The sequence below is a fragment of the Lissotriton vulgaris genome, chromosome 3_2 (genome assembly GCF_964263255.1).
Source record: "Lissotriton vulgaris chromosome 3_2, aLisVul1.2, whole genome shotgun sequence".
In the NCBI taxonomy this organism is placed as follows: domain Eukaryota; kingdom Metazoa; phylum Chordata; class Amphibia; order Caudata; family Salamandridae; genus Lissotriton; species Lissotriton vulgaris.
The window spans coordinates 115,848,200-115,920,288 of record NC_141690.1 but is presented as its reverse complement, the minus strand read 5'-3'; positions in this window follow the sequence as shown (position 1 = coordinate 115,920,288).

Sequence of the window (72,089 nt, the reverse complement as noted above, 5' to 3'; positions counted from 1 at the left end):
GTAAAGAAAGAGGCAAGAGGGGTACAGAAAGAAGCAAGAGAAGTGAAGAAAGAGGCAAGAGACTTGCAGAAACTGGCAAAAGGGGTACCGAAATAAGCAAGAGCAGTGCGCAAAGAACCAACAAAGGTGCAGAAGGAGGCAAGAGGGGTGCGGAAAAAAGCAAGACAAGTGCAGAAAAAAAGCAAAAGAGGTGCAGAAAGAGGCAATAGAGGTTCAAAAAGATGCATGAGGGATGCAGAAAGAGGCAAGAGAGGAGCAGAAATAAGAAAGAGAGGTACAGAAGGAGGCAAGAGAGTTGCGGAAACAGGCAAAAGAGGTACAGAAAGAAGCAGGAGCAGTGCAGAAAGAACTAACAGGGGTGCAGAAAGAGGCAAGAGGGGAGCCGAAAGAGGCAAGACAAGTACAGAAAGAACCAACAGAGGTACCGCAACAGGTAAGAGGGGTGCAGAAATAGGCTAGAGAGGTGCAAAAAAGGAACGGGATACAGAAAGAGGCAAGAGAGGTACAGAAAGAGGCAAAAGAGATACAGAAAGAAGCAGGAGCAGAGCAGAAAGAACCAACACAGGTGCAGAAGGAGGAAAGAGGGGTGCCGAAAGAGGCAAGAGGGATGCTAACATTTGCAAGAAACAGGAAAAAGAGGTGCACAAAGAGGGAACAGTGAAGCAGACAGAGGAAAGAGAGGTACAGAAAGAGGCAAGAGGGGTGCAGAAATGTGCACAAGAGTAGCAAACAGAAGCAAGAGCAGTGCAGAAAGAACCAACAGGGGTACAGAAAGCGGCAAGAGGGGTGCAGAAAGAGGCAAAACAATTGCAGAAAAAAGCAAAAGAGGTGCAGAAAGAGGCAAAGAGGGGTGCCGAAAGGCAAGAGAGGAGCACAAAGAGGTACGAGGGATGCAAAAGGAGGCAAGAGAGGAGCAGAAAGAAGCAACATAGGTGTAGAAAGAGGTAAGAAGGATGCAGAAGAAGGCAAGGGAAGTGCAGAAGGAAGCAACAGAGGTGCAGAAGGGCGAGAAAGGTACAGAAAGAGGTACACAATGAGGCAAGAGGGGTGTAGAAATTTGCAAGAGAGGTACAGAAAGAAGCAAGAAAAAGTGCAGAAAGAAGCAAAAGAGCTGCAAAAGAAGCAAGGGGTACAGAAAGAGGCAAAAGAAGTACAGAAATAATTAACAGATGTGCATGAAGAGGCACGAGAAGTGCAGAAAGAAGTAAGAGAGTTGCATAAAGAAGCAGGAGAAGTGCAGAAAGAGGTAAGAGAGGTGCAGAACGAGGGATGAGGGTACAGAAAGAGGTAAGACAAGTTCAGGAAGAAGCAGAAGAGGTACAGAAAGAAGCAGGAGCAGTGCAGAAAGATCCAACACAGGTGCAGAAGGAGGAAAGAGGGGTGCCGAAAGAGGCAAGAAGGATGCCAAACTTTGCAAGAGAGGTGCAGAAAGAAGCAAAGCAGAGCAAAAATAACCAACAGAGGGGTGCAGAAAGAGGCAGGAGAAGTATAGAAAGAAGCTACAGAGGTTCCAAAGGAGGTAAAAGAACTGCAAAAAGAGGAACAGAGTTGCATAAACAGGCACGAGAGGTGCAGAAAAAGGGAACAGGCAGTATAAAGAAGCAAGAGAGGTACAGAAAGAAACAAGAAAAGTGCAGAAAGAAGCAACAGAGGTGCAGAAAGAGGCAAAAAAGTACAGAAATAGGCAAGAGTGTTGCAGAAACAGGCAAAAGAGGTGCAGAAAGAGGGAACAGGGCTGCAGACAGAGGGAAGGGAGGTGCAGAAAGAACCAACAGAGGTGCAAAAAGAGGCAGGAGGGGTGCAGATAAGTGCATAAGAGTAGCAGACAGAAGCAAGAGCAGTGCTGAAACAACCAACAGAGGTTCAGAAAGAGGCAAGAGGGGTGCAGAAAAAGGGATCAGGCTGTAGAAAGAAGCAAGAGATGTACAGAAGGAGGGAAGAAGGGTGCAGACAGAGGCAAGAGGGATGCAGAAAGAAGCAAAAGAGGTGTAGAAAGAAACAAGAAAAGTGCAGAAAGAAGCAACAGAGGTGCAGAAAGAGATGAGAGGGGTGCAGAAGAGGCAAGAGAAATGCAAAAAGAAGCAACAGAGGTGCAGAAAGAGGCAAGGAAAGTACAGAAAGAGGCAAGAGCTTTGCAGAAACAGGAAAAAGAGGTGCAGAAAGAGGGAACAGTGATGCAAACAGAGGAAAGAGAGGTGCAGAAAGAGGCAAGAGGGGTGCAGAAATGTGCACAAGAGTAGCAAACAGAAGCAAGAGCAGTGCAGAAAGAACCAACAGAGGTACATAAAGAGGCAAGAGGGGTGCAGAAAGAGGCAAAACAATTACATAAAAAAGCAAAGAGGTGCAGAAAGAGGCAAAGAGGGGTGCCAAAAGAGGCAAGAGAGGAGTACAAAGAGGTATGAGGGATGCAAAAAGAGGTAAGAGAGGAGCAGAAAGAAGCAACATAGGTGTAGGTAGAGGTAAGAGGGATTCAGAGGAAGGCAAGGGAAGTACAGAAGGAAGAAACAGAGGTGCAGAAGGGCGAGAAAGGTACAGAAAGAGGTACACAATGAGGCATGAGGGGTGTAGACATTTGCAAGAGAGGTACAGAAAGAAGCAAGAAAAAGTGCAGAAAGAAGCAAATGAGCTGCAAAAAGAAGCAAGGGGTACAGAAAGAGGCAAAAGAAGTGCAGAAATAATTAACAGATGTGCATGAAGAGGCAAGAGAAGTGCAGAAAGAAGTAAGAGAGTTGCATAAAGAAGCAGAAGAAGTGCAGAAAGAGGCAAGCGGGGTGCAGAACGAGGGAAGAGGGTCAGAAAGAGGCAAGACAAGTTCTGGAAGAAGCAAAAGAGGTACAGAAAGAAGCAGGAGCAGTGCAGAAAGAACCAACACAGGTGCAGAAGGAGGAAAGAGGGGTGCCGAAAGAGGCACGAGGGATGACAACATTTGCAAGAGAGGTACAGAAAGATGCAAGAGCAGAGCGAAAAGAACCAACTGAGGGGTGCAGAAAGAGGCAGGTGAAGTATAGAAAGAACCTACAGAGGTTCAAAATGAGGCAAGAGAACTGCAAAAAGAGGAACAAGAGTTGCAGAAACAGGCATGAGAGGTGCAGAAAAAGGGAACAGGCAGTATAAAGAAGCAAGAGAGGTACAGAAAGAAACAAGATAAGTGCAGAAAGAAGCAACAGAGGTGCAGAAAGAGGCAAAAAAGGACAGAAAGAGGCAGGAGCATTGCAGAAACAGGCAAAAGAGGTGCAGAAAGAGGGAACAGGGCTGAAGACAGAGGGACGGGAGGTGCAGAAAGAACCAACAGAGGTGCAGAAAGAGGCAGTAGGGGTGCAGATATGTGCATAAGAGTAGCAGACAGAAGCAAAAGCAGTGCTGAAACAACCAACAGAGGTGCAGAAAGAGGCAAGAGGGGTGCAGAAAATGGATCAGGCTGTAGAAAGAAGCAAGAGATGTACAGAAGGAGGGAAGAAGGGTGCAGACAGAGGCAAGAGGGATTCAGAAAGAAGCAAAAGAGGTGTAGAAAGAAACAATAAAAGTGCAGAAAGAAGCAACAGAGGTGCAGAAAGAGATAAGAGGGGTGCAGAAAGAGGCAAGAGAAATGCAAAAAGAAGCAACAGAGGTGCAAAAAGAGGCAAGGAAAGTACAGAAAGAGGCAAGAGCGTTGCAGAAACAGCAAAAAGAAGTGCAGAAAGAGGGAACAGTGATGCAGACAGAGGAAAGAGGGGTGCAGAAATGGGCACAAGAGTAGCAAACAGAAGCAAGATCAGTGCAGAAAGAACCAACAGAGGTACAGAAAGAGGCAAGAGGGGTGCAGAAAGAGGCAAAATAATTGCAGAAAAAAGCAAAAGAAGTGCAGAAAGAGGCAAAGAGGGGTGCCGAAAGAGGCACCAGAGCAGCACAAAGAGGTACGAGGTATGCAAAAAGAGGCAAGAGAGGAGCAGAAAGAAGCAACATAGGTGTAGAAAGAGGTAAGAGGGATGCAGAAGAAGGCAAGGGAAGTGCAGAAGGAAGCAACAGAGGTGCAGAAGGGCGAGAAAGGTACAGAAAGAGGTACACAATGAGGCAAGAGGGGTGTAGAAATTTGCAAGAGAGGTACAGAAAGAAGCAAGAAAAAGTGCAGAAAGAAGCAAAAGAGCTGCAAAAAGAAGCAAGGGGTACAGAAAGAGGCAAAAGAAGTGCAGAAATAATTAACAGATGTGCATGAAGAGGCAAGAGAAGTGCAGAAAAAAGTAAGAGAGTTGCACAAAGAAGCAGGAGAAGTGCAGAAGGAGGCAAGAGAGGTGCAGAACGAGGGAAGAGGGTAGAGAAAGAGGCAAGACAAGTTCAGGAAGAAGCAAAATAGGTACAGAAAGTAGCAAGAAAGGTATAGAAAGAAAGGAGGAGCAGAAAGCGGAAGAGATGTGCAGAAAGAGGCAAGAGAAGGGCAGAACAAGGAAGGAAGTTTCATAAAGAAGCAAGAGAGGCACAGAAACAAGCAAGAGTGGTCTGCACACCATTAGTACCAATTTAGCTCCCATATTTAGCAATAAGTAAGAGGTGACCATTCTAGAATTGCATAGGACGTTCCACCACTTGTCGCCGCATTTTTGGTAAAGTTTTAGCCGTTTGAGCTAGAAACACATTTTGTTTGTTCAAATCTGCAGATTATGCAGCAGATGATGGATTATTTGGCAAATACGTTAAATGCATAGTAGTGCGAAAGTTGGTGCAGCCAAACAGTCGCACAATTCCAGTGGCCCTTCTCATACCTCTGACTAGGTCCAGAAGTGCTCCTTAGTGGTTCTTTCTTTTTTGTCTCATTGAGTTTATAGGTTAGCTTCTATGGAAATGAGGAAGACTAAACCTGGGTTTACCACACAACAGACTACCATACCACATAATTACTCTCCATAACACATAATCCCACTCTACATAATTCCTATACACTAAATACCGCATAGTTTCTATCCACCTAATTTCACTGCACAACATACCACATAATTTCACTACACAAAACATACATCCACTCCACTCCAAAAAACATTAGTAAAAAACGTTTACAATTACAATGCCAATAGCTCTAACTCTCGCTAATGCGAGACCTATTACATTGCAAATGCTTTTTTAATTAGTAGTCGCATTTGCAGAGTGGTGGAGAAAGAGGGCAAGGCCTCCGACCAGCGCTCAGGAATTCCACTGCATAGGACATACAGGAGGTACCAGGAGGGCTTCTTGGCCCCAAAGTCTCTCAGGAGTAAAGTGAACTTCTTTCCCCTACCCGTAGTGTGCCAGGAGGCACATTTGCAGAGTATTGTTGAAAGGGGGGCATGGCCTCCAAAGACCTCTTAGCAAACCCACTTACTGGAGGTAACAGAAGGGGTAGTTGGCTCCCAAGGACAATTACCTCCATTAAGTCCCACACAACAGCATTGGTAAGTTCTCATAGCAGGCCATGCCCCCTTTGCCCACCAGTCCGAAAACACGCTCCCTGGCACGCTCTTGGATGGGATTGAAGTCCCGTTGCCTCCTGAAGGACCTTAGGGGCCTACTAGCCCACCTGATACCTCCAGTAATCACCAGATAGTTTGATTGCTGAGAGGTGGACACAGGCCAAGCCCCCTTTCTCTACCTCTCTGCAAACACTCCTCCTGGAACGCTCTTGGTTGTGGATTACGTCCCATTACCTCCTCAGGGTCCCTGGGGTTCAAGTAGCCCTCCTGTTATCTAAAGTAAACCCCACACAGCTGGATTGCTGAGAGTGGTCCGAAGCCATGCCCACTTTTTACACCACTCTGCAAATGTGCCTCCTCGCGCACTGCGGTCCGGGGGATGAAGTCCACTTCAGTCCTGAGGTTCTCAGGACAGAAGAGGACCTCATCGCCCTACCAGCAATGCATCAAGAGGCGCGTTTGCAGAGTGGTGTGAAAAGGAGCGTGGCCTCAGACCACTTCTCAGCAATCCAGTGAGATGCCGGCTTACTTTTCTTTTCTTTTATTGTTAGAAGGGGGGCTGTGTGTACCTCTTCTCTTAATATTTTGTGTGCCCTGCAGATCCCATCCCCCAGGGCCTGAGACATTTTATATATTTTTTTATTAAAGAGGAAGGGGGCCACGCGAACTCATCCCGAGTCTGATTTCAGCCCCCGGGACCTGGCCCACCCGAGGGGTTAAAACAAATGAAGCGCGGGGAGCCCGTGCTTCGTTTTAAAAAAAATTTGCCCGGATTAGCGTACCGAACGTGAATCCCACTGAAATTCTTTTAAAACTTTTTTGGGGTGGCCCAGGGCTTCTCTGTGGGACCCCCTGAGCAGGCCTAGGGGTTTAGGCTCAGTTCTACCAAGCAACATGATGGTTGCCAACACTTTTTGGTTTGAAGTGTTGGCAGCCAGTCAGAATCAAGCCCATGCTGGGAAGGGTTCACGGATCCACCACGGTAACCAGATATACAAATATTTTTAAATATGAATATGTCAGGATCTACTGAATGAATTTACACCATATAAATAAAAGGTTGCTTTCTGAACCAAGAGCTACCCTTTTGCCCAATTTGGTTGATTCCGTTCAGCAGTTCGGTTTGTAGCCTTTTCCAAAATTTCCTATTGAAATTAACATGGAGAAAATGCATTTTGGGACGCCCTTTTTTTCTTGGTCCCCGCTTGACAAATCACCCCAAAACTTTCACAACAGGAGCTGACCGGTGTGCTCCATTAATTTTGAAAAATTCATGAAGATTCGTCAAACGATGCCAAAGATATTGGCAAATCATCATCAGTTAGTCTTTATTCGACAATTTTCATCTTAAAAGACAGAGTACAAACATAAAATGTGTCATACAATATCACCCTAAAATCATACAATACTTTACAAAATTTAATATCAGCATTATCGAAAAATTCCTAACAGTTACTTAAAGGAAGTCACTATAAAATCGAATCCATATAAGATAGTTTTCCTACAATTCTATCATGGGGATGCCCACTTGCCAGTGGGCGTAATCAATTAGTGGATATAGATCTTAGAGCAACCTCCAGATTTTTTCTTCGCAGTACCCAAGTCCAGCTAAGAAATTGCACCATGGCAATAACAATGTCTGCACGTGTGTTTGCTACCAAGATACGCAAAGCTGTCATACACGATCTGGTACCAAAATTGGAACACAAAGGCTTACGCCACCTGCGACGCGGACCGCTGAATGCTGGGCACATGAACAATACATGGGCTATTGACTCTACCAGGGATGGGCATGTGGGACAGTTAATATCTAGAGCCTTATTCCATTTTGCCATAAAGGGTCTTAGCGGACGGGTGCCCACTCTAAGTTGATGATATGGTTTCCGATCACCTGTTTTCGTGATAAGATTCCAAAAGGCTTCTACTTCTGTTGCAAGTTTGTGCTCCAGGAAAATACCTATAAGGGAGCTACTGCACATCATCGCCAGGGTCTTCTTACTAATTATATCCAATAGAGTACTTTATACTCATTTTTGTTGTGAAATAAGTTCCCTATTGGGTCTTTGCACAGGTGACTGAACCCTAAATCATAGAAATTGCCCGTAATCTTCTGCAGCCATTTAATTTTTGAGGATAAATCGGCTTTCCTAGTAGTGTGTTGGCATTAGGTGCCAACTCGGGTGTTGTCCAAAGACTCCTCCAGTAGGCTAAGGATCTAAATCCTGCAGCCTCATCAAATGAGGTACAACCTAAGTCTAACAGCGGGGGCTTAATGGGTGTTGATTGAGGGAGGGCGGTTAGTGATCTCAAAAACGTATTTTGTGCAAGAACTAGGGAAAATAAGTTTTTGAACCCCCAAAGCTCTGCACCATATATTATAGGTGCTCTTATTTTCCCATTATAGATCGTTAGAGCCGGCCCCACTGGTTTAGTATATGAAAGTCGGTGTTCTTTTAATAGGGCTCCTGCTAACTGATTATACCTAAGAACTAGGACATCTAACTGGGATTTCCAGTTCATCCTCCTACCCATAGTTACTCCCAAGTATGTAAAGGTATCTGTATGTTCCAAACGTGCATTATTCATTTCAACTCTGCATGTAATAGATTTATGTTTGTGCAACACCATGAACTTGGTCTTGTCAACATTAACTACAAGTTCATGGTTGTTACAAAAATCAGTAACTCTATCAAGGGAGTGTTGCAGACCATATTGAGTTTTAGACAAGATTAAAGTATCATCTGCAAACATTAAAAGTGGAACCCTTGCTGAACCGGCTAGAGTTGCAGCATCGGTTGGAAAATTAGTGTAATGACCTTATTTATAGTGTAAACAAGAAGAGAGGGGCTCTTAATTACCCAGAGGGAAATGGAGCGCCAATATACTGTTAAGTAAAACAAGGGGTTTTCCCACTGGGAAGTATTATAACCTGTCACTAGATCAGGATTCAAACTCACAACCATAAATCACAACATTCATTTTGTGGAAAAACACTTACCAAGAAGGAACATATACAAACACAATTATAAAAAAGTTGCAATTTATTAAAAAGATATTGGTTACAAAATTTATCGACACAATATATCAATTAAAAACACATAAAAGACAAAAATACCTCAAAGCTATACAGTTAATAAAAAATACAATCAGAGCCACCTAACGTGGATGTGGAGAGATTTTGGAAAGACACTACTATCTGTCTTATTCATTTCATTTCAGACATCTAGTTTGTCAACAATGGAAGGAATATTTTTCCTTTAAACCAAGATTGTTGTTGGCAACGCCGAATATGAATTAAAGTTATAGCGTCGACGCGTTTCGGAAGCTTCAACTTGATAACGGCTTCCTTCCTCAGGACCAATTTATACTTTTATTCTCCACAACGTGAACGAGTTACTCCTAATGCACAAAGATATACAATACAATACAGTTGTTATACTAACAGGTAATGTATCATGAATTACATTTTTTATTTCCCATTTTTTATCAAAGTTCATCAGATTTATTCAAACTCTACCCTTGGGCTTGGACGAGGCGGTTTTTGATAGACCCATAAATACTGGCCCAACCTTATTATGTACATTTCTTTGTCTCGATTTTTCATATATACCAAAAAAAATTTTCAATACACTTTTTTATCGTTACAACACCTTGAAAAAATGTCTACATGGCCCTATATATTACTTTACTATTGCAACAATATTCAAAATGTAACCTTCTGGTTGTGTTGTCCACTGGGTTTTGTCCCATACATAACCACACGCAAGTCTCATTCATACCAAAGAAAGGATTATATTGAGCACTGACCAGATTGGTTCTATTGCTCGTAGAAGGCTACCCACGGTGTGGTTCCTTATCGCTTGTGTAGTCATCAAGCATTTGACATTCCGATCTGGGATTAAAAGGAATATAATATTTCATGAGGCATGCCCAAGTCTCAATAGATAAATAATTACTTGGTGCAAATTATCTAGTTATTTATGGTACCTTAAATTTATTTTCAGATGCTCTTTAATTAGCAACTTCTCTGTTCGGGAGGTGATTCCAGGACAGAAACGGCACAAACCTACATGAATTGCAGAGAGAAGATGTTGTATTGTCCCTACTCACATTATTACGTTAGGGGTCAGTTACATGAAAAGGCTCCTATGTTTCGAAAACCAAATATCGATTTACCTCTTTTTATCTGTGCCAACCAGCGTATTTGACTTGGCGGTTCCCCTCCGTATGAGACTGTTTAGTACTGCAAAACATATGTTTTTTCTATATTGTAAAATCAAATATATGTTTTTGAATAAATCAAACTTCCTATATCTAGGATTTTCTTATTCGTTCTTACCCAAAACGATAGGTCTTGTTTCCGTGGGCGGGGTTCTGTCTTACAGCCGGGTAGTTTTACTCGAGGCTGTATTAAAACAATATACAAGGTGTGTCTTTGATTAGGTATAATGCTTTTTGACGATCCTTAATTTCCTGGCTTCATCGAGTGTATCATAACCGCTAATTTAAAACGCACACACTTTTAAATTCATAGAATTCTTACCTAACAGACCATTATCGTCTCTGTAACGGGGGAATCTGTTTGGCAGTCGGGTATTTTAGCGCGTGGCTGCAGACAAATACAAATACAAGAAGTGCATGCCAGCATTAGTTTACTGATTTTTATCCTAATGCCTAGGGAGGAAGTTTAGCGAAAAGTCTAAACTGTTACTATCACTATACGGCTCAGAGTTCCTTTCTTACCTATTGAACGCACACGTCGAGTTTCCCCGGACCTGCTCTTCGAGGGCCTTATTTATAAACAAAGAGAATAGGGCAGGGGCAAGAACACCCTTGCCGCACTCCCTTATTAACTGGAAAGGGATCAGTTAATTCACCCTGTTGCCCCCACCGTACCTGGGCATAATTTGCCTCATGCAATTTATTGATAAAACCTAGGATTCTAATGGCATCCCAGCCTCCTTAAGGGAATCCCATAGCTTATGACGAGGCACTAAATCTATCTTGATGCTCTACCAGAGCCAGGGTAGGTGTTTGTAGTCAATCGCATAGATCTGATTCTGGATAATGGAGCAAATCTATTGGACAAAGGAACCTCTATTGATCTTTGTGCTGATCTAAAGGGTGCCCATGATTGTCTTGCCATCCCTTGATAGAACCTCGAAGCGGCTCCTGCAAAGCGGGAGCGGCGAGCAGAATTATAGTCCCCGCTGCAGCAGGCACAGGTGAGGCCAATCCGTATCAGGCTCACAGGCTCCCTGGGACTTGGAGTCCCTCGTTGCACCAGGCATTCACCAGCAGTGTCAGTGTACCTCGAAGCAGCTCCTGAGAAGTGGGAGCGGCGAGCAGTATTATAGTCCTCGCTGCAGCAGGCACAGGTGAGGCCAATCCGTATCAGGCTCACAGGCTCACTGTGACTTGGAGAACCTCATTGCACCAGGCGTTCACCAGCAGTGTCAGTGAACCTCGAAGCAGCTCAAGTGAAGTAGGAGCGGCGAGCAGTATTATAGTCCCTGCTGCTGCAGGCACAGGTGAGGCCAATCGGTATCAGGCTCACAGGCTCCCCGGGACTTGGAGTCCCTTGTTGCACCAGGCATCCACCAGCTGTGTCAGTGTCAGTGAATACATGTATATACATACATACATATATATATATATATATATATATATATATATATATATATATATATATATATATATATATATATATATATATATATATATATATATATATATATATATATATATATATATATATATATATATATATATATATATATATATGCCACACACTCCGTCCCCAACACCGAACTCCCAGTTGCTCGAAGCCCATCGACGATGTAGGAAAGAGGAGCCGACCCAGATTTGCAAGTGAGCAATTAGTGATTTATTGTCCGTGAAGCTCGCCCTTCCCGCATAACGTTTCGGCCTCCCCAGAGGCCTTGATCACATGACGCCAGCCTGGGAGGGGTTACTATTAAAGTGCAAATGCTGATTTGACACGGTATTACAATTGGTTGATAAAAGTAAGGTAAAATACCACTGACAACAGACTAAATACACATATATAGATATCGCAATTAAGATTAGAAAGGTGCTTACGTAAAATTCATTTCACAATGTACAATAACCATTGATAAAATCATTTCATTATTATTGATACATACCGCTTTCAACAGATATAATAAAAGCATGAACATATCATAAATATATGTGACTCAAGTCTTGTGCAAATGTACAAAGACATACATGATATATTGAAACCTTCAATCATGTGTATGACCGGCATAACTTATTGCATATTGCAAAAAGACAGCATCAATGTAAAATAAGTTTTCAACCACTATCCCCTGTCATACGCCCTTGAGATCTACGATTCTGTGTAAATAGTTTGTGTTGGCTGAACTGAAGTTTAGCCAAATACTGCCCAAGTGGGCATTTTGTTCAAGTGGACACGTCAGTTGTTAAAGACCTATATGTAAACCATGTTGGTGCAGCTAGTGAAATATGTGACTGTGGAAATAAAAACGAAAAACCCCATTTTTTCCCATTTTGTATTATATTAAACATAACTGCGGCAGAGTAACAAGCAGTGGTTAGCACCTTGAATGATTCACCAGAAACCAGCCTTGAATGTACAAGTTAGTACTACCTGACTTGACAGCCTTGCAAGAAAGCTCAGACATGTTACTTACATATAGTCAAGTCAAGCTAAAACTTGAAGACACTTCTAACAGCTTACAAGCACGTGTAAAAATCCTCTGAAGCATTGAGCCCAGCTGGAGTCTTGCTATCCAGTTCAAGGATGTATCTAGTTTCTGTCGCTTGCAGGATAGCCTCTCTGTTACCCCCTCTTCTAAGTGGGCCAACAGCATCAATCACGTAATATTGCAATAATGTGCTTCTATTATGGTGGTGCTCTTTAAAATGCAGCGTGACCGGATATGCAGCGTCGCTGGTATTAATGGCTCTAATGTGCTGGAGTATCCGTTTGTGGACCTGCAGCTTGGTGCTAGCAAAGTAGCGCAGGCCACATGGACACTCCAACACATATATTGCAAACTCGGTCTTGCATGTGAGCTGCTTGGTTATTTTTAGGGGAATCTCAGAAAAGGGGGTAGCGACTTCGGTCTTATTGACTCCATGCTTGCACGCTTTGCAGCTTGCACACTTGCGAAAGCCTCTGCTGGTATGCAGCCAGATGACTGGGGTGATAACTTCCGGGCTGGACTTGACCAGGGCATCACTCATTGAGCGTGCTTTCCTGAAGGTTATCAACGGTCTAGGTGACATGTATTCTCCGATTACTGGATCATTACAAATGAGACTCCAATGTCTATTGACAATTCTCCTAAGAGCTCTGTGTTGTTTGTTAAATGTCCAGATTAGCCTGGTAGGATGTTTGGAATCACTTTCGACCTTTTTCCTGCCTTTTTTGTGTGTTAGAACCTCCTGTCTAGGGAATGTATTCGCTTTTCTTATGGCATTACCGATGTCTGTCTCCTTATAGACTCTAGCTAAAAACCTGATTTTACTGGCTTGCTGAGCTGCGAGGCATTCCTGTTCCGTGCTGCATATACGCCTAATACGCAACATCTCCCCGTAGGGAATGCTGCATATTAAATGGGCTGGGTGGTGGTTAGTGGCGTGCAACACAGTGTTGCCAGCCGTTGGTTTTCTGAAAAGCTTAGTTTATATGTTGCCGTTCACAATCATGATTTCTACGTCACAAAAATGTGCTACAGTTTGGCTAATGTTGGAAGTAAACGCCAGATTAAAATCATTGGAATTGATGCGATCTACAAAGGCCTCTGCTTGTGAAAGGAACCACGCCATATTAAAAATATATCATCGATATATCTAACCTACTGTATAATGTGCTTACTACAGATCTTGTTGTAGTCACCATGGAGTACCTGCCTCTCCCAGTAGCCCATATGGAGACATGCGTAACTGGGAGAGAAGCAGGCACCCATGGCGACACCCCTGATCTGTTGGAAGTATTGGTTATTGAACATGAAATAGTTGTTGTTCAAACAGTGGTTAATCATGGCTACTAACATTCTGTTGTGATTTGACATTCCAGCCGGTCTAAAATCCAGATAATACTGAATCTCCCTGACACCATCCTGGTGGTGAATACTGGTGTACAGTGATATAACGTCTAAGGTTATAAGCCAACAATCAGCATCCCAAGTCATGTTGTTAATTTTTCTCTAGAAATCTCCAGAGTCTTGAATATAGGAAGGTATTCACTCACAAAGCTTTGTAAAAATGAATCAATATAGATGGTGATGTTCTCCAACAGTCTTCCGCGCAGCAGAAATGATGGGTCTGCCCGGTGGTGTAGTCGCGTCTTTGTGTACCTTCGGTATGAGATACAGAACTGGCGTGGTCGGGTGATCATTTTTCAAAAACTTGATCTCATCTAGGCTTAAAAGCCCCGTACTCGGCCATCCCATTAGCAACGAGTAGAATTCAGTCTGTGCCCTCCTCATTGCTGTGACGTCACAACGTCGGTAACACGTTTGATCATTTAGTTGTGAGTGAGCTTCCTGTAGATACAATGAACGGGGCCATAGGACGACATTGCCACTTTGGTCTGCCTGGCGGACAATGTTGTTGCCGTCTCCTTGGATTTTTTTGACCAGGCTCGTGCATTGATTGTTAAGCATGTAATGTTGATAATTGATTTTCAATGTTTTAACATGCAGATTCTTAATCTCTTTGGTGGCCAGTTCATGAAAAATGTCGATGTTATCATGAAGCATCACAGGCGTATAAGTTGACCTGCGTTTAAATTTTGAAATGCCAACAGTGTTGCAAGCAGTAGGCTCCTCTGGGCCCTGTGAGCTTGATTGTTCTGCTCTTAGGGACTCCAAATTGTGCACTAGCCGTCGATCATGAACATTGATGTCCCGAATGCTGTCTCTAGATTGTATAGTTTCCTGAGTGGTGTGAACTTTGTTACATGCAAAATATTTTTGCAACTTTAATTTGCGTGTAAATTTGAAAAGGTCTATCCTTGTTTTTGCATAATTAAAGTTGCTGACAGGGCTATATGACAGTCTCAAAGCCAGAGCTTGTAAATCCGATTTGGTGAGTTTCACTTTGATGAGATTGATGACTGAAAATTCATTGCTGGACTGAGTGGGAGACGTTACTGTTTGTTGTTCCATTTCTTTTGAAAGATTTTTTCTTTTTTGGTATAGTGCCTGGTGCGGGCTTGCCTCCGCCTGCGTCGCTTGATGTTCCTGGCTTTGCGCTTTGTTGAAAGGGTCTCCTGGGATGCAGTGTGTCGCGTCGATCTTGGCGCAGGCAGTCCACCTCCTGCGCCAATGAAAAACGGGTAAACTCCAACTGTGAATTTGCTCTGGTTACCTCTGAGTCCGATCCACTGTCAATCATAGAGCTTAGATCTGACATTGATGAACCCAGAGGTGGCGCATTTGAGGATGTTGACGAAGTGTGGCCCACAGAGAGAGCATGAGAGGAAGCCTTGGAAGTGGCTGCTTTGATTGCGTCAAACTTCTTGGCAAGCATAAAAATACGTCCCTCCTGATAATCTATTTTGTCTCTTTGAAATTTGAACGCCTTCCTCTTTCTAATGGTCTCTTCTTCCTTACTCAATCTAGCCAACATTTCATCATTCATTTTGGGGTACTCCACTGTGCTTCCAACATTTAGTGCTTCGATCTCCTTGTTAACTTCATCAATCTGCAACTCAAGTGTGGCGCGGTCACTTTCCGCGTATTTCTCCAAAATAGTTATAAGTCGGCGGGACGATTCCAAATTGCACTCCGCCTATTCCTTGAGCATATTTGGATCAGGCAACTCATAGCTCGGAGCCAGCATGATTCTTAGGCCCCTGGGAATACGGTCTACCTCCAAGTATCTACTGAGGGACCGGTGTTCCCACCACTTGGCCTGTTCTCTTCTCATTAACTTTTCTAGGTTTTTAAATTTGTCACGCAGGCTAGTGCCTTCCTCACTGCTTGTTTTAGCTGCCGCAGTCACATATGACCCCCCAGCCAGAGAGTCAAGGGCTGCCTCCTCTCTCCCCCTCTTGGCATCAGCTGACATGGCGCTTCCTTTTGTGCAAAAAACGCTAATGCGTACTCACAGGTCCCAGGTACACTCGCCTTGGTGGTTTGCGCCATGAGACCTTGCAGACTCCCTCTCAAGGCTCTGTTGACGGCAATACCGCTGCAGCGGTCACCCGGCGCAAGCAAAGACTGCCGTCTCGCTGCGTCATGTCCGTTTTCAGGTGTAGAGTCGAATGCTAACGTCCGGGGGCTGGAGCAGAATCTCCCCAACGGGAGTGTTGAAGACTTCCAGAACACCAGAGGTCACAGCTTCCTGCCGCTCCGCCGTGTAGATGAGGGAGGGGTCGGCTCAAACCGCAGAAGCCAAAAACCGGTTAAAGGAATGCCACACACTCCGTCCACAACACCGAACTCCCAGTTGCTCGAAACCCAACAACGATGTAGGAAAGAGGAGCCAACCCAGATTTGCAAGTGAGCATTTAGTGATTTTTTGTTCGTGAAGCTCGCCCTTCCCGCATAACGTTTCGGCCTCCCCAGAGGCCTTGATCACATGACGCCAGCCTGGGAGGGGTTACTATTAAAGTGCAAATGCTGATTTGACACGGTATTACAATTGGTTGATAAAAGTAAGGTAAAATACCACTGACAACAGACTAAATACACATATATAGATATCACAATTAAGATTAGAAAGGTGCTTACGTAAAATTCATTTCACAATGTACAATAACCATTGATAAAATCATTTCATTATTATTGATACATACCGCTTTCAACAGATATAATAAAAGCATGAACATATCATAAATATATGTGACTCAAGTCTTGTGCAAATGTACAAAGACATACATGATATATTGAAAACTTCAATCATGTGTATGACCGGCATAACTTATTGCATAATACAAAGAGACAGCATCAACGTAAAATACGTTTTCAACCACTATCCCCTGTCATACGCCCTTGCGATCTACTATTCTGTGTAAACAGTCTGTGTTGGCTGAACTGAAGTTTAGCCAAATATATACATACACACACACTCACACACTACTGGGTACTATATATATTTTTGTCTAGTTATAGTTAGGCGCGTGTTTTATAGGAAGTGCATACATATAAATAAAATTACATGTGAATTAATGCCACTGAAAATGTCAGAAATTGAATAATTGAAAAACATTTTACAAAACATTGCTTACCTAGCAATGTATTTTCCACCACACCCAGCTGGTCCAGCAGGCCCTATTCCCAATCAATGATGTAAGCCCAAAGTTGTGTCACTTTCAGCTAGGTGCTGGAGAGCCCGGTGTGATGGTGCATGCAGTGACGCACTTACCCCCAACTTAGCCAATGCACGACTAGTCTGTAGCTCTGGCTGAGCCTACCGCCTGCTGCCACATCAGTGGGAGGTGGCACTGCATGTAAAAAGCGAGCATCACCACCACCACCATGCTAAAAATGTGGCGGGTGTCACCCCCCCCTCATGCCAACTTTGGCCACAACGGGTGTGGGATTCGGGTGATGCCTGCCTCTACCACAGCTAGGGGCTGGGCACGACGGGTATAAAAACAGACTAACTGGGAAACAAAAATGTAAAATAAACACAAGGGTGAGTGGTAAGCTGCAAAAAACTGAAAATATTCTTTAAAAAAGCTGACGAGTGGAGCATAATGAGGGTAGGGATGGATGGGGCCTGGGTACAGGAAACACAAGGGGAAACATAATTGACATGCGGTGTGTTCCACAACATGCTGTTCGCATTGAGCAAATGACATCACTAGTGGTATCATTTGTCTGATGTGACGTGAATGAGACCTATCTCAAGTAATTCTATGAATTTCTTGGAATCTTTGGGTAAATGCGCGCGATTACGCTAAGTGGAACTATGTGAGGTACACCCATCCCTAATGATAACTGTGACCATGATGGCTGCTGCGCTAGTAACAAAGATGTGCTTGAATATATTTCTGCCAGCAATGGTTTTGTTGGTAAAACACTCAAGCCAACAAGCCTTGATGAGGTGTGTTAAAGTATTGGAATTGGGAGGGTTGAAGGAGAGTAATCAAGGTTATTGGCTGGGATGAAAGATCTTAATAAAGGCTTTTTAGGTTCTTGTAAAAGTATTTTTCCAGTTCTTTAGCTTTTATGGAGTAGCAGTTTTCTAGGGAGAGGCCTAGTGGGTAATTCAATGGCAAAGCATTCTGGGTTCTGGAATTTACAATCATTTTTATTTGGACAAGTATCTTCTGAGGTACAATGGAAGTAGTGAAGCTTACTTGCCGTTTGGTTTTATACATTTTAACTTTAAGGTGATGCTGGAGTACCTGATTGACAGTATGATTATATGCTTTCTTTCAGTCTCTTTCTAGGATTCTGGCTTTTTTTTAAAGAGATTTATTCAAGATTCGGCCAACTGGCTTTACAATAGTGATGAGAAGCTGAGTAGGCCTAGGATGGCATTCTATAGGACAGATTTCAGCAAGCAGTGGAACTGATGAACTGTTACTCTTGGAATGTCAGGTAAGTAAGTGTAAATTGAGATTGAATGTACGTAGGTCATATTAATTCCAAGGTGTATTTCACAGTATGTAGGGAGTTTAGTCTTCCACATTGACCGATAAGAGAAGCTGACGTAAAAGACGTCAATGTCATTGCTGGTGTTGGGATAGTTACTGATTCCAGTGATGTGCAATGAGGAATGGATATTGTCTCCACTCTATCCCCAGCTACCTGAGTGGGATTGGCAATCTCTTTATCAAGATCATATTATTGGAGATACAGAGAATTCAGAAGGTGGGATGTTTATGTATCATTTCAGAAATTCCATTAGTCAGCAGGCATAAGGATATGAAGGTTGGAGAGGGTGAACATTGAAGGAGTAAAGATTTCCAGTACCAATCATTGATGTTTTGGAATAGTTTATTATAAAAATTGGCTAGTTCTTCTCCAATCTTCTTTCTATTATTGTTGGGATGATTTGTGATCAGTATTTTGGAATCCATGGGTATGGCTTCATGCAGCGCAGGTGCCCCAATTACTGCTTAGCCAAGTTTCTGTACAGAGGATCAGGTCAAGGCTGACATATGATATAATTTCATTATCTTTCAGATTGTCCTAGTTGATTGATCGTGAATTCAAGAGTATACACAAAAGGTAGGATACACCAGGATACCCTAGAGCAGTGGTCTTCAATCTGTGTGGCGCGACCCACAGGGGGGCAGTGGAGGCCTACAAGGGGGTCACGCATTCTTCAGCTTCACTTGGGCCTTCAATCCAAAACATTTGCTTTCCTTTTGCATAAAGACAGCAGTCTGGGAGGACTAATTTAGATTGTTACCAGTTGAAGTTCCACCAACTGAGTCTCTTGTGCTGTGACAAGGTTTCATGCCAGGTGCCGGCTTGCCTGAGTGAAATGCAAATGTGCCTATGAGTTATTCTGCATTTGTAAATGGTACTTGGGAGCTGGTTCTGGCTTTAATTGATCAAATCAATCCAAGCTTTGGGATGACAAAGATTTTTTTTGAGTGGTAGTGCAAAGCGTTAACAACTGAGGTGTGAAGTGTGTGCTTTTATTTTTAACTGCATTTACACAGCCCGTAGTATCCCTAAAGGTGTATTGAAGGGGCAGTTATGTAAAAAATGAAAATTGCATTACATACTAAGCATGAGCAAATTTTGCGGATCTCGCGTTCGCGAATTTTGCGGATTTGCGGATTCGCAATCCGCAAAATCCGCGAATTCCCGCGAATTTGCGGATTTTTTTTTTTTTGTGTGTTCGCAATTGTTTCTGCCAGTTCGCGAGGATTTGGTACTAGTTCGCAATTGCGAACTTACTTGTCGGCTCGCAACGGTCGCGACTATGTTGTTTCTACGTCTGGTTCATCATCACAGCCTCCCAGCACCCTCTGTTTTACCACTGGCACCCTCTCTTTGACCCATGCCACCCTCTGTTACATCAATGCCACCCTCTGGTTCATCATCACTGTAGAAGATGGGGGGGAAAAGCAAGCCCACCTGCCCTGCTTGAACTGACATTAATTAATTTGGGGTTAGTTTATTAACAACACCTGCCCTGCCCCAACTGACAATAATGAATTAGGGGCTAATTAATGTGTCACTGAAAGAATTTAAAGTTCCAGCCTGGCACCTGCTTGTCTGCTCCTTTAGCTGTAAATCAGGACCTTTGTGGCATACAGTTAAGGTCAGAGCAGGGTCACACAAAATAGTTGCAAGCAGGCAACCGAATTCTGGAGGGCCCCCTCAGGAAGCACTACAAAGAATCGTTACAAATCATGAGGTTGACCTTTTGCACCTGCTCATTGCTTTTGCTTTTGCTGAAATCGTTTTTCGGTTTTTTTCGCGCTATTCGCGGGGCGCGGCGTCGTGCGAAACCGACCGCGGAAGCCGCCAATTCGTGCGAATGAGCATTTTATTTTTTTTGCGGCTTGTTGTTTCGCGAGTTTTTTTGCAGTATTCGCGAGCCGCTTGCAGCGCAACACGCGAATTTACCCCAAGGTCGAGTACGGGCGCGGCCATTTTGTTTCCGTGACGTATTTCCGTTTCCGCCCGCTATGTATAATCTCGCGCAGTAAGCGCATTGCGAGTAGAGGTTCGCACGAGATCGCGCGGGAAATCTACAGGTTCGCACGAGATCGCGAGGAAAATCTCGCGCGAACTTTCTTTCGCGCTCGTGAACGGGCGCCGGCCATCTTGTTTTTCATTCATTTCCTGTGTCTGGGCATGGTGTTTAATCCTCTTGGTATCTTTGCCATCCTTTGCTTGTTTTCAGTTTTTTTTTTACGATTTTGCTTCTTATCTATCCCTCTCTTTTCCTAGCTGTATATTTTTGTCTTTTCTGCTATTTTTCTTTACTTTTAAACTACTTTTTTAAACTCTTTTCTTTTCTTCTTCCCTATCCTATTCTTTCTTAATTTTCTACTTCTTCCTACCTTACCTGCCCAGACCATGGTCAAGCCAGGCGCCGTGAAGCTGCCCAGGCACTTGAGGGCCGCAGCGGCGGCGGGGAGTAGTGCTGGACCCAGTGGCAGGACAGCATGCGGGAGATTGAGGGGGGAGCAGGTGACGCGACGGGAGATATTCAGCCCGGAGGAAGTGGGCGCGCTGGTCTACTTCGTCCAGCGCCGCCTGCCCAGGACCATCGCGGGAGGCGGCAGGATCGCGGCCGGCGGCTACAACATGCGGGAGCGCCGGAAGCGGTGGGAGAAGGTGTGCTGGGCCATATCCCACCTCTACGGGGTCCAGCGCACCTACAGCCAGGTCACCCATCGCTGGACGGACCTCCTGGACCGCGAGCGCGACCTGCTGGACCAGCTCGGCTTGGAGATCCCCGGGCTTGGTGAGTAGTAGTAGCCATTTAATCACTCACTACTATGATGTTTTCTCCTGCTCTGTGTTGTTGTATTGCAAATATTTGTTTTTTACATGGAGCAAGCCAATAATGCCGCTGATGACGATTACATTGTAGTTAAATTATATTTCAAAATCTTCTGTGCATTTCAGGTGCACTGCTCTCCTTCTCAGTGGCGTTGCTACTATGCTTATTTGTTTTCTATTTCGTGGTCTCATTGGCCTGAGTAACTATTATGTATGAGTGTACTTTACAGAACTGCGTAATGCTAGACACTAGGGGGCAGATAACATTTACAAGCCCCTTGCGCCACGTTTACGTTGCCTTGCGTGACGCAACAGCGGCGTAAACGTGCCGCATCCCTGCGAGTCATTTACAGCATGACGCATCTAGGGAGATGCGTCACGTTATAAAGCCATGGGCCTGCACCACAATGGGTGCGTTCCTAGTACGCAGGGTGGGCGGTCCACCGGCTGTGCGCCTCGCAAAATTGCCTGCGTGAAATGTACAAGATTTAACGCAGGCACTTCTGCGACGCTGCTACGTCAATTCAATTCCTTATGTCTGCTCGAAGCAGGCGAAAGGACTGACACAGCATGTTAAGTATTGGGTGGCCCTGAGCATTACTGGAGTTGCATTGCGTTGGCGACGTGACTCCAGCGATGCGCCGCTCTTACGTGACGAGATGCGTCACGCAAGTGCCTACCCTTGCGCCAGGGCGCGCCGCATTGTAAATGAGGCACATCTGCCGTGTCGCAAGGGTAGTTTTGCGTGACGCATTTGATCTGGCGCATCTCTGGAGATGCGCCAGAACGCGTAAGTAAGTATGCCCCTAAGGGGCAGAATTGCAATTACCGTCGCATCCCTGCAAAGTAGCAGGGATGCGCCATTAATTGTGCGGCCCGCTACCACCACCAAACATGGTGCGCCGTATTTGCAATGCGGCGCACCATGGGCCCAAAACGTCACCGAAGCTTTACTGCTGGAGTTGCGTCGCAACGATGGCGCAGCTCCATCAATGCTCTGGGGTACCCTATCTCCCCAATGCTGGGTCAAGCCGTACGTCTGCTTCAAGCAGGTGCAGGGTTTGTGTGACGCATCATTGTCCTAAAGGTGACTGATTGATATTTTGTAGATTTCCCTCAGCCACTATTAGGATGTGTTCCAGCGCAGGAATGCCCTCCCTTGCGCCGGAACGCCCCCTGATGGCGCAGGGCTTTATAACGGGATGCATCTCCCAAATGCGTCACGTTGTTATAATATTATACGCCGCACCATGGCGCCCTTTTTTGTTTAGCTGCTGCGTCACAAAAGTCACGCAAGAACGGCGCAAAAGAGCCGCAAGGGCTTAAATCTGCCCCTTCCTTTGTAACCCTGACAATAAGAAAAATAGTGGCGGTGGATTGATAGTTTGACTATTTAAATGACTGGTAATGTAGCAGGCAACTGTTAGTGTTGTCACTGATCTGACTGAAATCACAATGGAGTTTGTCTGTCACTTTGCGTCTTGCCTGCGGACTGCTGCCTGCCAGTCCTAGGTGAACGTTTCAGTACTTTGTTTAGTGAGTTACGTGACTTTCGAAGTCACAGGTCCGCAAATAAATGAAAACTAACCCTAATCAATATAATTTCGCGGAAATATTTTGTTATTGTTCTTTTGAAATGTTTGATTTGGTTGACATTGACAAGCAACAATCATCCATGTTTTCTGTTCTTTCTTTCATGTTGTACGTCAGCTCCCCCCAGGGGCGAGAGGAGGACACAGGAGCAGCAGGCGGCGGATGCTGTTCAACAGGGCCAGGATCGGGCAGGCGAGGGCTCCTCTGCTGGCCCCAGTAAGTTTTCATTTTAGACTAGTACCTATTTTTCCTAGCGTTCCTCATTTGACTTTTTTCAAAATTGTCTTTGCTCTTCTTGTAGACTGTATCTAAATTCTTATCCTGCCTCTACTATGACTCCCTGTGGTATTACTAGATTATTCTTATTAGTCTGTCTGTGTAGCTAACTAAGATTGCACGGTTGGCGAAACACCCATGATTCTAGTCAGCAATAGCTCTATCAACTTAGTGCAGTCCTCTGGGATTGTCCATAATGTCTTTTGAAGTGTTCTATCTGGACTCATGCTTGCAAAAATTGCAAAACCTTTCGCTCAGTCACTCTAGTCTGGACCAAAAAACACAGATTGTATTTAAGTTTAAAAGCTTTATTAAAAGTAAACACATTTATTAAAATGAAGTCATAATAAAACTAAACGTTTAACTGATAATGGAAAAGTGGTTAGTGCTGACGATTAATTGAAGACATTTCTTGTGGTCGAGCCGAGCTCTCACCTGGTTTCAACTTGATCTTGTTGTTAGAAGTCCATCTTCTGTCTGTGTGGAGAAAAATGGTGCGTGTTAAAAAAACAGCCTTCATCAGTTGTGCCAAAAAGTGCAGCAAGACAACCTTCCCTGGAAAAAGGGACATTTTTTTTAACTTTAACGTAGACAGTCACAAATTACATTGTTTTCACATGTCTTCATTCCTAGACCAAATACTAGTGACTAGTGAGTGCTTTATTCTAACATTCTTAAATGTACTTTGTAGGTGGAACATCTGGTGGCGGGGCCAGTGTGGAGGTGGTGGTGCTCGACACGGAGGCGGAGGGCGATTCTTCAGGGGAGGAGGCGGCGGCGTCGGCTGTGAGAGTTGAGACGGTGGTGGTGGCGGCTAGAGGTAAGCTCTTATATATTCCTTACTTATTGAGATTGAAGACTAGCTGGGAAGGCAAGAATATGAGATGCATGGCTGGGTGAATGATGAAGCAATGATGGGTGGAAGGACAACAGCCTGGGTGGGTGACACAGAAACTGTATGTGTCCATATACCTGGATCATGCTACTATCTGACTCTTAGATAGCATATGTGTATCTAGAGCAGGGGTACTCCTAGTACGGCCCGCGGGCCGGTGGTGGCCCGGCAAGCCTTCCTTGGCGGTGCGCAGACCTTGCAGACAATCACTGCTCCCCCGGCCCCCACAGAGCAGAGGCTTTTTTGTATTTCACCTGTTAGCGCCCCTGCATCTCCACTCTGACAATCACTGCTCCCCCGGCCCCCACAGAGCAGAGTGGAGATGCAAGGCCACAAAGAGGTGAAATAGAACAAAGCCTCTGCTCTGTGGGGCCGGGCAAGCAGTGATTGTCAGGGTGGAGAAGCAGGGGCGCTAAAACAAACAAAGCCTCAATAATATGTTAATGGTCTTTTAAAGACCTGTTAAGTACTTTGGTGTTGTTGTCTGTGTGTGCGCGTTGAGGAAGCGGTCTCAACCCGGGCTGAAGGCTGACACAGATAGACACACACACAGTGAGATGACAGAGGGGGAGGGAGAGGGAGGGCAGGAGGGAGAGAGAGATGGAGGGAGGGCAGGAGGGAGAGCAGGAGGGAGAGAGATGTATGTAAATGCTGGGTCTGGTGGCTCAGTGGATGAGGGCATCTGCTGCAGGGACCTGTGTGCAACCTCATGGTCACAAGTTATCGTTTTGCTTTAGCCCCGCCCCCTCTGACTCCGCCCCCACCAGTGCGGCCCTCGGCCCCAAACTACACTGTAAATGTAGCCCCTGAGAGAAAGTTTGTGAGTACCCATGATCTAGAGAGAGTAGACGGTCAGTGGATGAACTAAGTGTAACTTTGAAGAGCATGTAACACTGCACCCGCACGTCCGTTCCAGTGTAGGAAAGGCAAGGAAAAGAACTTTTAATTTTGTCCAAATACTACCATAAATAGTAGCAGTAGTTTGTATTGCAAGCACTGCATAGATCCGGTTATTATGGTGGCCACTCCCTACCTCTCTTAATAAGTTTAGTAGTACTCAGTCATTCATGTGTGGATGTATCAGTGGTCACTCAATAAAAAGCAAAGCACCTAAAGTCATCCCATATATAAGCAAAAACATCCCATGTGAAGTGATAGATAATCAGATTATTTATCTTCTTCAATTTTCCATTTCTAGTACTCATTTCCACTGTAGGGTGAAAGTTAAATTAATTAAGCAGTAGCCCTTGAGTTGTAACAGAGTATTCTCAGTGCCACCCGTAATAGAAAAGTAAGAGCTTCACCACCTGCATGTACTGGACGGGTACAGTAACGCAACGGCAACGCAAGTCTAGGTCACTCCTCATGGCGTGCGTCTCTTTTTCTCGGGTGCAAGTTTACTGCGCTGGCATTATGCCGGCTTGCAGAAAATAACGTACCAATTTTCCAAAACAAGAGATAAGAAGAAGAATAAGACTGGTGTACTTTCATAGTCGACTCCAATGGAAGTCCACAGTGCTCGTAGAATTTGTTCCTTAAACTCCCACTAATGTTAGAGCAAGGATGAAGAAGTGTGAGGTTAGATAGATACTGGCCTCAATAGTTATGTAATGCGCTTGCAAGTTGCTAGTTGTACTGCAACACAAATTTCTGCTGAATGATTGAGTTAATCTTAAAGAGCATTGGTTACAGACTATGTCTTTCTTTCTTCATATAGGTTCTCCTTCCAAACGAACAAGGAGGAAGGAGCTGGCTAGAGCGGCCCGGCAACGGAGGATCGAGGCCACTGTTGCGGAATATCGGCGGCTGGTGGCCCTGGAGGACGTGGAAAGTGTGCAGTCGACAACTACAACAACGTCGTCTGCATCGGCCTCCGTGGCCCCACGGGCTGCCACCCAGCACAGTGGTCCACCCAGACTGAGCCGGGCTGCCAAAGGCAAACGCCACCGCCGAGCAGCAAGGCCAACAGCTGCCTCTCACAGGCATTGCACCTGCAAGGCAGTGAAGGCACGCCTGCGCCGCACTACCCTGATGGTGTCCCGCCTTCAGCAGGAGCTCGCCTTGCTCCGCGAGGAGCATGATGCCCTGGCCCAAAAAGTTAACAGCATCCACCCATAGTGTCCCTTGCCCCTTTTTTAGAGACTTTTGGGGGGTGGGAATTGGGAGTTGGGTTTTTGGGGACTTTTGAAGGACAATCGTTGTGGTTAGGGAGGGTCTTGCGGGAGATTATTTTGTTAGGGATATAAATATACTTTTTCAAACTTTATCTGAGCATACCTGTTTTTTACTGCTTGCCTGGTGGGTGGGGGTTTAACGTTGACTGTTTTCCTGAAAGTTTAGTTCCATTTTCTTCCTTTAAGTGTAAATGCCCAAATGTTTTCAACACTAAGTGCCTCTCACAGACTAAGTGAAGTGAATCCAAGAGTCCTAGGACTTTAGTAGTACTACCTTCAGTCTCTCGTCTCTCGTACTAATACTCCATTATACCCCCAAACCACCAAACGCTTATCTTACCTGTAATTTGTGTTTGAAAGTAGGGCTAGACCCAGGGCTGGCTCCACGGGAAACACCGAATAACGTTGGCAATCTTGGTCGGATAAAATTTCCTCATAGCGGTGGTACTAGTGGTGTGACACAGTGGCAGTTGCATGCCTATGAAAAAAAAGAAAATGAAATCTGGTTTGTCCTCCTGAGCAATTCAACGGTACAACTGAGAATATAGCAGGTGACAGAAGTACAGTAGAGCAGTGCCACATTGTAGCCTAACAAATGGTAAAGTATAACTACAAATTCGGTTGAAGTTCTTTCACATTAGCAATGGTTCTTTGTCAAGCAGAGTAAGAATATATCCTCGGATTTCTTCACCAGCCTGTTGCTATCACCTTATCCTCCCCACCCAGCAAGTGTGTGGATTTATTGCTGTAATAATAATTTAGTCACACATCAATCAAAACCACACAGCCCGGGGGAAGAGGGTTAGGGTTTGAAAAATGGATGGGTACGGGGGTTTTTGGGAAAGGTTTTGGGAGACAAGAAAAAATAGCACAGCATAGACAAACTATTGTGAACATAAACAAATCTTTGGGTACAAACCTATCCATCAATCTTTGAAAGTGCATGCACTACTGCATGCATGTCAGTGAAAAGTAAGTAGTACATTTGACAACTGTGGAAAGAAAGAATGCGACAGTACAGGGCCTGTGTGGAATTATTGATAACGATATTCAACATAAGGTCTCTGTAGCCAGATACCCGAGAGCCTTGCTGGTCACTATAAATCCATTCACAACAACACTCAATGGGGTTGGTCTGGAAGGTGTCAGGTTTACTCCCCGTGATCCAGTCGATGCAAATATGGTTCCACCTCCAAATGTCACCAACACCCAGAAGTGTAAACACAGGGTGTTCGAGCCATTAGGCGGGGGAGAAAAATAACAAACTAAAATAAAAAATGTGGGATGGGTAAAGGTAGGGTCAGCAGGGAAAGGATACCTGTAACAGAAGACAAGACAGGCATCAGTGAAGTGCTGTCCTAACATACAAGGGTACTCTCATATAGTCTCACTAAATAACCAAGGAAGTAGACAAGTACCTGAGCACCAAGAAAACATGACCTTGGATAGGAAATACTATAGCCCTTCTGCCACAATCTGTGAGGAAGGCCTAAGAAACACATAAACATATAGTTAACGAACACACTCCTGTCGCACCAAACACACTCGCGTTATACTAAGACATCAAACCCACTACTCACAACATACCACAAACTTGGTAGAGGACTCAATGTACAAAGGGGGTTCCAAATAGTCAAAGCAAAGATGTATGGTCCAACAAAAAGGAAGAGGGAAACGGTAGTGTGTAGGAAGCAAGAACTACAACACTGCGCTCTCTAAGTAATGACCCAGTAGAGAATCTTTGGTGAAGGTCAAACAGAAAAACGTAGTTGCGACCACCACTGAATTCTGCCAACAACACACCCCACGGTGCACTACACAAAGAGAACTGGGGTAGCCTGTAGTTACCTCACTACATGCCCAGTTATGGAGGTCCTTTGAAATACACAGTTATACAACGGAGACGCGTAGTTGTCCTTACTACCGCGCTCCGTTTTAATAGTACAAAAACGATCCCCGATGTGAACGCTAACACGTGGTATAGACCGCCACTGTGCTCCGCCACACACAATTCAACCAAACAGGAATTCATCAAAGGTAGAATTCTGTTAGAAAACAGTCACAGAACCTCCCTTAACAATCCGTTCAGGCAGTAATCAGCTGACCGCACGGGCGGCCGAAGAGTTTAGAGCGGCTTTACCTGAAGACGCGTGAAGTCCGTCTACCGCCAAGGACAGAACACGGAAGCGCTCCCCACTGAGCCTCAGGGGGGTGGGGGGGGAAGGTGATAGTCCACAGGAGACACGATAGAAAAGCATGCAGAGCGTCCGCTCTCATGCCGGTGCAGAACAGAAACCAGAATAACGCGCAACAGGAAGCGTGTCTGTTCCCCAGATAAACTTCCTGCAAGTCTCCCGCCTACTCATGGGAAATGTAGTTTCATAGTACGGTAGGCGCTTAGGGGCTGCGTAACCTGACAGAAGGTATAGTAGATAGAAAAGGAGAAATTGCTTTTTTTCTAGGTGTCCCCTCACTCACCAGGGTTGCCCCTTGGTGACATGCTTCATCATTGGGGCCATCCCAGTCCTCTACGGCCTGGGGCGTGCTGCGACTTGCGAATTACGTAGGAGCACTTACAAATGACTATCTGTGGTGCAGATGTGATAGTGGAGTGGACTAAGTGATGTGTTAAGGGATCAATTTAGAAGACTAGAGAGAGCCAAGAAATGCAGTCACAGTCAGAGAAAAAGGCAAGGGATACTGTATCTATGTGGTTGTAGTGGTCCTGTTGGAAGTGGTAAGTAAGTTGCCTGCAGAAAAAAAATCCTCCTATTAGCGGCACTCCTCCATTGCAGCCGACGCTTCGTCCATCGATGTTGGTCACCAGAAGACACCCTGTAAAAAAAAGCACAGCATAGACAAACAATTGAACATAAACAATTCTTTGGGTACAAACCTATCCATCAATCTTTGAAAGTGCATGCACTACTGCATGCATGTCAGTGAAAAGTAAGTAGTACATTCGACAACTGTGGAAGAAAGAATGCAACAGTAAAGGGCCTATGTGTAAATTATTGATAACGATATTCAACATAAGGTCTCTGTAGCCAGATACCCGAGAGCCTTGCTGGTCACTATAAATCCATTCACAACAACACTCAGTGGGGTTGGTCTGGAAGGTATAGTAGATAGAAAAGGAGAAATTGCTTTTTTTCTAGGTGTCCCCTCACTCACCAGGGTTGCCCCTTGGTGACATGCTTCATCATTGGGGCCATCCCAGTCCTCTACGGCCTGGGGCGTGCTGCGACTTGCGAATTACGTAGGAGCACTTACAAATGACTATGTGTGGTGCAGATGTGATAGTGGAGTGGACTAAGTGATGTGTTAAGGGATCAATGTAGAAGCCGAGAGAGAGCCAAGAAATGCAGTCACAGTCAGAGAAAAAGGCAAGGGATACTGTATCTATGTGGTTGTAGTGGTCCTGTTGGAAGTGGTAAGTAAGTTGCCTGCAGAAAAAAAATCCTCCTATTAGCGGCACTCCTCCATTGCAGCCGACGCTTCGTCCATCGATGTTGGTCACCAGAAGACACCCTGTCCACTGCCTGCCTGATGCTGAATTGTGGCTCGCTACTGTGAAGCCTGACTCCATCCTTTTTTCCCCATTGCAGAGACTGAAACCCGGCCTGTAATTATTCAACGAAAAACAGGAAGTGATATAATATTACAACACCACTGATAAATAAATATAAGGTATGTAGGCTGTGGAGTGCAAAAAGTCACAATTTGTTTTTCCTAGTAGACAGTACAATATTTTTGAAAGTGCGTACTCTGAGTCACCTTTTGAAGGATAAATAAGTATGGGCAAATTAATGTAGCGGATCTTGCCCCTCAAGCTAGGTGTACTGTAAACTGTGTTTTAGAACAAAATTAGATCTTCCTAGCAGTGCTCCCACCCAGACCCTTACTAAAGCCAGTCGCAAAAATGTAGAAGACCCCCAATCAAATCTCAAAAAACGAGGCCTAGCAGAAAACTGGTGACAAAACTTACTTTGAAAGTAAAAGTAGGCCGAAGTACCCCCTTCCTAATTACCCATTACCCACCGTGGATTGCATTCAAACCACTTGCAAGCAACCAAGCAAAAGTAGCCATAGCCAGCATCGCTCCAAGACTCGAAATCCCCCCCACTCAAACACATGCAATAGAAATACTGCTAACCCTAATTAACCCTAAGTTAAGAATAGTGGCAAAGGCTTTCTTTAACTATGCCAAATCCCCCCTTTCCCACCATGGATTTTCTTCAAATGACTTGCAACCAAAATTACACATTCTCACGAGTGCTCTAAGACCCCAGAACTCAGTTGGAAAAATCTAGAACACCCCGAAACACATGCAATCCTGGGGCTAGGGCTAACCCTAACGAACCCTAAGTTACAAAAAGTGCCAAAACTAAAGGCTTTTCCGTGCGGATTTTGTCCCAACCACTTCTACCCGGTATTAGACCTTCCCAGGAATGCCCCAAGACCCGGCAACCCACCCGCCAAGAAGCGTAACACCCCCAAACAGGCCAAAAGCAAAATCTCATACTTGCAATATTTCTGGGCCTTCGGTCCAAACGCGCTGCGTAGCTAGGCCATAAGTCGGGGTTGGCACGACGGATTTCCTGAAAAGCAAATGCAATCAAGATTAGAGTGTCCCAGCAGTGCTCCCAGACCACGAAACTCACCCACAAACACCAGGAAGCCCCCCAAACAGGCCCCCGAAAACGCTACATAGAGCAAAATGTCAGAAATAGCCAAAAAAAAATCGGCCTGGATTTTGTCCCAACCACTTCTACCCGGTATTAGACCTTCCCAGGAATGCCCCAAGACCCGTCAACCCACCCCCCAAGAAGCATAACACCCCCAAACAGGCCAAAAGCAAAATCTCATACTTGCAATATTTCTGGGCCTTCGGTCCAAACGCGCTGCGTAGCTAGGCCATAAGTCGGGGTTGGCACGACGGATTTCCTGAAAAGCAAATGCAATCAAGATTAGAGTGTCCCAGCAGTGCTCCCAGACCACGAAACTCACCCACAAACACCAGGAAGCCCCCCAAACAGGCCCCCGAAAACGCTACATAGAGCAAAATGTCAGAAATAGCCAAAAAAAAATCGGCCTGGATTTTGTCCCAACCACTTCTACCCGGTATTAGACCTTCCCAGGAATGCCCCAAGACCCGTCAACCCACCCGCCAAGAAGCATAACACCCCCAAACAGGCCAAAAGCAAAATCTCATACTTGCAATATTTCTGGGCCTTCGGTCCAAACGCGCTGCGTAGCTAGGCCATAAGTCGGGGTTGGCACGACGGATTTCCTGAAAAGCAAATGCAATCAAGATTAGAGTGTCCCAGCAATGCTCCCAGACCACGAAACTCACCCACAAACAGACGGAACCCCCCCTAAGAGCACCTCAAAGGCAAGCAAGTCATCAAAAACACAAAAAAAATTCTGCCTGGGATTTGGTCCAAAACACTTTTATCCGGTATTAGAGCTTCCCAGCAATGGCCCCAGAGCCGTCAACCCAGGAGAAAACGAGTAGAAGACCCCCAAACAGCCAAAGAGCAAAAGTACAAAAATGGGGACTTAGTCAATTTTTCACAAATTTCCCAAATCACTCCGCGCGCGCTCTGCAGCTAGGCCCTAAGTCCCCTCTGCCACCATGGATTTGCTTCAAACCTCTTGCAAAGTAAAGTATATATAGCCAGCAGTGCTCCCAGACTACGAAACTCACCCACAAACACCAGGAAGACCCCCAAACAGGCCCCCGAAAACGCTACATAGAGCAAAATGTCAGAAATAGCCAAAAAAAATCGGCCTGGATTTTGTCCCAACCACTTCTACCCGGTATTAGACCTTCCCAGGAATGCCCCAAGACCCGTCAACCCACCCGCCAAGAAGCATAACACCCCCAAACAGGCCAAAAGCAAAATCTCATACTTGCAATATTTCTGGGCCTTCGGTCCAAACGCGCTGCGTAGCTAGGCCATAAGTCGGGGTTGGCACGACGGATTTCCTGAAAAGCAAATGCAATCAAGATTAGAGTGTCCCAGCAGTGCTCCCAGACCACGAAACTCACCCACAAACACAAGGAAGCCCCCCAAACAGGCCCCCGAAAACGCTACATAGAGCAAAATGTCAGAAATAGCCAAAAAAAAATCGGCCTGGATTTTGTCCCAACCACTTCTACCCGGTATTAGACCTTCCCAGGAATGCCCCAAGACCCGTCAACCCACCCGCCAAGAAGCATAACACCCCCAAACAGGCCAAAAGCAAAATCTCATACTTGCAATATTTCTGGGCCTTCGGTCCAAACGCACTGCGTAGCTAGGCCATAAGTCGGGGTTGGCACGACGGATTTCCTGAAAAGCAAATGCAATCAAGATTAGAGTGTCCCAGCAGTGCTCCCAGACCACGAAACTCACCCACAAACAGACGGAACCCCCCCTAAGAGCACCTCAAAGGCAAGCAAGTCATCAAAAACACAAAAATAATTCCGCCTGGGATTTGGTCCAAAACACTTTTATCCGGTATTAGAGCTTCCCAGCAATGGCCCCAGAGCCGTCAACCCAGGAGAAAACAAGTAGAAGACCCCCAAACAGCCAAAGAGCAAAAGTACAAAAATGGGGACTTAGTCAATTTTTCACAAATTTCCCGAATCACTCCGCGCGCGCTCTGCAGCTAGGCCCTAAGTCCCCTCTGCCACCATGGATTTGCTTCAAACCTCTTGCAAAGTAAAGTATATATAGCCATCAGTGCGCCCAGACCCCGAAACCCACCCACAAACACCAGGAAGCCCCCCAAACAGGCCCCCGAAAACGCTACATAGAGCAAAATGTCAGAAATAGCCAAAAAAAATCGGCCTGGATTTTGTCCCAACCACTTCTACCCGGTATTAGACCTTCCCAGGAATGCCCCAAGACCCGTCAACCCACCCGCCAAGAAGCATAACACCCCCAAACAGGCCAAAAGCAAAATCTCATACTTGCAATATTTCTAGGCCTTCGGTCCAAACGCACTGCGTAGCTAGGCCATAAGTCGGGGTTGGCACGACGGATTTCCTGAAAAGCAAATGCAATCAAGATTAGAGTGTCCCAGCAGTGCTCCCAGACCACGAAACTCACCCACAAACACCAGGAAGCCCCCCAAACAGGACCCCCGAAAACGCTACATAGAGCAAAATGTCAGAAATAGCAAAAAAAAATATCGGCCTGGATTTTGTCCCAACCACTTCTACCCGGTATTAGACCTTCCCAGGAATGCCCCAAGACCCGTCAACCCACCCGCCAAGAAGCATAACACCCCCAAACAGGCCAAAAGCAAAATCTCATACTTGCAATATTTCTGGGCCTTCGGTCCAAACGCACTGCATAGCTAGGCCATAAGTCGGGGTTGCCACGACGGATTTCCTGAAAAGCAAATGCAATCAAGATTAGAGTGTCCCAGCAGTGCTCCCAGACCACGAAACTCACCCACAAACACCAGGAAGCCCCCCAAACAGGACCCCCGAAAACGCTACATAGAGCAAAATGTCAGAAATAGCCACAAAAAAAAATCGGCCTGGATTTTGTCCCAACCACTTCTACCCGGTATTAGACCTTCCCAGGAATGCCCCAAGACCCGGCAACCCACCCGCCAAGAAGCATAACACCCCCAAACAGGCCAAAAGCAAAATCTCATACTTGCAATATTTCTGGGCCTTCGGTCCAAACGCGCTGCGTAGCTAGGCCATAAGTCGGGGTTGGCACAACGGATTTCCTGAAAAGCAAATGCAATCAAGATTAGAGTGTCCCAGCAATGCTCCCAGACCACGAAACTCACCCACAAACAGACGGAACCCCCCCTAAGAGCACCTCAAAGGCAAGCAAGTCATCAAAAACACAAAAAATTTTCCGCCTCGGATTTGGTCCAAACCACTTTTAGTGCTTCCCAGCAATGGCCCCAGACCCGTCAACTCACCTGCAAAGAGGTAGAACAACACCCCCACAAGTGCTGAGTCTTTCTTCATTGGGCGTAAACCAGCCCTCTGCTTTGATGGAAATAGGAGTCTGGAGGAGGAGGATAGAGGAGCATGTTCTTCTGAACTTGTGAACCTGAGGAATGCAGACTGCGGCACCTTCAAATAAATTAGCAAACAAGTGAAGACAGTTCTGCTGATGGGCTTGTTTTTGTGATTATCTGATTAAAGTTTGAATTATATTAACTGTGCACAACAAAGAAAGACAGACACACAGGAATAAAAGTGAATAAGGATGAAAAAGAAAGTTATTGATTCGTTGTCTCATTTTCAGGGCTCGGTATCATGGTCCAGGAATAAGAATAAGGCTTCGTCATCATACTCTGCGAATTCAGGCAGGGTGAGCTCAGTGTCACCTGACAGAGTAGAAATTCCCTCATCTATGTTGCTGCCCACCTCCTCTTCATCCGGCACGCTCTCTCGTACTCTGAAATCTGGTGGTATGAGGTGCTGATTCATCTTGATCATTGTTAACCTCTCCACATTTTTGGGCGAGAGGCGGCTCCGTTTGGGAGTTACAATCCCACCAGCCGCACTGAAAACCCGTTCAGAAGACACGCTTGCGAGTGGGCAAGACAAGTAGTTTAAAGCCAGGTTGGTGAGCTGTGGCCACAATTCTTTTTTCCCATGCCAATACGCCAATGGGTAAGAATTAACATAGACCTCTGTTGAGTCATTCAGATAGTCCTTCACCATCGACTCAAGGTCCTCATCCAAGGTTCCTCCACTTTGCTTAGCTCTTGCTGTGCCTCTGACCTTTTGAGAACCAAACCCACGCAGAGCTAGCCAATCCTCTTCAGCCTCCAATGTTTCTGTTGTCTTTCGTGCAGATGATCCGGTTGCCGGTGTCTTTAACGGCTGAGAGGTCACTTGTGCCACAGCCACAGGTGCAGAAGTGGATTGTTTTGACTGGGGATGGCCTGCTGATGTACTGCCATTTCCTTCAATTTCCAGCCGTTCTGTTTCAAACTTCTTGGCTGACAAGGCTAGCCAACGTTTGTACTTTAGAACATGTTCATCATCAAAAGGAAAGAATGCTTGGCCTGCCAGCGCCTTTTTGTAGCGTGGATCCAGAATAGTAGCACAAATGTAATGCTGTTCTGAGTAGATCTTTTTAAGACGTTCATCACCTTGTAGGAGCTCTAATAATTGCTCGGCCAGAAGCAAAGAGTCTTGGTTTTTATCTTTTCTAAACACAGAACACACCTCCTTCAGTTGGTCCTCCAGCATGTACAACAATGGGATAGCTTTTCCCAAATTAGAGTCCTCCTTGCTGACTGCACGCGTGAAGAACTCAAAAGGACGAAGCATGCGTGTCAGGCTTTCAACTATGTTCCATTGCGGCCCACCCATCCTCAGCTCCTCTGCACCCTCTTTAAGGAAATATTGATCGAGTTCCGTATACTGCTCATACAGACGCTCAAGCATGTAGAAGGTTGAGTTCCAACGTGTTACCACCTCCTGGATGAGTGCTTTCACTGGCATTTGATGTTGATATAGCAGGCTCCTCAGCTGCTTCCGGGCCTTAAAAGAATGGCTGAAATGCTTGCACATTTTTCGGCAGGTGTCCAATACACCGTACGCTGCACTGCCTTTATTACCCAAGAATTTTTGGACAACCAGGTTTATACAGTGCGCCAAACACGGCACTCTGAAATAGTAACCGTCCCTCATGGCCTTAACTATATTGGAGCCATTGTCCGTGGAAACATAACCAACCTTGCGTTTTAGTGGGGACAGACAGTTAAGGACCTTTGTGTTAAAGACATCCAAAATGTTTTCTGCTGTGTGACGTTTCTCCAAACCAAACATGGCTAGTGTTGCATGTTTCCGAGCACCTTTAAAAACAATGTTAGTGTCAACACCTGAGTTTAGCTTTGCTTTAGCCCCTGAAAAAGAGACCCAGTGTGCAGTGATGCACATGTAATCAGCGCCTGCGCCACTGGTCCACATGTCTGTTGTCAGATGTATAGTGTGAACAGCACTCTTCTTCAAAGCTGCCCCAATCACCTTCAGAACATCTTCATGTAGTGCTGGAACCGCAACTCGTGCAAAATAGAACCGGCTAGGAACCTTCCATTTAGGGCAGAGCGCTGTCACTAATTCTAGAAAACCAACCCCTTCTACAAAAGAAAAAGGGAGAAGGTCCAGAGCTAGCATTTTAGCCAGCTTAGTGTTATACAGACGGGTCATTGGGTGGTTGCGTTCATATTGTGCTTCTGTAAACAACATCTTTTTAATGTTGCCCTGGACCAATGATTTACGGGATGATGATGATCTCTTCGACCCAGTTACGCTCGCTGATGAACTTTTCCGCATTGATGTCTCACTCTCTCCCACACTCTTAGTGTGGCTCCCATGGGGTGTGCTGCTGACATGGGAACTGGGTGTAAGTGAAGTGTTTGAATCGTCTTCTTCTACCTCATCGTCATCAGCAGATGAAAAATCAACGTTTTCATTACGTGCAATTCCGGCTTTCTTGACCGCCTCTAGGTGCGGAAACCATTGGACAGGGTGCCTTCTCTCAAGATGACCTCTCTGGCCTCCGGTACCATAGTTAGAACCAAGCTTACCACGACTAACTCGAAGCTTTACAAAGGCTACAAATGGCCTACGTTTTCCTTTTTTGGGCAAACACTAAAGAAGTCCCAAACTGGAGACTTGAAATGTCTTTGGGGGCCGGAGGAGGCGGCGATACTGGTGGTGGTGGTCCTGCTGCTAATGCAAGATGAAGTGGAGGATGTGGATTGCCGAACTTCAGTACGTTTTGCACTTTCACCACCACGAATTGAGGTCGAGGACGAGGTGGGTACCTTCTTGCGAAGAAATATGGAAGCGGTAGGTTTTGGTGTACTACTTAACTCCAAATCTAATGATTCCATTTCCATTGCCTCCTCGCCGACATCATCATCACGCTCAGCGGCTTCTCGGGATAGGGTCAAAATGTCTCTCTGCAGCATGCCCGGTGGGGCTGCAGTGACCTTTGTGATGACTGGCTCGTCGTCATCGTGAGAGGCTTCATCACCAGCAGTATCTGTCACTTCTTGTTGAGCCTCATCACACTCCATAGGTTTGAGTTTTTGGACGACCTTCCTTTTACGCTTAGGTACCGGTGTCAGATCATGGTGTGCCTCACTGTCAGACCGCAGTTGTGGTTCCCAAGACAGATCACTTGCATCAGAACGAGGTGGGCTTGAAGAAGATGTAGACACCCCCCTTGATCTTTTCCTTGCTAGGGATGTGGAAGACAATGAATGATCATCAGGAGGAGTGGCTTCCAATGATACCTCGGCTTCATTGTCGATTTCCTGATGTGCCCCTACTTCGGGAGGAACAACTATTGTGGGCACTTGTGAACCTCCATGCACCTTTGCTTGCGCATCTCCTTTTGCTGCCTCTCCTTCCACATGTACTTGGGCGTGTACTTGCACATGGTGTTGTTGTTGCGGCTGTGGTTGTTCAACACTTGTCAGATGAGTTACAACAACCTGTGTTGATTCAGGGACATTGCTGCTACTTTCTTGCGATGAGCCAACATCACTGGTCGATGGTGATTGGAGAAGTACACTGACTGCCTCTGAAGCACTCAAGGGCTTTGACTTAAGTTGGCGTGGTGGTGGAGGCACTGAACCCAATGGAGCAGGGGTGCTGCTCCCAGCTTGGTCCCCAGCAGATCCTGCTGCTGCAGGCGTACTTTTTTTTTTGCTCCCAAAAAAAGTGGCGGGTGGCACACCAGCCTCCTTGGTAACTTGCTTCTTCTGCTCCTTACTAGCAACTTTCTTGCTAGAGGAGCTACGGAGAACTTTCTTTGGGGGCGGGGCCATCTTCTTAAGAGCAGGTCAGACAGCAGGCCGCAGTTGCACGAATTGTAGAGTTGTCTGAGGCCAGACGTGACGTCGCGTGACGTTATGCTGCACACACACACCGCTGCAGGACTTCTTCCAGGCACTGGTGGTTCTCTTGAGTCTTGTGCACCTAAAAAAAATGGAAGACAGAGGAACATCAGTTCAGTTATAGAGCACAAAAAAATCGAAAAACACTGCAAAATCAGCACAATCCCAATCCATCCATGCCCTCCATAATGTTTAAATTCAAGACAACCCACAGAAAGACTAGGCCCATGCAAGACTCACTACCCCTGGGCATAAATAAAGGTTGAAAAGTAGGCAAAATGGTTGGAGGCCTAACAACAAAGCCTGCATTTAAAATGGCCACTTGACTGCCAGCACATGGCCAGTGCCTGTAGCTGCACTCAAAATGGCCACCAGCCACATGGCATGTCCCTCCCCATGAACACCCCCAAAAATCGAAAAACACTGCAAAATCAGCACAATCCCATTCAATCCATGGCCTCCATGATGTTTAAATTCAAGACAACCCACAGAAATATTAGGCCCATGCAAGACTCACTACCCCTGGGCATAAATAAAGGTTGAAAAGTAGGCAAAATGGTTGGAGGCCTAACAACAAAGCCTGCATTCAAAATGGCCACTTGCCTGCCAGCACATGGCCAGTGCCTGTAGCTGCACTCAAAATGGCCACCAGCCACATGGCCTGTCCCTCCCCATGAACACCCCCAAAAATCGAAAAACACTGCAAAATCAGCACAATCCCATTCCATCCATGGCCTCCATGATGTTTAAATTCAAGACAGCCCACAGAAAGACTAGGCCCATGCTAGACTCAAATACCCCTGGTGAAAAGGCCACAAGTACAGGCCCAAAAAACGAAAATCACTGAAAAATCTGCACAATCCCATTCCATCCATGGCCTCCATGATGTTTAAATTCAAGACAACCCACAGAAAGACTAGGCCCATGCAAGACTCACTACCCCTGGGCATAAATAAAGGTTGAAAAGTAGGCAAAATGGTTGGAGGCCTAACAACAAAGCCTGCATTTAAAATGGCCACTTGCCTGCCAGCACATGGCCAGTGCCTGTAGCTGCACTCAAAATGGCCACCAGCCACATGGCATGTCCCTCCCCATGAACACCCCCAAAAATCGAAAAACACTGCAAAATCAGCACAATCCCATTCAATCCATGGCCTCCATGATGTTTAAATTCAAGACAACCCACAGAAATACTAGGCCCATGCAAGACTCACTACCCCTGGGCATAAATAAAGGTTGAAAAGTAGGCAAAATGGTTGGAGGCCTAACAACAAAGCCTGCATTCAAAATGGCCACTTGCCTGCCAGCACATGGCCAGTGCCTGTAGCTGCACTCAAAATGGCCACCAGCCACATGGCCTGTCCCTCCCCATGAACACCCCCAAAAATCGAAAAACACTGCAAAATCAGCACAATCCCATTCCATCCATGGCCTCCATGATGTTTAAATTCAAGACAGCCCACAGAAAGACTAGGCCCATGCTAGACTCAAATACCCCTGGTGAAAAGGCCACAAGTACAGGCCCAAAAAACGAAAATCACTGAAAAATCTGCACAATCCCATTCCATCCATGGCCTCCATGATGTTTAAATTCAAGACAACCCACAGAAAGACTAGGCCCATGCAAGACTCACTACCCCTGGGCATAAATAAAGGTTGAAAAGTAGGCAAAATGGTTGGAGGCCTAACAACAAAGCCTGCATTTAAAATGGCCACTTGCCTGCCAGCACATGGCCAGTGCCTGTAGCTGCACTCAAAACGGCCACCAGCCACATGGCATGTCCCTCCCCATGAACACCCCCAAAAATCGAAAAACACTGCAAAATCAGCACAATCCCATTCAATCCATGGCCTCCATGATGTTTAAATTCAAGACAACCCACAGAAATACTAGGCCCATGCAAGACTCACTACCCCTGGGCATAAATAAAGGTTGAAAAGTAGGCAAAATGGTTGGAGGCCTAACAACAAAGCCTGCATTCAAAATGGCCACTTGCCTGCCAGCACATGGCCAGTGCCTGTAGCTGCACTCAAAATGGCCACCAGCCACATGGCATGTCCCTCCCCATGAACACCCCCAAAAATCGAAAAACACTGCAAAATCAGCACAATCCCATTCAATCCATGGCCTCCATGATGTTTAAATTCAAGACAACCCACAGAAATACTAGGCCCATGCAAGACTCACTACCCCTGGGCATAAATAAAGGTTGAAAAGTAGGCAAAATGGTTGGAGGCCTAACAACAAAGCCTGCATTCAAAAAGGCCACTTGCCTGCCAGCACATGGCCAGTGCCTGTAGCTGCACTCAAAATGGCCACCAGCCACATGGCATGTCCCTCCCCATGAACACCCCCAAAAATCGAAAAACACTGCAAAATCAGCACAATCCCATTCCATCCATGGCCTCCATGATGTTTAAATTCAAGACAGCCCACAGAAAGACTAGGCCCATGCTAGACTCAAATACCCCTGGTGAAAAGGCCACAAGTACAGGCCCAAAAAACGAAAATCACTGAAAAATCTGCACAATCCCATTCCATCCATGGCCTCCATGATGTTTAAATTCAAGACAACCCACAGAAAGACTAGGCCCATGCAAGACTCACTGCCCCTGGGCATAAATAAAGGTTGAAAAGTAGGCAAAATGGTTGGAGGCCTAACAACAAAGCCTGTATTCAAAATGGCCACTTGCCTGCCAGCACATGGCCAGTGCCTGTAGCTGCACTCAAAATGGCCACCAGCCACATGGCATGTCCCTCCCCATGAACACCCCCAAAAATCGAAAAACACTGCAAAATCAGCACAATCCCATTCCATCCATGCCCTCCATGATGTTTAAATTCAAGACAGCCCACAGAAAGACTAGGCCCATGCTAGACTCAAATACCCCTGGTGAAAAGGCCACAAGTACAGGCCCAAAAAACGAAAATCACTGAAAAATCTGCACAATCCCATTCCATCCATGCCCTCCATGATGTTTAAATTCAAGACAGCCCACAGAAAGACTAGGCCCATGCAAGACTCACTGCCCCTGGGCATAAATAAAGGTTGAAAAGTAGGCAAAATGGTTGGAGGCCTAACAACAAAGCCTGCATTCAAAATGGCCACTTGCCTGCCAGCACATGGCCAGTGCCTGTAGCTGCACTCAAAATGGCCACCAGCCACATGGCATGTCCCTCCCCATGAACACCCCCAAAAATCGAAAAACACTGCAAAATCAGCACAATCCCATTCCATCCATGCCCTCCATGATGTTTAAATTCAAGACAGCCCACAGAAAGACTAGGCCCATGCTAGACTCAAATACCCCTGGTGAAAAGGCCACAAGTACAGGCCCAAAAAACGAAAATCACTGAAAAATCTGCACAATCCCATTCCATCCATGCCCTCCATGATGTTTAAATTCAAGACAGCCCACGGAAAGACTAGGCCCATGCACCACTCACTACCCCTGGTCAAGGCCCCAACAACAGGTCAAAAATCGAAAAACACAGAAAAATCAGCACAATCCCAATTCATCTATGGCCTCCATGATGTTTAAGTTCAAGACAACCCACAGAAAGAATCAGTCCACCCACCACTGAGTACCCCTGGGCAAAAGGCCCCAAAACAGCCCAAAAATCGAAAATTCCAAAATTTTAGTTGCAGCAACTGTAATGCCCCAAACAAACTTACTTGTAAAATTTCTAATCCAACAGTGATCCAAAGAAAGTCAAAAAGGCCTCAAATCCAAAGATCCAGCAGCATCCACAAAAAGTAATCCTTCCAGCTCCACATCCAGATGAAAAGTGACCAGGAGATGGACAAAGCACTGGGAGGAGCCTGCTGAACAGGAACAGGAAGTTGAAGACTATGGGGCACTTCCTTCCTCCCACCCCCCTGCCCCCCTCCCCAAAATGGACTCCTCGCTAAAAAAGTGCAGGCAAATGTCAAACTAAGGAGTTATTCACATAAAAATCATCATTTCTAGAAGGTTTATGCTGCTTGCTGGTGGATTTCTTGTGCAGAATTGCAAATTTATATTTTCGCTCGCCGCATCTCAAATCTCGCAATTGCGAAGTACCGCGAGACGTGATCTCGCCGTACTCGCGTTGACAAACTATCGCTGGCAAGCCGCGATGACGTAATCGCGCTCGCCAATTCCCGCGGGATCACACAGCAAGATCCAAAATGGCGCAGCACTCGCAAACTATCGAAAAAAACAACTCGGCAAACGATGATAAACGCCGTGCGCCGCAAAAATTGTATCACCAACGCCGCGCGCCGCCAAAAAAATCCGCTGCGTGCGAATTTGCGGATTTTGCGGGAAATCCGCAAATCTCGCAGATTGCGGATTTCCCGAAAATCCGCAAAATCCGCGAGCGTAACGGATTTTCCGCCCATGCTTATTACATACCCCCTGGTATCACTAAAATCTACATTTTTGAAGCACCATTTTATTGTAAAACTATTTGCACGTTTTGCAGCACTCTATCTTACACTATGTGTAATGTAAGTATAACGTATTGACTTACATATTTACATGCTTTCTGTCATAGGCTGTGACCTTGTAGCACTAAAAATACATGTCACTATTCTTCACTGCACCAATCATGATTTTATTCTGTGGCTCTCTGGTTACAACCATACCTCTGGGTCAAGGAGGCGTTCCATGGGCTTTGCGTGGGGTTCCCACGCAATACCCATGGATTTTGGTGCTGCCCCATATTTGGAAAATTGTGTAAACCTGTGGAAGCTCAAAAAACGTACGCCTCCCCAGCGGAGGCGTAACAAGGAGAAATGTTTTCATTTCTACTTGTTTTTCCCTCTTTCCATGTGTACTTCATTCTGCAGCTCACATCGAAAGAGGAAAACGCCTCTTGGGATTGTACAAATACAACCCTGTCTATGTTGGTGTTAGGCAGCAATTTATGCGAAGGAAAAGGACAGGAATTAACCGTATTTTATAAATACTGTGCATCCTGCCCCTTCACATTGACAAAGGGCAGCGCAACAAAAAGACTTGATGCGCTAATCTACGCTAATTCCTCATAAATGAGGCCCTTTGTTTTTAGCTACACCTTTGACTAGGACGTTCAATGACCTTTGGTTTGCTAAACACTGTTTAATATTATTTCCGCACAGTAAAAATTATTTGCTGTTGGAATTGGGGGTGTTCATGGTTGTCGATAGTTGTCTATGATGATGAGTACCAAGTTCTAGAAATTTTCATCAGAAGGGGGTCCTTACACCTAAAAATGTTTGATAAGGGAGTCTCGGCATCAAAAAGTTTGAAGACCTCTGCCCTAGAACATAATCCTGTGCTTCACAAAAACAGATAACATAATCAGCAGAGCTGAGAGGTGCAATGGGTATATAGTAGTACGGGTAAAACATATGATGGGAGAAAAGGTAGGGAAGCTGGGGACAAAGTCTGACTTCAGCATAATGAGTAGTAGCAAGAGGGATAGGTGGAATGGACCAGCGGATGGCAGATGGAGGAGGAAACGATTGAAGGATTAAGGGAGAGTGAGAGAAGAGCAGAGGAAATTGAGGGTGGTTGAGAAGGAAGAGGATTTAGAGTTTGTACCACATGTGTCATGCATTGATGAGAGGTGGTAGGTGTGGGTACTGAAAGCGGAAAGAGTGCATCTATATACAAGAATGAAATCAGTGAGGAAGGCACGTGAAGTCACCACCACTACCTCAACCACTGGCCCATTACACATTGTGATTAAAGCTTAGGATTTCAGAATGGGGTCATGTGTCCCCTCTTGTGAGACGGAACACTATAAAATGTAAATATGCAAGACATGTGCATTTGTTATGTTATCGTCCTCTGGATCGGTTTGTTGAATAGTATGCCCACCTCTAGATCGAATCAACGCCTGACTAGCCTTTATGGCACAGAGCATTGAGAGGATCAAGCGAGGGGTAAAATAAGGAACAAATCAGGGAAGGAAAGGAAGGGGACAGCAGGGAGGGAGACCTGTAAGACACAAACAGAGCATATGTATAAGATACTGTTTTGCACAAGAACCAAGATCCCCTTACTACCACCGTCTAGGATATATACCTGGGAGGGAAAATATAATGCTTGGAGAGGTAGAGAGGTATCTGGCAGCTTAGAATTGTTGAGGTGGGACTGTAGCAAATACAAAAGCATAGAACAGGTATAATACAAGCAGTCTTATCCTTCCTGAGACCCCAGATATCATGACACATAGACCTGAGAACCCACCTATGTATTCCTCTATATATACATCACAGGGAATGAGTGTAACCGTACACCTTCATAATCCCTGTTAATAAAGAGGTTAAATACAATTATAAACACCTTATTCACAATGATACATGCAAACTGCCACCTCAGTATATGGTATTAAGTTCCAAAAGAAAAACAAACAATGTTATTCGCAGGTTTACAGTTCACTCAGATAATGCTCCTTATCTGGTTTCAGTTCCTGATCTTATAGAGCCAATCCAGCAAAAGAAATCAAACGGGATCATGTGATCCTTATCACAACCGTAACGTATCACCAAAACCACTCCGTTGGCCGAAAACACCAACCGAGTCAATCCACAGGTAACGTGTGGGATTCAAACACACGGTAACAGCCGTTACCGATCAATCCACTAAACACAAGGTCTCCCAAAACACAGCGAAAACCGCTGCGCACACACGATGGTGCCGGGCACCCTTACCAAACCAGACACGAAGAAAACTGCAGTAGTTAGGTCCACAACTCTGGAGGAATTCCCGACACTTGCCCCCAGCCGCCGGCTTCCTTTAATGTCTTCCGTGTACTCGCGGAGCCGCAAAGGATCACGGGAATGGTAGTTTTACCCCAAGGCATGCCGGGAATCGTAGTTCGTACCGAGTGCGATCATGACAGTACATCCCCCCTTTCAACAGAGGAGCTCACGGCCAGGCTTAGAAGGGCATCTCTTATGGAAGGCAGAAATGAAGGCCGGGGCATGTATCCCCAACGCTGGTTCCCACGAGTTTTCTTCTGGCCCATACCCCTTCCATGACACCAGATACCATAGTCTATTTCTCCGACACTTAGAATCCAATATTCGTTTGACCTCATACTCCAGTTCCCCTTGCACCAACAGAGGAGGGGGCCGATGCTGGCCCTTCAAGTGTGAAGGTTTCAACAATGACACGTGAAACACCGGATGTATGCGCAAATGGGAAGGGAGTTTCAGCTTTACCGCCACAGGGTTCATGCGTTTCAACACAGTATACGGCCCAATGTACCTAGGATTTCCTTTGAGGAAATTCTCCCACTGCATGTAGAACACCCATAGACCATCTTGCTTGTTGATATTTACAATCAATTTTTCAACCTTTCTATCCTGGAAATATTTGAAGATTATTTCCTGAGCAAACTTCTGGGATGGTATAGAAAATAAAAAAAGCCCTTGAATTGAGCCGCAGCGCTTCGGGTAAGAGCGGTGGGGCCGGGTTGGGGAGGTATTTGACAGAGGGAAAATTGAATAAATAATACATTTTCCCTCGTCTGTCGAAACCCCTCTTCACCCGACTCGAGCCGCAGCTGCAGAATTGATTGGAGTAATCCAAAGAGGTTTCTTCACAGGGAAAAGTATTACCTCCAAGCAGAACAGTTTTGAAGAATTTTACCACTTGTGCTGTTTTTTCACTTGCATATATATGCAAAATATATTTGGGCTTGAAAACAGTTCATAAATCTTTTTCAGATGTAAGTCTGTCATTTTTTCAAATATTTTGTGAATTCCAAAAAATTTAAATCTATTCTTTGTAAACCTATTGGTCTAGGTAAGCATTTTGTTTTTAAATAAATGGACCAGCAGGATATCAATCTCTTAAAACTAGTTAAATTGCAAGCTTTCAATACAGACTGCTGATACTTTTATGAAAGTTTACGGCAGAAATCTAGTGCAATTCTGTGCCTATCATCCTTCATGGTAGGTAAAGGATTAGCAGCCTCTTATTATTAGCAATGAATCCCAGCGTGTACGTTATGCAGAGGCATGCCAATAATTTAGGCTGATGTATTTAATTGTGTTTTATTGTCTTCTGCCTCTGCTTTATATGTGTTCTGATTAGAATGGAATGCCAATAGTTTGGAGACAAAAATCAAATATGCATTGCAGATAAAGCAGAAAATGCATGCAAATAAATAATTTGGGCTGTTCAAGTTTTATTAGGCTGGATGTTATCTCCTCCGAAACACATTAACAGTACATCTAAATTCCATTAAGGACTTTCTGAATAATACAAAAGAACAAAGAAACATTGGCCTAGAAAGTTAAGAGCAGACATTTTGAAAGTTTCTTAACATGTTTAACAGAGTTTGTTGATCTGTTTACAGTCAGACATTGAAAATGTTAATCGCTGTGCACATAACTTAAGGAAGAAGAGTGTGCGAACAATGTGCTTTTTCAGAACTGCCCAACTTAATAGCCCTTAGCAAAGCTGCTGATGTCCAGGAGGTGGTTTTGTTTATTATATGCATAGTGATGGCACAGAATTACAACGTGGGTCATACAGGCTGACAGTTACTCTTGGTAAAATCGGGCTTCACCTTTATATTTAATAGTGTCTGTTGTTGTTTGCGAGTGCAGGGTTTTAAACACTGAAGTTTTGGTGTCCTCCACTTTTATATACAGTGTGCTGGTATTTTGAATAAAAATATTGTGTCAAGAATATCGGAATGTCAAAAATATTGTAAATAGGAATTTCGAAGGCAATAAAATTGTTTTAGGTGTTGTTTTTAATATAATTTAAAAATAACCATTTGGAAAATATCATTGAATGTAATATTGTTTGTACATGCTATTTTGTATCTAATTTATTGTAGTTTGGTTTGAGTCTGTATGTGGGTTTTTTTCTGGGGTATATTTCACTTTTTGGGTATGTTAAATAAATGCCTTTTTTGTGTATATGTTGTATATGTTGTTGTTGCTCCCTGATGCTGCATCCATCCCACGTGATGCACAAATTTAGGGCAAACAGGCTCTACTACATTAATGTTTTTGTTCTTTGCTATTCTAATTCTTCCTGAGTGTACACAGTACAGTACACCAGGAAAGCCCTGGCCTTGTTGTCAAAGTCTCATAAATGGCTACACTGTTGTTGTTCACTGAGTTACTAAAATGTAATAATTGTTACCATCACACACTAAGAAGTTATATATTATATTAGTTTGATGGTACTATCGTTTGACTGATGTTCTTCTGGCTTTTTTGCTTTTAGGTTCACAAAAGACTGAGGAGGAGGTGTGTCATCATCGCCCATTGTGGTGCCAGACAGACACCCGCTGCTGTACACGACATGACATGTGAGTGACCTGCCATCTCTGCAACTTGTGCAACTAAGGGCTGCTGACATCTGAAGTAGATGCCCCCAAAGAAAGCAGGTACCAGGTCCTCCAGTGCCAAGAAAGTTGCGATTGAGAAAGGAACAGAAGAAGAAGGAAATGTCACTTAAGTCTGGTGTGCCTCCCAAAATTTTTTGGGGGATACCAAAAATGAAACCTTCAGCAGCGGTGTCTTGGGGCCAAGCTGGGGGCAGCACCTCCACAACAGTGGGCCCAACCCACCAACCCGGGCCCAAGCAGATGAGTGTGAAGAGGTAGCCAGCCTAATGGTGGAAAGCAGTGATGCTGAGCATGACCTAAACTTATCGCTATCTCAAAGTAGTACACAATCAAGCAGGAGGGAACACAGCAGATAAGTGGTCAACAACAACAGCTGCAACCACCGCCCGCAATAGTAGTTGTTGTTCCTCCCGATTTAGTGGCATTTCAGGAAATTAAGCCTCATGCAGAGGAAGAAGAAGAGGAAGCCACTCATTCAGGAGATCCATTCTCTTTCAAATCCCCAGCAATGAAAAGGAGGGTTAGTCCATCGAGTTCTTTGCCAAGTATCCCTTCTGATGATCTAGATGTCACTTGGGTGCCACAACAACCTGAGCATGAGAGGGAGACACATCCCAAGACCAGGCTAGGGAAAAGGATGGTTCCAGAATGCCTTACACTTATGGAGGTTGATGTAAAACAGCAGGATAATGATGATGATGAGCCAGTCATCACGAACATCACTCCCGGGTCGAGGAGATGGAGGCCAACATTATTTCCCTATCCAAAAAGGCTGCGAGGGATGTAGCATGCATACCTCCAACATAGGTAACACCAACACAACCTCCAGCTTCCATATTTACATTAGCAAAGGTTCGGCAGCATCCTGCATCCAGCACAAGCACCACCTCAGTAGAAGTAGGTAGTGGTACTGCACAGAGTAAATTCAACACACACCCTCCAGTTCATCCGGCATTGGAAGTGGCACCTCCAGCAGGAGACGAAAGTTAAGCTCCCCAGTGTAGGATTTCGTTACGGTTAGCAAAAAGGAGGAGAACATTGCTATATGCTCCATTTGTAATACCTCTGTTAGTCGGGGTAAGCTTGGTACAAACTATGGTACCAGAGGTCAAATGACCCATCTGAAAAAACACCACTTGATCAACTAGGAGGACCACCTTCTCCGCATAAAAACTTGAACCATTGCTGTTTGATGGCACTAAACGAGTAGAAGGTCAGATTACAGTGGAACAGGAAGAAGAGGGAGACATTCTCTCTGTAGTGGTACACAAAGTAGCCCTGTCCCCAGCACTGAGGGGCTACCGCCCACATCCTCAGCAACACAAGAGTTAGAGTCAGCCTGAGACACCAAGGAGTACTGCAATGAAAAAAAGTGTGACTTTGAGCCTAACAGAAAGGAATACCACACAGCCTACCATTATTAGCATGTTTACTAGGCCGGAGGGGCAGTACGAACGTAACCACCCAATAGCACGTTTGTACAATGCAAAGCTGGCTAAAATGTTAGCACTGGACCGTCTCTTTTTTTTCTTTTGTTGAAGGGGTGAGTTTCTGGAATTTGTGACAACCACCTACCCAAAATGGAAAGTTCCCATCCGCTACTAATTTGCCAGAGATGCTGTTCCAGCACTACATCACGACGTGCTGTCATTGCTTGGAAAAGCCTTAAAACAGAGGGCTGTTCAGAGTATCCACCTGACAACAGACATGTGGACCCGTTGCCAAGCCACTGATTACATGTGCATCACTGCACACTTGATCTCTTTTTCGGGTGTTAGAGAAAAGATATCTGCAAGTGTTGACACTGCTGAGATCTTTAATGACACTCGCAAACATGCAATTGTAGCCATGTTTGCTATGGAGAAATGTCATACTGCTGCAAAAATTTTGGATGACTTTAACAGCAAGGTCTTTGAGTGGCTGCACCCAAGAGGGCTAAACATTGTTTTTTTTGCAACTGACAATTGCAGTAATGTAGTTAGGGCCATGAAAGTTGGTGGATATTTCAGGGACCTGTGTTTGGCCCACTACATTAGCATTGTTGTTCAAGACTTTCTGAAAAATAAAAGCAAAGTCAGCAACTTACTGACCACCTGCAGAAGAATATGCACACATTTCAAACATTCTTTTAAAGCCCGGAAGCAGCTGAGGGTCATTCAACTTGAGCATAAAATGCCAGTCAGAGCACTCAACCAGGAGGTGCCAAGACATTGGAACTTAACTTATTACATGCTTGATAGTCTGTTTGAGCGGTACATACCACTCAATGCTTATGTCATGAAAAGATTAGGGGATCCTACTGTGAGAGGCATGACCTTTGAGGTGGGCCAATGGGACCTTGTTAAATGCCTGACAGAGATGTTAATGTTAATGTTAATGTTAAAAAGTATTTATTGAGCGCACTGCCACCAGTTGGTTTCCTGGCACTAGAGTAGACAGAGAACGGATCCTGAAGGCGAGAGGAGAAGGCAATCAGTGATACGCTTGTTTAAAAAGCCATGTTTTTAAGGCTTTCCTAAAGGACATGAGATCCGGGCATGATCTGATCTCAAAGGGGAAGGTGTTCCAGAGGCGAGATGCAAGAACAGCAAATCTGCAGCCACCAGAGCGTTTGCGTTTGAAGGCAGGTGTCTGGAGGAGGGCTTGGTGCGCTGAACGCAGATTGCGGGAGGGGGTGTGCCTGGTGAGGAGATTGTTAATGAATTTAGGGCTTTTGCAATGGAGAGATTTAAAGATCATGCAACCAGTTTTAAAAGAGCAACGTTGGGCCAGGGGGAGCCAGTGGAGGTCCCTAAGCAGAGGAGATGCTGAATGCCATCTGGGTTGCGCAGTGATCAGCCTGGCTGCATAATTCTGGACCATCTGGAGGCGCTTTAAAAGATAAAGGGGAGGCCTAGGTATATTGAATTTGCATAATCCAGGTGGGACAAAACCGTAGTAATCACCACCTGGGTCATGGCTGCAGGAGTGAAAAAACGTCGCACCTTCCAGATTTTCCTGAGCTGGAAGAAACACTTGAAGACCACTTGACCCACTTGAGTGTTTAAGGAGAGGTCGCTGTTCAGGGTCACTCCAACTGTCTTTGCGGCAGGGGTAGGGGTAGGGGCTTTGCCCATATCAGATGGCCAGTAGTGAGGGCCCCAGAATTTGGCACTGTCCCCTGTGAGCACCAGCTCGGTTTTTCCAGGGTTTAATTTTAAGTGATTTTGGTTCATCCAGGTTTGGATGAACCGCATGGTAGACTGGAAATGAGAAATGGAGAGTGTGGAGTTGTCGACCGTAAAGAGCAATTGCAGGTCGTCTACGTAATTAAATACAGATACCTGCATGTCTCTTAAGGCCTGGATTAACGGGAGAATGTAAATGTTAAACAGGTGGGGTGACAATGATGAGCCCTGAGGGACTCCACAGGTAATGGACCGTTTAGGGCCGACCAGGGTACCAAGACGGACCGACTGGGAACGATTCTCCAAAAAGGACTTCAGCCAGTCTGCAGCTTGGCCCCTGATGCCAGCCTGGTTAACACGGTCGATCAATATGTCATGGTCGACCGTGTCAAAAGTGGCTGACAGGTCTAGGAGCACCAGGGCCAGAGGGGAATGTCTGTCAGCGCAGTCACGGAGCGAGTCGAGGACCGCAACTACCACTGCCTCTGTTGAGTGGGCAGGGCGAAAACCTGCCTAGTGGGAATCTAGACAGTTTGAGCTCTCCAAAAAGTTGGACAGATGTTTCGCCACATGGGCTTCTAAAACTTTTGCCAAGAAAGGGTGCAAGGAAATTGACTGGGAGTTTGCCATGCAGGAGGAGTCCACCCCAGGTTTCTTCAGAAGTGGGATGACTGTTGCCTCCTTGAATGCAAGGGGTACTAGGCCGGGGGTGAGAGAAGTGTTCAGTAAGGTATGGGCTGGCGTAGGGACGGAGGAGAGACATTCTTTGAGAATGTAGGGGGGGGGGCATTTATCAGAGGGTGCCCCGGACTTGACTCTTGTCAATAACTCTAAGAATTGCTCAGAGGTCATGGTAGGAAACCTGTTTAGTGTAACCTCGATGGTGGGGTAATGGTGAACAGAGGGGATGACGCTAGAGGAACTGGGAATGCTCGCTTTGATGTCCACAATTTTATCAATAAAATATGTGTTAAGGGCATCACAGAATGTCTGGGTTGGAGCCACCTTAGGGCGGACACTCTCTACGTCAGTCAGCTCATTTAAGATTGAAAAGGTATCCTTAGGTTTTTCGACTGAGTTGAGAATACGGGAGGAAAAATAAGCAGATTTAGCGACCAAAATGGCCTTCATGTTGTCGTAAATATTTAATTTACTATCTTAATTTCTATGCAGGTGAGTACTTAATCAATAATAACTCAATCGGAAAGAAAGAAAACAGAGTCCGTGGTGTTAGAGTTCTTAGAGGTTTTAGTCCTTAAAAAGGAATTATTCCGGAATAGGATATCATGTTCCTGCAACCACACGGGGTTCAGGAATGGATAGAGCCCAGTTTTATTGACAATACATAGCTTATATACTTAATTTACATCATAGAAAGCAATGTAGTAGGCGTAACAGCTGAGAGTAGACAAGATAACAGCATCCACGTGTTACTAGTACGCAATCAGAAGGCGTGGACTAGGCGTAACTGGAGGTGTGTTCTAGAAACGTCACAGGTAGGTGTCACATGTGGGTGGCACTAAAACAGAAATGTTGCAATGTCAGCAGAAATCAGAAGCTTGGATGCGCGCGCAGCTGCATGATGTGTGATTTGGCGTGAAACTGGAGGGTGCAGGGGGCTTGACATTTACACTGACGGAAAGAGACAGAAGTCTGGCATGTCAGATCAACTTGTGCTTCTATCATATCTGATATCTGATGTTTAGGAACTGAGCTATCTGGGCGGAAAGGTCTCTGGGGCAGAAGCTATTCTATACTGACTGTGAGCGCGTGTATAAGCGCCTGAGTGTCTGCATGAGAAGCGTGGGGGCATGGGCCTTCCATGTGAGCATGGTAACAGAGGCTATGAATTATTTGCACGGAGACAGGCCGGCCCTTTGGCTCTGCAGCTGGGGAGTGTTTACTGAAACTAGTAGGCAGGAATGTATCTTCGAGGAGCGGAACAGATAACTCGAAGGTTGTAGTCAGTCTTGGCAGGCAGCAGGCTGAGCTGAGCGTGGTGGGCCGCGCTGAAAGTAAGGCAGAGTTCACAGGTACGGGGCAGCCTGGGCTGAGGCTTTCAGAGTCAGAAGGAAGGAAAAGGCTCGATGGCAGAAATTCTGGGCCTACTTTGCCAGAGCTGAAAAACATGTAGAGTACACTACAAAAAGACGTTGGCATAGCATACTTAGGAACGGACTATTCAACCCATTCAGGGTGGGTCTGAAAGAGGACATGTTAACGTTGGACGCAAATGTATTTGCGTCTTCATAGCTGGCACAGGAGGGAAGTTACATGCACTTTAACTCGTACATGGAGACGGTGGGGTACACGATAGGGAACATAACTTGACCAAAAATTTATATTTCCTCATTCCCTCCTTGTTCCCTACGGACCCTTCATGATATATCGATCATCATAAATTGATCAGTTTGTTCTTGTAACATAATTTGTTCGTCTCTCTTCCGTTGTCTGTTTGAGAGAAAACTGGAATGTTTAATGCACGATGTGGCACACAGCCCACATATCGCCGGCCCACACTGTAGGCACAGGCAGCAACTGAATACTATGACAAGGCCAAAGCCTAGGAAGGATAGGATCTTCCATCCCCAAGCGGACAACGTTGTCCAGAACCAACCGGACCAAGTCCAGGTGCCTGGATTCTGATGTATTAAACTTGCAATTTTGTGAAGACGTGTAATAGCTTTGTATACAGATGGCGCATTTTCTGGAATGAAAACACAGCAACTTGACCCGATGACCTTACAGGCTCCACCTCTATCTGCCAAGATGACGTCAATAACAAGACGATTCTGAAGGACAACAACCCGCATGGCGGACTGTTCCTCTGTTAGGTTACCTAAGGCGGAGGCAGTTTCATGTACTACAGCTTCAAGGGTTCTAGTTAATCTACGTATTAATTTACTGTTTTGGACGGGGCCTAAAAAGAAAAAGAATCCTTTATTAAAATCGGTGTATTGTTCCCATGCCGTTTCTGTATAGTCGACAAGCGGGAGATCTCTTCGGAGTCTATTCTTTACTAGATTTGTGTTTCTGTGGTAATCAGAAGGGGCTAGAAAAACAGGTGGCAGAAGGAATGCAATATAACAGGTACCATCCCAATCTGGAGGCAGACGTATGTATGCGGTATGACCACAAACAAAATAAGAATGACGGGTAGCTTTAAAGGATGATTTACCATGATCACTGAATTCGACCACAGTAGTACATTTACTATGACCTAAGTGTACTGAACCTTCCTTTCTGACACATAATTCACCAGTGACTGGTAATACTGACATAGCGGGCAGAACTGGTGCAGCTTCGGATTCAACAGTAAGAATCATAAGGTTAATTGTGTAATTACTTAATCCATATACTTCATTTTCTAGATCAGTTCCTATTCTAATGGGGAGTCCCTCCTTATCAGGGTAACAGACGTTGAGCAGGACTAAGTTCAGGTTTCCCCAAACCCAGCTCCCGTCGAGAACAGCAATATCAGGATCTAAGGAATTAATTATTTTGAACCATGCACCACAGGAGCCGTTGTGGGTGAACGGGTACGGAAAGAGGGGCAGAGCTCCCTTGTAATTCTGGTAGGGAGGGAGTCGGCCACATATCCAGCAGTTTGTAGCGTTATTAGTCTGGTGGGAGTGATGTAACATACTAATGAATGTGTTGTTGCGCAGCGCAAGTCTGTAAGAAAGTTCATGTGGAGGTAACTCGCTAAAAGAATGTTCAGCAGAAACATTGTAAGCAGATTGTTCATGCTTGAAAATAGGGCAATAGATTGGAAGAAGTACACTTGCAACAATGATCAGAATACTTAGAAAAAACATAATTAATAATGTCACTATACAGTGACTACGCAGTGATTTGCAGTATGTACGTTTCTTGAATTGTCTCTCTCTCTCTCTATCTCGATCTAGGGGATACATGTCAGAAACTATTTAACCGATTCACCTAGGGGAGGACTTAAACAATTAAACTGTCTGACTTGCTAGATCAAAGCTTGAGTCGGTACTCCTCTTGGGGAGTTTTCTCTCGTTCAGGTAATTTAAAGTCACTAGGTTTAATACAGTCTTTGGTGGGGGTGGGCGAGTCAAGGTCTGGTTTCAGTTCATTGCATAATTTAATATGACTCGTGTGGACCCACCCCTTTCTGCCCTCCAACTTCACAGCGGTCCTCGTAGTAAGAAGGGCGGTCTTCGGCGCTTTCCAGCGGGGCTCCAGCGGGCTTTTCCTGTCAAAATTCCTCACTAGGACTATGTCGCCAGGACGGACATCATGTGGCTTTACATCAGTGTTGTCAGGAAATGCTGCGGCAACCTGTGAACGACATGATTGGAGTGCAGACATCAAGGAGGCAAGGTAATCTGTTAACATGTTACAATCAACATCGGTAATTTTCTTAGGAATGGGCGTCCCCCACATATTCGGTGGTCTGCCAAAGACCACTTCGTACGGGGATAGTCCTGATCTTGAATGTGCAACCATTCTCATATAGAACAGTGCAACTGGCAGGGCGACTATCCAGTCGACCCCTTTCTCCTGGCATATTTTGGCAAGGCGTATCTTGAGTGTCTGGTTATGCCTCTCTACAAGGCCTGCGGCTTCGGGATGTCGGACACAGTGGAATTTCCACTGATATCCTAGTAAAAGGGAGACATGCTTCATAAGTTCGGATGAGAACGGCTGTCCGTTATCTGAGTACACGACACGAGGCAGGCCGTATCGTGGGAAGAATTCTCGAACCAGCTGCTTGGCAGTGGTCGGAGCAGTGTAATCTGAGACTGGGTATGCTTCGGTCCAACGAGAGAGTGCACAAACAACTACGAGGACATATTTGAATCCTCGACAACGGTCCATCTGGATATAATCCATCTGGAGGACTTCAAAAGGGTGATCGGGAGGATGAAATCCACCTTGCTCTACGGGGACGCTTTTACCTGGATTGAACTGACAACAGATCATGCAAGTACGCACTTTCTGTTTCGCTGCTGCTCGTAAGTGTTTGTTGTACCAGAGATTCTGTAAACTGTCTAACATAGCTTTTTCTCCTAGATGTGCAGGACTATGTGCTGTATTTATCATGATTTGAACCATGGAGTCGGGGAGGAACCATGTAGGTTTTCCCTTTGTGACCCATCCTTGATCTGTCTGGATCCCTCCTAGTTCGGTCCATCTCTTTATTTCATCTGAAGTGGCATGTGTCTGGATATCGATTATGTCTAGGGTGGGATCCCTGACTGACATACACTGAGTTGGTACTATTGTCTTTGTCACATCAGTAGTCTGGGTGTGAGTCAATGCTGTATGTTTCGCTGTCTGGTCTGCCAGGTCGTTACCCTGGGAAACAGAATCTGTAACCTTAGTATGTGCTTTACACTTCATGACTGATATGCCTGAGGGCAAATGTATTGCCTCTAATAATGCTTGAATGAGGGGACCGTGTTGGATCTTGGCACCATGAGAGGTCAAAAAACCTCTTTCTTGCCATAACATGCCGAAGTCGTGTACGACTCCGAACGCATAGCGGGAATCAGTGTATATGTTAACATTTCTGTTCTTGGCTAGAATACAAGCTCGGGTCAGAGCGATGAGCTCCGCTGCTTGAGCAGACAATGTGTCAATACGGTGTGTTTCTTTAACTTCAGTTTCAGTGGTCACTGCATATGCGGCCACTAATTCTCCTGTACTTGTTCTCATGCATGAACCGTCCACATAAAGTGTCAGGTCTGGATTTGTCAGTGGAACATCTGTTAGGTCTCGTCGAGGTTTTGCTACTGTATTAATGATCTCTATGCAATCATGCGGTGTTGGATCGGTCATAAGTGCAGGTAACAATGTTGCGGGGTTCAAGATGCTACAGCGTCTGATTTCTATGTGTGGCTGGAATAGTGTCAATTCATAACCTGTCAATCGTGCTATGGTCAAGTGTTGAGTCTGGGTTCTGTTTAAAAGAACCTCTACGGAATGTGGAACTTGAACTGTTAATGGATGTCCTAAAACAATTGAATCACTCTGTCTGATTGCTAATGCTGTTGCTGCTACTGACTTTAAGCACGCAGGGAGTGCCTGGGCTACTGAATCCAATGTACTCGAAAAATAAGCGCAAGGCTTGTATGAACCTGCTTGGTCTTGAGTGAGGACAGACAGTGCTGTACCTTCACGTTCTGTAACAAAAAGTGTAAAAGGTTTGCTGTAACATGGTGTCGCTAGAACAGGTGCTTGACATAATGCTTTCTTTAATTCCTCAAAGGCTTGTGTATGTTCCTGAGTCCAGGGAAGGACAGTCGAAGTCGCTGCCTCCTGTGTTGTTAACTGAATGAGTGGTTTGGCTAGAAATGCATACTGAGGAATCCATTGTCTACAGTACGAAGTGAGGCCTATGAAGGCCCGCACTTCCTTTTGTGTCTGAGGTTGTGGCATATTTGCAATTAACTGAATGCGATCGGGAGTGAGCTGTCTCCCCACTTTGGACAGCAAGTGACCCAAGTACACAACTTGCTGAACACAGAATTGTAGCTTCGAAGGAGACACCTTGTGTCCCTTGTCGGCCAGAAAATGTAAAACTGTCAGTGATGCTTGTTCACATTCGGGCTCACTTCGTGCGGTGATCAGCAGATCATCGACGTATTGCAGTAAAGCGGTGTTAACTGGCATTGTGATACAATCAAGTTGTCTTTTCAGTGCTTGGCTATAGATGCTGGGGCTATCTGTGAATCCTTGAGGTGCGCGTGAAAATTTGAAACTGCGTCCATTTAAACTGAATCCGAAGAGATATTGGCTCTCTGGATCAATAGGTACGCTGAAGAAGGCGTTCTTGAGGTCAATTACAGTAAAGAACGTCGCTTCTGAATCAATAGCAGTCAATAAGGATGAGATGTCGGGAACCACAGGGTACTGTGGAATAATGCATTTATTCAGTTCTCTTAGATCAATCACCAGCCGATATACTGGCGGTGCATTGGGATCAGTACGTTTAAGAATCGGAATGATGGGTGAATTACAGATATTGGAGTCGGTCTCTACGACCACTCCCTGGGTAATGAGCTCTTCAATGATTTCCAGTAAAGCCACTACAGCATCGGGTGGTAACTTGTATTGTCTGATTCTGGGTAAAACTACACCCTGCTTGAGTGTAACACGGTATGGGGTAATGTGCATACAACCTACATCAGTTGGGCCTTTTGCCCACAGGTGATCTGGTACATTTTTCAATCTGACATCAAACTCACGTAACATATAATGACCCTTGAAATCCCTCAAAAAAAGTCTAACTCCCTCCGGGGAACAGCAGATCACGGCTCCTAGAGCCTTCAATGTTTTAATTCCTAACAGATTCTCTGGACATGATTTCGTAAGTAACAAGTCTGTAACACGTGATAATGGACCCACAGCCAGGAGAACTGGTTCTGATACCTCATTTACAATGGGCTGTCCTGAAAAACCAAGGGAAACATTCTGTGAGCCTGAGAGGGGTGCCCCTGGAACTTCCTCATGACTGATTGTGGTGCGACTTGCCCCTGTGTCAATTAAAAACTTTCTGTCTTTTCCCAATACTTGACTGTGTACATAAGGACCCTCTTGATCTACAGGAATCTCAATAAGAGGCAAGCCACCCTCCCTCTCTAGGCTGTTTCATGTATATCGTGGATAATCGGGGTAAGCGGACTGGGCATATTGGTACATCTGTTGTGAAACTTGCTGTGTTGCGGCAATGGGCTGTGGCTGTGATACCGCTACTGTCTGTGCTGTAGGAGATGAAGCATGCGTAGGCTGTGTATTCTGCATGGGCTGCATATTCTGTGAAGACTGATGCTGATTATGGTCTTGTCTAGGCGGATGCGGTCTTTCTTTAGTTTTACCTGTCGCTATGTTATGTTTCAGAACTGGGCATTCATGTACGTAGTGACCTGGCTGCTTGCAATAGTTGCATGTCCCTTTAACGGGAGCTGCGGTGTGACCTGTCTGGGTCGTACCCTTTCTGTGGCCATCGGTTGGGACCGATTGGGCTACTAACATTTTCATTTTCGTGTCTTTCATACGTTTCTGTTCCTGATCCTGCTCTTCTCTAATTCTGTTCTGATGATATTGTAACATTTGTAACATCTGGGATGGCGTATTGGCTTGCCATGTACTCTCGACCTTGTATACACGGTTTTTAACTGCTAACAGGGAATTTTCGACTAACTTTGATACAAAAAGATGCGGGTACGATTCGCTACTTGGTTTAAGACCACTATTAATAATGAAACATTTCTCGAATCTTGAATAGAAGTCACTAGTATCTTCGTCGGGTTTCTGTTTACAGGCTGATATTGCATCCCAGTCTTCCTTTCTAGTTGTCAATAATCTTGGCAGAACCTGTACTATCAGACCTGGTAAGGCTTTAGTTTTCTCCCCAAAGCCTACCCCTGGGACCCGTTTGTTCTCTTCGTCTTCTATTTCTGTCCATACAATCTTTTTCTCTCCCACCTCCCATTCTTTTTCCTTTAGTTTCTCGTAAATGCCCGTGGGCAGCAGTACTTTTAACATTTTCGTGATATCTTCGTACGTATAATCCCCCATTAGTAACATGTCTTTAAGCTCTCTATGAAAACCTGCAGGGTCTTTATCATGGCACGGGACTAGTTTCTTCATTTCTAACAGTTCTAACTTAGTCAGAGGCGTGTGTACATACACTCGTTTTAAGGTATGATCATCACCCATAACTGGGTGCACTTCTCGTAAGGGGTTCTGACTTTCAATGCCATGCCGACGTTCCATATGATACATTTTTCTTTCTGGGGGCGGGGCGGGGACATATTCGGAGCTTATGAAAGTGTCATATCTATGGCGTTGTTCTAGAATTATTTGAATTAATTTGGTACTTAAACCTCTCCATCTGTCCATGAGTAGTTCTTCTAATGTTTCGTGTAAGGGACCTGGATCAGAATGTTGATTTCTGTATTTCGTGAGAAGGTGCTGAATCATGTATACGCCTGCTAATTTCTGCTCGTCTGGGGAAAGGTTCAGGAATGTCTGTGCTACGGTGTCATCATTATATATATCCGGATTGTCAGTCCATAATATGGCTGACCGGGCTAGTTCTTGTTCATCCATAGAATTGAGTACATGGTACCCTACTCGATCTCGAAGCCTTTTATCAGTCTCCTGGAACTGATGTTCAGCAGAATTTGGGTTTGTCAAGGCAGAGAAAAGAACTCTCTTGCTTTCTGGACGGATGCCTTTCCTAAGGTAAGTTCCCTTACCTACATACGCTATAGTGTCTGTAGTCTTTTCTGGTTCTTCAGGTTCTTCTTCCCCCTCGGAGGAAGCCTTCTCTTTCTCTTCTTTGTGTACGTCTATCACTGCTTTTCTTATTTTCTTGTACATACTGGCTATGCAAGTCCCCTTGTCGTGTTTTCCTTCAGATATATTTTGACCCCACCTGTTGAGTGCATCTAATTCACCCTGATCTGTCTCGGGCCTGTCTCGTTCTCTTATTAGGCAATTTATGAAAAAACGTAATATCTGTCCTTGAACGTCAACTTTCTGATGCTCCATGGCATCCTTAATACTGTCGGGGTCTTTCCCAGTCTGAATAAACTGATATATTCTATCTAGATGCTCGTTCATTCCTGGAAACATCAGCAGGAAATCAGTAGCAGCTCGTAACCGTAGTGATGCCATTATCATTCTATCGTCTTTGCCGGGTACTGGATCATATCTGCAAACTGTAAGTTGTCCCTTGAATATATCGAGACGGGGTGATTTGTACGTGTAGGGACTCTGCAAGTCCCCAAGCTGTAACCTGCGTGTTAATGGCGGGGTCTGGGGACCCCCCATCGCACCTCCTGAGGCGGAAGCTTGGACATTATCTCTCTGTGGAGTCTGTATCTGTACTTGAATTTGTCCTTTAGTAGGGTCAGGTAAACGTGGCTTCGGTAGATTAACTTTAGGTATGGGAGGCGGTGGAGGGGGTGGAACAGGCGGAATCTGATCTTGGGGCGGGTTACCACCCCCGTCCCTGTCGTTAGGCAGGGCGCGGACAGGCAGATTGGTGTAAGCGGGTGCTACATCCTCTAGATAGGAATTCAGGAATATGTCTTTAGTAGTCTTGTGAGTTACTTTAGTTGGAACCAATGGTGACAGTAGATTTTTCGGTATTTCTGAAATGGCCTCAGGCGAACCCTCGGCCGCGAGATACATACCGTTTACGAGGTTATTTCGTGCACGGTCTATCTGTTCCGACTTTACTCGGATCCCCTCAGTAATTAGTTCGTTTTCTTGGGCTTTCTCTGATTCTTTAAGTCTGTCCTCTCTACGTAGTTCTTTTTCAGCACGCTTACGGGATTCCTTACGCCAAAACTCTATGGCGTCTTTCTGAGATTGTCTGGCTTTCTTTTTCCATAATGCTTCCTCTACCTTCATGATGCACTCGGCATCCCATGTTCCGGTAACTGGCCATCTGTGTCTCTCGTCTAGATGTTTAGTATAGTCGGCCCATAGATCTAGATACACTATGGCATCTATGCCATGCTTGTGGTACATAAAGTTTCCAGGAGTATCCTTAGGGGGGATAGGAATTTCTTCCTCTAGTATCCCCTTCCTAGTTCCTATCTGCTTTAACTTGTTGAAAAACGGCATCTTGTTTACTCAGTACTGAACGCTCAATCCTTGCTACTTAATACTAGGTACAGCTAGTTATACAAGAACACAATAATGCACACAAAAACAGTCACACTCATACCACGACATTAATCACAAAAAAAGACATTTGCGACATATACGACTACCCCCTATATCAGATGTACTGCTAAACAGTACAGATACACTGTCTAAAACAGTGCAGACCGGACTTGTGTACCCAAACCCGTCTAGATACGTCCCAGCAATGGTACTCACCGGGAAGCACGGAAAACAGAATCCTCGGAAAACTCGACTGGACTGGACCGGACTCGACTCGACTCGACACGTGGATACTTCGGAAAACTGGTGGGCCTCTTGACACCTCGGACCTTGCTTCTTTCGGCTGGGCTCTGGTCGGGATCCTCCGCACTCCTCACCGCCTCGTCTGGGTACTGATCGCAATCTTCGTCACCTCCGTGGGCCAGAGGGAGATACAGGAAATCCTGCCGGTACGCATAGTTTCCTTCTAACTGATGGCAGGGGACAGAGCTTGCAACGCACCAACCGGCGCGTGAGGTGGGGGAGGGGTCCCTATTCGGGCGCCAAAATGTCGTAAATATTTAATTTACTATCTTAATTTCTATGCAGGTGAGTACTTAATCAATAATAACTCAATCGGAAAGAAAGAAAACAGAGTCCGTGGTGTTAGAGTTCTTAGGGGTTTTATTCCTTAAAAAGGAATTATTCCGGAATAGGATATCATGTTCCTGCAACCACACGGGGTTCAGGAAGGGATAGAGCCCAGTTTTATTGACAATACATAGCTTATATACTTAATTTACATCATAGAAAGCAATGTAGTAGGCGTAACAGCTGAGAGTAGACAAGATAACAGCATCCATGTGTTACTAGTACGCAATCAGAAGGCGTGGACTAGGCGTAACTGGAGGTGTGTTCTAGAAACGTCACAGGTAGGTGTCACATGTGGGTGGCACTAAAACAGAAATGTTGCAATGTCAGCAGAAATCAGAAGCTTGGATGCGCGCGCAGCTGCATGACGTGTGATTTGGCGTGAAACTGGAGGGTGCAGGGGGCTTGACATTTACACTGACGGAAAGAGACAGAAGTCTGGCATGTCAGATCAACTTGTGCTTCTATCATATCTGATATCTGATGTTTAGGAACTGAGCTATCTGGGCGGAAAGGTCTCTGGGGCAGAAGCTATTCTATACTGACTGTGAGCGCGTGTATAAGCGCCTGAGTGTCTGCATGAGAAGCGTGGGGGCATGGGCCTTCCATGTGAGCATGGTAACAGAGGCTATGAATTATTTGCACGGAGACAGGCCGGCCCTTTGGCTCTGCAGCTGGGGAGTGTTTACTGAAACTAGTAGGCAGGAATGTATCTTCGAGGAGCGGAACAGATAACTCGAAGGTTGTAGTCAGTCTTGGCAGGCAGCAGGCTGAGCTGAGCGGGGTGGGCCGCGCTGAAAGTAAGGCAGAGTTCACAGGTACGGGGGCAGCCTGGGCTGAGGCTTTCAGAGTCAGAAGGAAGGAAAAGGCTCGATGGCAGAAATTCTGGGCCTACTTTGCCAGAGCTGAAAAACATGTAGAGTACACTACAAAAAGACGTTGGCATAGCATACTTAGGAACGGACTATTCAACCCATTCAGGGTGGGTCTGAAAGAGGACATGTTAACGTTGGACGCAAATGTATTTGCGTCTTCATAGCTGGCACAGGAGGGAAGTTACATGCACTTTAACTCGTACATGGAGACGGTGGGGTACACGATAGGGAACATAACTTGACCAAAAATTTATATTTCCTCAATGTATTCCTTCCTGGCCGTGATGAACTCAGATTTAAGGTCAGGGGAATAACAGCGGCGCCACTTTCGCTCAAGTTGGCGCAGAGATAATTTTTTAGCTTTTAGGTCTTGGGAGAACCAATGCTGAGCTCGCCGGGCCAGTTTAATGTCTTTGAAGGGTGCGTGAGTGTCGCTAGCATTTTGGAGCCAGCCCGCTAGGTTGGACTCGGCAGAATTTATATCAGAGTGTGGGAGAGTAATCATATTGTTTAGTGTTTTTATGAATTCTGGTTTGTCAAGTGTTTTCCATTTCCATGCCCTGCAGCAAGTTAGAGCAGTGGGTGATTTAATCGCAGACCAAGTAAGTTCGAATTTGAGGAGAAAATGGTCTGACCAGAGGCAGGGGATGGTGAGTGGGGATGTGTTGAGTGGAAAGTTGGACCAAATGTCGTCTAGAGATGCTACTTCCTTTTGAGGTTTTCACATGTGAAGTCAGGAGAACTGTACTATGGGCAAAGCTATCCCATTGTTGCACATGCTAGAGCAAGAGCTGAAGGAGGTGTCTGAAATGTACGCAGGTGTGGATGACAAAGTAGACACACATTATTTGACAGACACCTTAGCCGTTCGCTTATCTGAAAACACAAGGATTCAAAATAACATTGTGTCACATCTACATTACATTATTGCCACAATTTTGGATCCACGCTACAAAGTATTTCTGAAAAGTAATCTGGTAATTCCTTTTTCAGAAGTGGATGTTGCCAAGTACCAAAACGTTGATAGCTGAGGAAGCCACTGACTTTGAAAATGCATGGCTCTTAATTAGAGGCCCACCACCCCAGGCCAGAACAAGTACTACTGGGCATCCAGAGTCAAGTTCTACTTCAGAGCCTGAGAGCAGTGCGTTTGGCTCCCAGCATTCACCAAAAATACCAATAACATCAACAACAGCAACAACAGGTTCATCAGCCACATCAAAAAAAGGAAACTGACTGGTTTCTACGGAAAGGATATGGTAAGTCCATTGCTGATGGAAAGGCAAAACAGGCCAAGCAAATCGGGCACCCTTGAACATTGAGTGGATGGTCTAGGCCTATCTGGATGACACAACAGAGGTCTTCATGGATCAAAGCCCATTGGTGTATTGGTATGGGAAAAGAAGGCAATGGCCAGTGCTCAACAGGCTGGTGATAAGGTATCTGGCTTGCCCTGTCGCAATTGTCTCTTCTGAGCGTGTTTTCAGTGCTACTGGTGCCATTGTAACTGTGAAAAGGACCAGTCTCCCTCCTAAAAGCGTGGAGAGGTTAACCATGATCAAAATTAATCAGCACTTTATACCACCGGATTACACAATACCTGAATCACAGCATGGTGAGGAGAGCGACTTTAGTGACGGAAGTAGTGTGTTACTGTTAGATGACAAGCTACTTCTGGTCAAACCACCAGAGTTTGAGGATGAGCTCCTCTTCCCTGACAACTAGGCTTTCACATTGTTACTTTCTTCCTTACTTTATTTGTGTGTGTGTCTGTCTTTCTGGTTCGAACCACAATAAACCCATCACCACCGTCTTCTCTTGTTATTTGATTTCTATATTAGAGTTACACCTCTGTGCATTTCACTGTCCACTCCTCAGAGTCCTGCTCCGTTGCCCTAAATACATTTTTTTCCCTCAAGGCAGACATTGGATGGAGAAGAGTACAAGAAATGTTGCCTCTAACATCACTCCAGAACAAGTGGAACGTGACTTTAGCTATCCGCCTTTTGATTCCGAGCCAAAACTCATCACTGTCAGAACTAGGCTATCGCCTCCAAGTCAGCAGGCATTCAAAAGCTCATCAATGTCAGAACAGAAGGTACTTGGCAGAGAAAGACAAGACACTTCAAGGAACTTGCTGATGCCTGACGTCACATTTCTGCAAACTCAATTGACCAATGACCGCTACCAAGACTGCGGCCCATCCATCTCACAGCACTGACCATCTGAACCAACTTCAACAGCGACAAAGTGCCACAGATGAATACGAAAACAAAAACAACGACTAACACTCAAAATGGATGTGGACAGAGTAATAATGAGGCCACTGCCTCTGTAAAAAAACACAAACCAGTCAGAAGATTTATGCAGGCATCTGACGCCCAAAGCAAAGAGCAAGACAGGTAATGATGGCATGCGTTGTATGCAGACTCTGAGTGATTGCTCTTTTTTTGGGTTGATGTGTTGTGCATGAATGAAGTCGAACTGTACTAGAAATTAATCTACCAACTCAAAGTGACTCAAGTGACAGCCAATTTTATGTTTCCCTTTTTGTTTAATAACCAAATTGTACTCCTACAACCGCAGGCCAATATCTGTTGCATTTTTTAATATGGAATGTGGACTTAGTCAGAGTTGTACTAGGTACACTACAGACTGAGTTGGACTTGGACAACAACACATGTACAACATCATGATGAGGACCATACTATCTTCGCAGTCAGTCAGTAGGATCGGAGATAAGTGATAGAATAACTGCTTTTCATGAAGGGGCATAAAAGGTAAACACAACAATTCAACCAGAACGACAGCAGACCTATATGTCCGTGTAGTGGTGGAGTCGAGTGTAGTGGTATGAAAGACAGCAGCACATTGATTTAGTTACTTTATTTTGAAAATGCAAGGTTGCTGTATATGCCTTTGTCTGGCTCTGTCAAAATTTAAGCTAAATGGAAGTTGGGTCATGTCCTGGTGGTGTGTTGGCTTGCTTTGTCCTCTTGTTGTTGTAGCTTAATGCTGTAAACAGGAGAGTAAACACAATGTATCCAAGCCGCCTCAGTCTGAAAGTGTTCTCTCTTCTCTTATTGCACTCCACCATAATTGATGCTTTTTTTTATTCACTGATTTTTCAATACCCCTTTTGCTTTTCCATCTACACTTACAGGCGGCCTTTACCATGTGCTATACTAGGAGAAACAACTTACACTTACCTTACCAATCCACATTATTCATGCAGTGGCACCCAACCAAGATTGTTCTGCTGAGCGTCCATGGAAGGGAGGAATGTAAATGTAAATGTAAATGTGGCGTATTTGTATAGCGCGAACAGTGACCCGGAGGCATCCCGGCGCTTGTACTCCTAACACAAGGGAACCCCTCCTGGCGTTTCTTTGTGGGGTGTCCACTCCTGGGCATCCCATGGTGAAACCAGGCATCCCTTGTGTATCAGGGGGCCTTTGTGGAGACTAAGCAAGCTATTGCCCAGAGTTGCAGCGTGGGACCCATGCTTAGAATCAGCACTGAGGCGAGAATATCCAGTCAGAGGAATTTAAGCCCGAAACCCGCCGAGGCAGGAATCGAACCCTGGTCCCTGGCCAGCATTCTGCATCAAGGTCTGCCGCTCTAAGCATTGAGCCACACAGGACCAAGAGGAATAACAAGATTCCACTCCACAATTTGACCAGGATAATACAGTAACTTTAGTATCATTCATCATTCATCTTGTACTTAATTTGATCCCTTTTTCCCTTCAATCATTACCACTGTGTGTTTTGTTGCTGTTTGTTTGCTAACTGATCCCTACAACTATTTTTATAATTTTCTTTGCTTTCTTTAAAAGTAAGCCCGATACAACATGTAATTTGGGTCTCTCTGAGGGCATACACCCAGGCAAGGCAAAATTAATACTAATATACTGCTGCCCAGTACTGTCTAGTAGGAGTAGTAGTTATTAGTAAGTACTACTCATTATCATAGACCATCAGGTTTTCTTCATCATGCATGCATTTCCTTTTTCTCCTTTTATAGATTTATTGGATAAGATCATGCTCGTCTGGCAAGATTGTGTTTTGCTTTTGTTGTGTCCATGCGTACTGTTTTTCTAGGTTAAACCTTTCCCCAAACCCCCCTTCCCATCCATTCATCAAACCCTAACCCTTTTACCCTGGGCTGTGTAATTTATATTGAGGTGTGATGTGACAACATTAAATGTACACCAACAATTGATCACACGCTTGATGGGGCAGATGTGGTGAAAGCAACACTAATTCAATTTGAAGGCAGGGTGAGGATCTTCTTTTGCTTGCCCACCCATGCTCAGTCTATGTGCAAGCCAATTTGTTTTCCAGAGGGACCTAATACATCATAATTAATTGCCTACATTGATTTCATCATCATCATTATCATCATCCTACCACACACTTCAGCTTGTAACTTCTTTGTTGTGGGCTGTCCCCGCCTCCATGTTTTATTTTACCTTAGCAGTTGCAATATTGTTTTGCAGTCTTCTTCTGTACTGTACTTTACTTAAGTTCTAATACTCATCCCACAGTCTCTCTCAGGCAAGTGACTGTCACTTTCTTTTTTTTGCAAATGCTACTGCCAGTGTCTACTACTATCACCACAACCATGGCATCTTGTCCGTTCTCTTGGGAAACCATGCAGCCATCGCTGTGCCGAATTTAATCATCATCAATCACAGGTAAGATACGTTTGTTTGGAGGCATAATGACTAGGAGGAGAGACCGAAGGTACTAGTAGGACAAATAATTACTCAGTGAGGGATACCGCATCTATCTGTTCATGTGTTACAAAATTGGGCAGCAGCATGGAAACCATCTGTAAAACAGTAACCCACCCACAAAACATTAACATCATATTTTTAAGTATAAATAAATATAATGAATTACCCTAACAAAAATAAACTATCCCACTCCTGACTCACCCCTCTCCCTAACCCCAACCAATGTCCAAAATGAAAAAAGTCCAAACAATGTCCATAAACCCAAACACCCAATTCCCACCCACCAACAAAAGTAATAAAAAAGGGGCAATACAACGGGGTCCTAGATAGTTCTAGATTCGGCGGGCTTTAAGATCTTTGTCCACCAGGATCTTAACCCGTTCCTCTAGCTGCTCCTGTAGCCGTGCCATCTGGAGGAGCATCTGGCGGCGAAATGCCCTGCGGTTGCATCCAGGGTGGGGGGCAGCAGTGCATGACAAAGTGTGATGGCAAGCAGCAGCCTGACGGTGGTGCTTGGCTGGGGCCCGGGGCTTTGGAGGAGGCTGCAGCTGCTGCCGCCTCCTCCTCCTCCTCCTCCTCTGCCTGAGCAATCAGCCGACGTTACTCTTGGCAGATGGCCTCCAGTTTCCGGCGCCGGGCCCTGGCTGCGAACTCCTTCCGTGAGGGTTTTTTTTGGGAAGGAAGATCTATATCAAGAAAGAAAAAGAATTGTAACCAATACTCTTAGCAAAACAGTAACAAAAAATCAATTCAACACATAGTGGCACAGTAGCACTAGCAAGCGCAGTACATAACATTTATGGTAAGTATCTCTCCTCCCACTTCCTCAGCCTCCAACATTTGTTGGAGTTTCATGCATTATACTAGCACTATTGACTCCAGTACACAGAACACCAGTCTTTTTCTTTTCTCTAGTTTAGCTAAATTACATAACCTTGTTGTAGCCGGCATGCCAGCTCAGTCAGCTAAGCTTGCAACCAAGGCAAACATACAAGTCATGAAGCAGACTCCCGTTAGTTTCATTTACTACTGTCTGCAGGTGGGGAAGCTCATATTTTTCTATTACGGGTGGCACTGGCCATACTCTCTGTGTTACATCAAGGGCAATTGCTCAATTTTGCTCTCACTCTGCCCTGGCTACTACAAAAAGGCAGAAAATTATTGTATATCTGATCCAATGATCATTGTTTATATATGGAATGACGACATAAGGTCAGTACAGTAGTGGTCAGTGGTGGGAGTGATCACAGGCGGGGACGTGGGGAGGGGGAGGGGCAGGGTGGGGGTAGTAAACTATGGATTATGGCTAATTACAGGTAAGTAAACGTATAAATAAATAAAACTAATTTTGTTGCGCACACTTCATCTCATTTGGCGGTGCAGTGCGCACAATGACATTTGTTTTATTTATTTTTATGTTTACTTACCTTTATCTGGCCTTAATCCATAGTTTATTACCCCCCTTACTGCCCCTCCCCCTCCCTACATCACCGCCCGCCAGCACTCCCACCACCGACTGCTACTGCATAAGGTACTTTGTTTTCATTGATTGTGTAGCAAACAGATAGGCCACCCTTTGCAGACTGGCTGCCACAATCGAAAATAAATTAACATAGGTAGGGAGTGGTCCTCGGAGTCGGAGGAAGGCGTTTGATAATATATATATATATATTAAAAAAAAGCTGCGGGCTTGCACCCCTGCAGGGCGCATTCTGCGGCAAGGCAGGTGGCTCTTGGGCGCAGGCGCCTTGCCCTTGAAGCTGGTAGTGCTACCCTTTCGCCATGGTTCTGGGGTGTGTGGAAGGCGGAAAAGAAAGTTAGAGGGAAAAAATAAAGTTAGGGGGAAGAAGTAGGAGCTTAACGAAAGAAGTAATATAAAACAGTAGAAAAGTCAAAGAAAACACAGTAACTGTAGAAATAAAATACAAAAAATAAACTTAGGAACAGAGAGAGATAGATGATAAATAAAAAAAGTCAGAAAAACAGTGTAAACATCTAAGGATTGCAAGAAAAGCAGGCCCAGAACCATAGCATAGAGTGAAAATGAAGATGGCCGCGCACATTCCGACTGCGTGGAAAAGTTTGAGCAATATGTCCCCCTGAGCACGCAATAATCATCGCGAACAAGTAAAATGCGTTCCCGAACATGACATGCGCATCATGAACGCGCTATAAGTGACCTGGAACAGGAAATAAGGCTTCACGAGCGGGCGTGACAATTGAAATACAAGATGGCCGTGCCCATAGGCAACCGCGTGGGCAAGTTCGCGAGATACTATCCCGAGCACGCAAACAGCAGCCCGAACACGCACATCGCGTTCCCAAACAAAAAAAACCACATCATGAACGGGCGTGACAAGCAACTACGCACGCTCGCGTACTTATGCGTAGCTCGCATAGTGCAAGGACATCTTCGCGTTGCTACTCGTATCGCGACTACGCGAACTATGCCCAGGGTTATTGTCACCTTTTTATGCCCAGCACATTTCCCAACTTCATATAGATTGGGGTGGAACTAGAAAATGTCACACTTTTAGTGTCCAACACATTCCTCAACCTGGTAAATATTGGAGAATGCCACCCCTTTAGTGTCCAACACTAAAGGTAATCCTAATCTAGGAACGCTTGCACAGCAACATAAGTGCTCCTCTATTTCTGACAAAGATAGCTCCACTTGCACCCAGTCAAATAGCAATAACGCTTTAAAAGAGAACCATAACAACCCTGGTGCATCAGACCTTTCCTACAACAAGTCAAAACAAAGAAAATAGACGAGGATCAAGTCTGGGAAATAAGAATGAGCTCATCGAAGACAAACCGTGCAACACTGTAACTCAGATAGTCCCTTCGGACGAAGTCTGGTCAAGCTCATTTTTCTTATCTAATGATGTTAATCTACTACAAATTCTGGAAATTAACATACAACAACAGGATATATCGGTAGTAGAAGTTCAAGGAACAGCCACATCCAACAGGAAAAGTGCTGAGTGGAACAGGGGTGCTGGCATCCACTCCTTTAAACTTGAACAACAGAACCGACTCACAGGGGAATACACCAAAAGAAGGACGTTTTTTTATAAAAACTAACCAGATAGGGGTGTCATCCCCAATAACAATTTCATCTGTAAGCCGGATAGATCTGGAGTCAGGGGCTACAGGGAAGTCCCCTGAAGATATTCCAACTGCACCATGGAGCAAATTCCTGCTAGGCACACTGGAACAAGCAATAAGGGCACTGAACTTCCAATCGGATAAAATGGAGGTGCAGATAGACCTCATAAACATAATCGCCAAATACATCTCAGGTATAAATTCTAAGCTGGACTTAATTACGACTCTCCTTACTAGCAGGACAATCCCTGAGCCACAAACAAATCCCCAACAGCAGCTTGACTGTGGTGAAATCATTGACAAACTGGCCAATCTCCCCAAAATATTATCAGATATCTTTAGAGTAGTTCAATTAAAAAGGAAGGCCAAACCAATAGTGGGAACGCAAAAAGAAGATGAGACCCAAGACAAAGAGGAGTCTTCAAATGGAAAAAATAACAATAAAAGAGACAAGCAGCAAGGATAAGGGAGAAGCAGAGAAAGATGAAATAGAGGAAATGTTGGATTTAGGAGATACCCAAATCGAACCACAACGGACCACTGTTAATACTTCACCAACTGTAAAACCTACAAAAAGCAAAAAAAACGTGCCAGGAAGGCCAGGACCAAACCCCCTAATCAACTAACTAAAAGGCATGAGAAAATGTGTTCAATATTCGCAAATCAAACCTTAAAAAAGGAACAAAACACACAACTCAATAAGTAACATTGATCACTTCAATGGAAGAGTCAGACCTATTGTTCAACATAGTGGACCCTAATAGAGCTAACACAATTTATACCCCCAGAACCAGCTCAAACCTATTATCCAAGAGAACAGGAGCCACGATCATCACATATTAAGCAGCCATCGGGCTGATAAAGATGCTGCACAAATGCTCGGACCTGAAAAATGGAGACCAGATCAAACTCAATTAACCAAGAATGGAAAATTGGAAGTAAAAACCTCACAGGCCCAGCCAGTAAATGCATCCTGGGGTAGTAAAGGGGCAAGTCCAAACAAGAGGGTTCAAAGAATCAGCTTGAAAGAGAAGGAACAAATCCAGAATAAACCAGTAAGCATGGAAGTAACATCAGGCAAAAAGACTCATGATAAAACAAATATTAAGGACCAATGCACACAAAATCCGATCAAAATTACAATAAATAGGAAGGGTCGAACCTGTAGGCTTTCCCCTACTGACTCAAAAATCGAGACAAAATGGCCGCCTGCTCCTAAAACATGTGGAACGCCAGAGCAAGACATAAAAGAAGAGAAAGTCCCAGTTACATTATATGAAAAGGACATTGAAGAAGCAGCTGGTCAAGCAGTTCGATTTGGTCATGAAACCCTTGAAATTCAAACTCACCAAGCAAACAAAACCGAAGTTCTAAAAAACACCATCAATCTTCAAAACATCATTACGGAGATTACATCAAAACTGTATTTTATGCCAGAATACTGCACGAAAGGAAGGCACGATATTTTGAACCGATGGAATCTTTTAAAGCTATTCAAAGAGATCCTAGAATTAAAGAGTCACAAGATCTTTTGGCCGTGGAATTCAAACAAAAAGCATCCGTCCCAGATATCGAAGAGTCCCTGACAACTTGGTCCTCGAAGAAATTAGTGGACAGGATATACGCATCTAGGACAACGTTTCAAGCTTGGGGAAATATGCTGATGCCCTATAAACGCCCAAAGTACCCATAACCCCTTCTAAACAGCACAGTATATAAAAAAACTGAACACAAAACCAGGAAAAGCCAAAAAACAAGTCTACACGGTGCTCGATCCACCACGCCACCAAAGAAAACCAACTCAAGCCAAGTTAGCAGAACAGCAAGTCCACTAAACTTTTTAAAAAAAACAGGCAATAGCGCGGATTGGTTGGGTGCC